The sequence below is a fragment of the Hibiscus syriacus genome, unplaced genomic scaffold, assembly GCF_006381635.1.
Source record: "Hibiscus syriacus cultivar Baekdansim isolate YM2019G1 unplaced genomic scaffold, ASM638163v2 tig00005465_pilon, whole genome shotgun sequence".
NCBI lineage: Eukaryota > Viridiplantae > Streptophyta > Magnoliopsida > Malvales > Malvaceae > Hibiscus > Hibiscus syriacus.
The window spans coordinates 777,127-849,215 of NW_024062059.1; the positions used below are offsets into that span (position 1 = coordinate 777,127).

Genomic DNA, 72,089 nt, shown 5'->3' on the forward strand with positions numbered 1-72,089 from the left:
AAATTTTCATATACATTTAACTAAAATTCTAACATTTAATGTAATATGACCTTTTGTATTTATACTCTATATAACAAATTTGTCTATTTTTTATTAATTTTTATTTGAACTTTTTAAATAAATTAATGTTATTATTTTATTTGTGATGGTTTGTATATCATAATCTTTTTAACCTATCTCATAATAGACTAGACGGTTCACAATGTTATGCTTATCAATCAATGTATCAAACTTTTTATTTTATTTTATTTTGATTGGTGAAGGGTTGTTGGCTACTTTTGCTATTATTTTAAGTGGGGATGGTGGTTAACGATCATCCTCCTTCCTTAAGCCAGTAGTGGCAACGAATATAAAATTGTGTAGCAAATTGGAAGTGGGCCAATTAGACACTTTATACTAATCAATCCCGTTGGCCACTACTTGAATGGAATAACATTTTTGCTGTCAATTAGCAAACCACATGCTGTATTCTCCCTAACCAATTATTGGTCGTTTACAAGCTAAGTATAGACCAAAGAAATGTGAGAAAACCCACTAAACGGTCGAATTTTATAATTAAATATTATTTGAACGACCAAATAGATAGATAGATAAATAAATAGATAATATATGTGATTCGATAAGTAAATTCCAAACAATTGACTTAAGACTATTGTTAAATTTCATTAGGTTAATATTTATTATTAAGGTTTATTAATTAAGATTATATATTTTTATATGTTAATAAATTTAAATACTTATTTTTTTTAATTATGAGTTCAAAAATCTATGTAACATGAATTAAAAATATTTCATTGATATATAAATATATTATTTATTGTACATGATTAATTAGATCTATAATTTATGTTGAATCTAATATAAAAATATGAAAAAAAACATTGTTTGGTGCTATGAACATATAAGATGTATATAGAAATTTGTCCTCACGAATAATTAAAAAAAATTATAGAACAAAATTTATGTATATAAATGATAACACCATTAGTTGTTACTACTAAAATGATAATATAAATATTTTTATAAGTTATATAATCATACGATTAGGATCACATAACAATCTAATTAATCATATTTAATAAATAATACATTTAATTTTTTTTTAATTTGTGTTACTTAAATTTTTTTGAACTCGTAATTAAAAAAGTATTTAAATATATAAACATGTAAAGAAATATCTAATCTTAATTTATATAAACCTTAATATTAAACATTAACCTAATGTAATTTAACAATAGTGTATAGATGGATTTATTAGATAAATAGATATAGAAATAAAAAAGTTAGAGAATACACATTTTAACTTTTATCCTACGTAGCCAAGAAACATATCTTAAACACTCTAGTATGCCTATATAAATTAATACCATTAAGCTATTCAACTTATGAAACTAATATGTATTAAATTATGTTATTAGTCCTTATAGTTTTATTTTTCTTTTTTTAAGTATATTTTTTTAAAATACTTTTAGGGAATTTGATGTAGCAAGAAAACCTTTGAATACGCGATCCTTGAAACACACATTCCCACGTGATGTAATGTCAATATTTCTCATGAAAAGTATATCTCAGGAGACGTTTTCAGTCCACCTAAACAAGGGTGTGCTTTACGTAATGTGACTTATTATTACCCTGTAAAAAATAATTTTAGATTGGTAAAATTTAAAAAAAATGGTAATTGAGAAGTAATTATAATATTTGAGTGATTTTTAGATAAAAATGCCATAAAATCGATGACAACACATCAACGTCAGCCATTATAAGCCCGTGGTACCACAGACGCGTTACTGTTGAAAAACTGACCCTTTCAAACCTTTTGTGTGTATATATATATATATATATATATATCATCCTTTCTCATCTTCCATAAGCATCAACTTGCATTTCTTCTCTTCCTGTTAGCTGGCATGCAGCAAGCGATTCCCTACCCGCATCGACGTCGACGGTCGTGCCACCGAGCACCACAGGGAAGGGTGAGGATATAGTCGGGATCATTTCGGAGAATGTAGTTACACGTGTCACTTAACGACTTTTAAAAAAAATATTTTTAAATAATATATATATAAACGTGAAACATGTCACTTAATGATTTTTTTAACGATAAACACTAAAAGTATAACAAATAAAACATTAAATTAGGTATCTATTTTTAATAAAAAAAAATTAGACACCAAAAATCAATTTTAAGTGTAATTTTAGCACTTATTTTCTTACTGAGCCTTCTCAAAATTGTAAAGTATTGTATCTAGTAAAGTGATAAAATTAATCATTGTCTCCTCTAAAAATTGACAGTTTAATCTTGGTTCCCTCCAGTAAAAGTATTGACATGTTAAAGTTATTGACGACTCATTTTTAAAATAATAACAGAATAAAATATTAAACATTCACTTTGATAAAAAAAGAGTTATCAACTAAATTAAAAAGAAAATATAAACTTAACATTTAATTTTCAATTAATTTAGTTAAAAATTAAAAATATATTTATATGCCATTAAAGAATTGAGTTTATTTAATGTTGTAAACAGAATCAAATCAATAATCGGGAATAGAAATTAACAGAGCAGATAGCTTAGAACCCATGTAATGAGAGCAAGGTATGCCCATACCCACATATTTCATGATCCACCTAAAAATGGCTTATGTCATAAAAAATACCTAAGGTATACTTTATTTTTCATTTAAGTACCTAAAGTACTTTTTGGTAAAAATAAATACTTAAAGTTATCTTTTTAGTCAAAATAGATACCTAAAGTATTTTATATCAAAATAGGTACCTAAACTATTCAAACTTTTTCATCTAAGTTATAAAAAAATTGACATGTGACACTAATAAAATAATACTTTAAGCACTTGGATTAACAAAATTGAATACTTTAGGCACCTATTTTAACCAATAGGTACCTATTTTGACCAAAACAATAACTTTAGGTACTTATTTAGACAAAAAATACTTTAGCTACTTAAATGAAAAAGATTATATACTTTAAGTACTTATTATATAAACCTATAAAAATTAGCACTCAACGTTTGTAAATGGTTATTTTAGTTTAACTAACTAACGACCAACACATATTTCAGATGTGACATTTTCACATATGTTAAATTATTGATGTATAATGTCACTCAAAGTGATGAAATAGTATGTGTCATGTCTTCTAATGTGATGGAATGTCATGTACCATGTCCCCTAAGGTGACAAAGTGTGTATCACATCACCACAATGAAAATAAAAAAAATTAAGTTAAGTTAATAACAAAATACAGTTTACCGCAATTTGCTTTCATTTGTTTTCTTTCAACCAGAGGGTGACACATTTCACTCTTTGATTGGTGAAAATAAATATATTAAATTAAAATAAAACTAGTCCTCTAACTAAATGGTGACACGTGACATCATTCAATTAGATGATTATATTCATTAAAAGTAGGATTAAATTGACAGAATATGTAAATAACAATGATCAAATATGTGATTATATCAAAAATATTTAACCGTTGTTAAAGATAGTTAACTCAGGGTGAGCACATCTTAATTAAATAAAAATAGAAGTGGCCATATCTTTATTTTTTTTTAAATCAATGACCAAAATTGAACAAAACATAAACATAAGTGATCATCCATGTAGTTAACCCTAATTTTTAATATATATAAATTTAAATATATAATTATTTTAATTAAAATCTTATTATAGATTAATTAAACCTTGTATTTGTTTCTTCCCAGTTCCAACACTCCAATCAGTCAATGATCACTTGGTACAATCTGCAACACAAACCTGTGTTTCCCATATATTTTCCTCACATCATATCATTTGTCGTCTTCAAATTCCTTAATTAGTGCAACTTTGAAGTGCTCCCCAATCAGTTGATTTGATGGAAACCTTGTTTAATTAATCCTAATTTTATTTAGGTATTGTTTACCCCAACTACGGAAGAAGTCTAGAGTTATTCGAATTTCTGATTAAATTTAGAACATTTGATTTAAGTTAAGGTCCTAAACTTAAGTCGAAACAGATTTGGGTGCTCACAATACGTATATAGATAACGAATAGAACACCATCACCAAATGTTTTGTGTGGCAAATTAATGATATGAATATTTGTCACTATTAAATATATGTTAACAGATTCATATAATATACGAATCCAAATGTTAAAATTACTTCGAGCTGTGGATTAAGAGTTGATACGCATATCCATCTTATGTTATCCATCATTCAGGGATTGATTGAGAGGGTCGGGTGAGGCCAATCGTCTTTAAAAAATTTAAAAGTACAGTAAATTTTAGATTTTTTTCTATGTATTTTATTTTGAAAATATGTTTTCGTCTCTCTCTAAAATTAAGTTTACCTACTAACAAAAAATCATTCATCCATCCCTGAATTATAAATTCAATTATTCAAATCTGTACCGCACCCCAAAAGTTGATGGAAAATCGACAAGGCTATAACAGGATCGTTAAGGTGGATTTGAGCACGAATTAGAGGCCATTTTCTAAATTGGACCAGGCTTTGATGAAACTGTAAAAGTCTGGATTTACCCAATTATAATAAATATTTATTTAGCATATTTTATATTTATATAATTGATATAGAATTATCTTTAAATATATATTGCATTGTACTTATCTCATATTAATTATATATATATAATTGGAATAATTATCAATTATTTTTATTTTTTATAAATTTTAAATCTTATATGGGGGGAGGGAAAGGGGAATTCTAGGGGAATGAAAGAGAGTGCTCCTAGTGAATCTTGAATTCATGCTCTAATGAAATATGAAGGAACAAAGATTAGCAATTTGATCAACTAATGACATGTGCTTGCCTGATTTTTTTTATTTGTTAAAAACACAAAGACGAAAATTATCGAATATTATTGTGGATACATCATTAGAAATATGGACAAATTGTATAAATATATACCTACGAAAATCATTCAATAATAAAAAAATATTTATTGTTTAAAACTCAATTAATATCATTTTATTATAATATTTAGGAGGTTATGATCAAGTGCATAAAAATATAATTACTTTCGAATTAAGGTGAGATTTATATAAAGATAAAATATAATTGAAAATGTTAAAAATACATTTTAAAGGACAAGGTATATATTGAATAAAGTAAAACCTAATAGACTAGTACAAGTGGTAAGTATATCACACCTTTGTATAGTTTCCAAAAGTTAAAACTTGGCCAAGATTAAAGTTTGATGAAGCATGTGACACGTTTACATCTTGTTGTTGACACTGTACAAAGCATCCATTTTAGCATGATCTCGAAAGAGTCAAAAAAAAAAAAAAAAGAGTGGTTATGGTGAAATCTCGATATTCTTCCATGGTAAAGAATATTTTCTTCTGCTCTTCAACTAGATATAAAAATCACTCCTTATTCTTCCCAACCTTTCTGGATAATTATATGTATATATATTTAATTTATTATTATGTAACCATTAATGCTTATTGTGTATTATTTACCTTGTAATTTATCAAGGAATGAAAGACCCATCATGGACGGCAAAGTGGGGAAGTAGCTGGCTAGGGTTGGCTCTGCTTTGGCCACCTTGATCGAAGGCAATGAAAGAAGGATTATAGAACTCGACGAGCCCATTGTTGCTGTTATTCTTGAGGTGGTGCGGACCTTCGTGTCCGCTCTGTGCCTTTAGGGTGTCCTTGATCGAACCACATTGTCTAGGCTGCGTTTGGTAGAAGACTTTCGAGGCGACCAGCTCGCCTTCTTTCTCTTCTTCGTTGTTGCCCAGATGGTACTGGTGCATCACCCAATTTGTTTTCTCCGGTTTCCTTTGCTTGCCGTAGTTGGAGTAAAGCACCAGAATCTTCTTGTACCCCTTGACCCTTCCGGCTATGAAAACCGGCCTCGTCTTGCCGGTTTTGTGCCACCGGGTCTCGCCGCCTTCCGTGTCGGTGTGGACCTTTCTTCGTTTCCTTGTCCCGGTCGTGTACGCCTTGGAGGGCCGGTGAAAGAAGTGGCGAACCAGGCCATCTTTGCTTACTCCTACACACATGGAACCGGGTTCTTGTCAACGTCATTGACAAATGATGCAAACTAAGATGAAATATTAGGGTTAGTTATATTCCTTCATTAATATTGCAAATGGGAATTGCTTGGTTAGTTGGAATATTAGGGTTCTTGTCAACGTCATTGACAAATGATGCAAACTACGAAAGGTTGCCAGGGTTAGTCGGAAGGTTTTCTTCATGACTTGTATCTTATGGAAATTGCTTGGTGCCATTAGGTTAGTTGGCAGCAGGTTTCTTCAAACATGGAGAATGGCTAACCAATAACCATTTCCATCATTTCAAATGAATTTCCATAATGTTTTCCTAGCATTCTTTTGAAGGGTCATTTTCGTATTTCGAACTCTAACCTGAACCATAAAATATACATATTCGAACACGTATGTGTTAAAATCACCTGGCAACTTCTCAGGATGAGTGTAGCAAATCCCATTCTCTCCTTCAATGGAAGGGATGAATTCATCGATAAGAGGATGAGGCTTACGAGCATCAGACCGCACCTTCCCTTCCAAATGTTCAAGAAGCTCTTGATCAGTTGGATCAAACTTCACCCCAGCTGGTAAACCAGGCAAATCATGGATTCCACCCTATAACATTAAAACTCTTCGTATATATAGTTTTTTGCAGAAATATTCAACAAGTAAACGCAAAAAAGATATTCATATATAGTGAAGTAGATCAATGAACCTGGTCGCGGTATTTGATCTGATGACCGCAAGAAGGGCATGTCCTAAGGAGGCAATCTTTGTGCCTTTGAGCAATCACGGTTTTGTGAGACAATGGAGGGGAGCTGCTGTCGATTGTTTGCACATCACTGCAATCATTGCACCAAGTCATTTCCCTTTGCTCTTATCTTTTTCCCATTCCACAATGGAGGTGATCTTTGCTTTTCCTTTCTTCTTTCCTTCGCTGCTACTCCAAAATATAAACGATACTATGCGAACGAAGAGTAAAAGGAGGAAGAGAGAGAGAGAAGAATTAAAAGGAAATAAAGTTGGCTTGTCTCCTCTAAAGCTCTGGTGCCCCCAAACCCCGTTTACTTTAGGGTTGGGAAGGGAATTAAATTCTCCTTTTCACTTTTTACCAGATACTTTGCATTCAAATGTAATGAGTCGAATCCGTCAAGCGACATCAATAATTAAAGGGAGTGTTTGTTGGATATATGAACTGCAAAACTACACCGTTAGCACTGACTGAAAATATAAACAGTAATTAAGAAGAACAGATTCGTAAACCGTGTCGTGGTAAGAACCACTGCCTTAGAAACGAATTCGCCTCGATGTGTGTAATCGCTGCAGTAGGCGGACCGTCCCCCGAGGTTAACACGGTCGCTCCGAATTCCGTACACCCGAAACCGGAGTGGACTGCTGGTGGTATTGCACTTCTGATCGGAAAGCACTCAGAGAGAACTCACAGAGAGAACTTTAGAAAACACTTTGGTAAGTGAATTGTGAATGTTTTGGAGTGAGTTGAGAAGCTGAATATAGCTCTCTATTTATAGGCTAGAAATAGGGTTAAAGTCGTCCATAAAATTTCAGGATTAAACATCTTATTTGTAACAGCTGAAACGACTAGATGAACCTGACTCAGAAATAGTCCAGGTTCATTGTATCATTATTCAGCTGTTATAACTCCCGAAATTATATCATGTAACCCCTGGAATTAAATCAAATAACTCCTGTAACTCCTGATATTAACAGCTTGTCTCCTCTGTACAAAGTTGTAAATCAGTCCAGGTACATCTTAACGTTTCTGATTTAATTTAGGAATAAACTGTTTAATTTCTGATAAAAAATAATTCAGCTGTTATTATTTGAAATTCAAACAGTCCTCAGCAGCCTATAAATATCAGTTGATATCTTTCACATTTTCCATTTGTTTCTTTCAAAGAGAAATTCCTCAAGAATTTTCTCTAAAAAGATAGTATCCGCGCGGACGTGTCGAAGACACGTATTACCACGACCACGACCACGACCACGACCACGACCACGAGTCGAGCCGAGCCGAGCCGAGCCGAGTCGTGCTGTGCCGTGCCGTGCCGAGCCGAGCCGAGCCGAGCCGAGACGAGACGGACGGACGGCGGCGGCGGTGCGCGAGAGCCCCCCTTGTTCTCTATCACTCAACAAGGAAGTGGAATGTCAAGCCTTAAATACCATTCCCAATAGTGTTTCCAACACTATGTGGGATTGAGCATTACCAACATTCCCCCACTAATGCGAAAGAAATCTTCTGAAACTCGAAAACAAGCTTTCCAGAAGAGTAATAGCGAGATTAGTTGCTTAAGCACTAGTGAACATATCTGGAACTAGTACATAGTGATGATGAGCAATCCTTCTCTTAGATAAGTGAAACTAGTCTGGAACTTTCTAAGATCAGGGTAAACTCATAACACACAACTAACCCCTTCATCCACCTGAGTCCTCGATGTGTAAGATATATATATACAAAAGTATATATTTGGCCATCTTACCTCAGGATTCTAGTAAGTGTGCTAGAAAAATAGCCCAACATTTTTCATAGAAGGCGGCTAACCCTTCTCACTTACATAGGTTATTTCATCAAGTTTATCTCAACATAAACCACCCTTTAAAAAGGAATATGAAATAATTAAGAGCTTTTATAATAGCTCAACCTCACAAAAGGTATGGTGACTTTTTTTAAGTTCATTATAAATGAACCACCCAAACTCTGGGCTAAGAAGTCATTAAGAATAAATATTCAACCTCATTTATCGGTAAATTCAATAAGTCCTTCTCACTAGAACCATCCAAATACTTGGATTTGAATTTATTAAGAGTTTAACAAACTCAACCTTTCTGTCGGTAAGTTCATCATTTCCTACCCACTCACTCTGGGTTATGAACTTATTAAGAATAGATATTCAGCCAAAATCGGTAAATTCATCAAGTCTTTCTCACTAAGACCACCCAAAGCCTGGGCTATGAATTTATTAAGAACAATTAAGCTCATCATGGGCATGCACATTATTCATCATAGGGATAGGCAGTAGGAATGTGCACTATGAGTCTTTCCATGGTTTCGTTTGACCACATGGAACTTAGATAACTAAGTTGGGTATCCACCATGAATTCCTCAACAATGGGCTTTAGACCCATCCCCCTCGACGAATCTAGGACCAGCTTCCGACTTAACCCTTTGGTAAGTGGATCTGCTAGGTTCCTTTCCGACTTCACATACTCTAAAGAGAGCACTCCATTCTTTATCAAGTGTCTAACTGATTCATGTCTTATGCGAATGTGTCTTTTCTTACCATTGTAAGCTTGGTTCTTAGCCACACATATCGCAACTTGTGAATCACACAACAATGAAACTGGAGGAGTCGGTCTTCCCCACAATGGAATATCTGCTAACAAGCTTCTGAGCCACTCGGCTTCTTGCCCAGCTAGGTCAAGAGCTATAAACTCTGACTCCATGGTAGAACGAGCAATACAAGTCTGCTTTGATGATTTCCACGAGATCGCTGCTCCACCCAAAGTAAAAACATACCCGCTCGTAGAGCTTACCTCATCATTATCAGAAACCCAGTTGGCATCACAATATCCTTCCAATACCGCAGGAAAGCCAACAAACTCAAGTTTCCAATTCACAGTACCCTTAAGATACTTCAGTAAGCGTTTAAGCGCAATCCAGTGCTCACCACTCGGATTATGAGTATATCTACTTAGTCTACTCACAACATAAGCAATATCAGGCCGAGTATAGTTCATTAAGAACATTAAACTTCCGATTAATTTAGCATATTCAGTTTGGGAAACACTACTTCCTTTATTCTTAACTAGATGTATGCTAGGGTCATAAGGAGTTCGAACAGGGACGACATCAAAACTGTCAAATTTCTTTAGCACTTTCTCTATATAATGTGCTTGACATAAAGAAAATCCCTTCTCAGTTTTGGTAATTTTGACTCCTAAGATTACATCTACTTCTCCCAAATCTGTCATCTCAAACTTAGTGGACAAGAAATTTTTAACTTTGTTAATGGACTCAATGTTAGAACTGAAAATCAACATGTCGTCAACATAAAGACTTATGATAACACATTCAGTTTCAAACATCTTCGAATACACACAAGCATCCGAACCATTCACAACAAAACCAAAACTAAGAATAGTTTTATGAAATTTCTCATACCACTGTTTAGGAGCCTGCTTAAGTCCATAGAGTGACTTTTTGAGTCTACAAACTTTGCCTTCCATACCAGGTTCCTCAAAACCTAGTGGCTGCTCCATATAAATCTCCTCATCTAGATCCCCATTCAAGAAAGCAGTCTTAACATCCATTTGATGTACCTGCAACTTATGAATAGAGGCTAGTGCAAATAATGCACGAATCGTTGAGATTTTTGTAACGGGAGAGTATGTATCAAAGTAGTCTAAACCAAACCTTTGAGTGAACCCTTTGACGACTAACCTTGCCTTGTATCGCTGAATCGAACCATATGGCCTTAGTTTCTTCCGGAAGACCCATTTGTTGGAGATTGGTTTGAATCCCTTAGGCAAGTCAACTAATTCCCAAGTATGATTAGACATTATCGATTCTAGTTCATCATTAACAGCGCTTTTCCAAAAACTAGCATCGATAGATCTTATAGCTTCTTCAAAAGTTTTAGGATCATCATCTAATAGAAAAATTTGAGCTATAGGATCTGAAATGAAGTCTAAATCATTTATCTCAGAAATAAAGGAAGTAATAAAGTCTGGTCCAAAAGAGGTTTCAACTTTTTGCCTTTTATTTCTTCTAGGCTCAAAATCAATTTGTTCAGAAGACCTAGCAGGTTTACTAGAAGAAGTTGATGGAATATATTCTATTTGTGTTTCAATATTTATTCTCGGTTCCTTTAAAGGAAAAGTATTTTCAAAGAAAACAGCATCTCTTGATTCACAAATAGAATAATCTTGTAAAAGCATGAATCTGTATGCAGCACTATTCGTAGCATACCCTATAAACACTGCATCAACGGTTTTAGATCCGATGGTGGACTTCTTAAAGTCTGGCAAGCCCACTTTAGCCAGACACCCCCACACTTTCAGGTATTGTAAATTAGGAGCGTATCCTTTCCACAATTCATATGGGGTAGAATCTAATTTCTTATGAGGAACTCGGTTCAAGATATGAGTTGCCGATAGAATGGCCTCCCCCCACATGTTATCAGATAACCCGGAACTTATTAGTAAAGAATTCATCATCTCTTTTAAAGTTCTATTTTTCCTTTCGGCTATACCATTCTGTTGAGGAAAATAGGGGGCTGATGTTTCATGAATTATGCCATTCTTTTCACAAATATCTTTTAAGAAATTAGATCCATATTCACCACCTCTATCAGATCTAACTCGTTTGATTCTCCTATCTAACTGATTTTCAACTTCTTCCTTATAAATAAGAAAGAAGTTTTCAGCTTCATCTTTAGTTCTTAGGAGATAAACTTTTGTATATCTTGAATAATCATCTACAAAAGTTATAGTAGTGTTTTCCTCCTTTACTTTCAGTGTTTCTAAAATCTGCTAGATCAGTATGAATGAGTTCTAACAGTTCAGTCTTTCTATTAGAAACAGTCTTAACGTGAGGTCTAGTATGCTTAGCTTCTACACAAATCTCACATTTGTTAAAGCTAGTTGTGTCTAGTTTAGGCAGAACATTCATATTCATTAATTTCTTTAAAGCATGAATATTCACGTGTCCTAATCTAGCATGCCACATATCAATGGATTCAACAATATAAGCAGAAGTGGTAGCTTTATTTTCATTAAATTGAGTTTCTATGACAAATAAACCATTGCTTAAAAACCCTTTCCCCACATAATCACCATTTCGGGAAAGTACAAGTTTATCTGCCTCAAAAACTAACTTAATGCCTGCCTTATTCAGAAGCCCACCACTTATCAAATTTCTACGCAAGGCAGGTACATACAGAACATTATTTAAAGCCAGAGTTTTACCAGAAGTCAGCTTGAGTAAAACCTTGCCTTTGCCTAGCACTTCAGAGCTGCTAGAGTTCCCCATGTACACACGTTCACCAGTGTTTCCATCCTCGAACTCAGTGAAAAACTCCTTCCTTGCGCAGAAATGCTTCGAAGCGCCAGTGTCAACTACCCATTCTGAACTGTTCTCCACCAGATTAACTTCTGAGACCACCGCAGCAATGATCTCATCATCTTCTTCTACAACGTGCATCTGTGGCTTGTTGTCATTCTGGCGGTCTGAGCGGTGTTGGCATTGGTAAGCCTTGTGGCCAGGTAAACCGCAAACATAACACTTGAACGTCTTTCCTTCCGGTTTGGCCTTTCCTGACTTCTTGAAGTTGGTAGCCTTCTGTGGTTTCGTCTTTTTGTCTTGATTCCCACGTTTCATGATCTTCTTAAATTTGGACTCAACCAAGTTAGCTCTAAAAGATAAATTACTCATAGAATTAGTAAGCTTATCTTTTAAACGGTTGGCTTCTTCAATCTTCATATGGCCCACAAGTTCTTCAAGCGAAATGTATCTCTTCTTATGCTTAAGAGAGTTACGGTAATCGGACCAGGACTTGGGCAGTTTCTCAATGAGTACATTGGCTTGCAGTACCTCACACATTTGCATCCCTTCAGCGATGATGTCAGCGACTAAGTTCTCATAGTCATGGACTTGATCCATTATTGGCTTGTCGTCTGTCATCTGGAATTTGAGCCATTCGCCGACAACGTACTTCTTGATCCCCGCATCATCCGCACCATACTTCTTGTCGAGAATGTCCCATATTGCCTTGGCACTATTTTCTCTAAGGAACATATCAAATAGTTTATTTGACATGTGGCTGAGCAGATGTCCTCGTACCGTCTTGTTATCCTTCTCGAATTTCTCGTAGGTAGCGAGAGCGGCGGCGGCAGTTGCTAAGGCATCATCATTGAGGACCGCATCCGCATCATTACCAACAGCTGTGGTTGGCGGCATGGTAGGTGGTGGCTTGAGCAACACGTAATCAAGATCAAGTTGCTCGAAGAATATAAGAATTCTTTGGGACCACCTTCTATAGTTCTTTCCATCAAATGCATCGAGCTTGGAAAGATCGGGAATGAGTTTGCTCAAAGGTGTCGACATGATTGCAGTTTATGGAAATTCGTTTCTAAATTGTTGGATATATGAACTGCAAAACTACACCGTTAGCACTGACTGAAAATATAAACAGTAATTAAGAAGAACAGATTCGTAAACCGTGTCGTGGTAAGAACCACTGCCTTAGAAACGAATTCGCCTCGATGTGTGTAATCGCTGCAGTAGGCGGACCGTCCCCCGAGGTTAACACGGTCGCTCCGAATTCCGTACACCCGAAACCGGAGTGGACTGCTGGTGGTATTGCACTTCTGATCGGAAAGCACTCAGAGAGAACTCACAGAGAGAACTTTAGAAAACACTTTGGTAAGTGAATTGTGAATGTTTTGGAGTGAGTTGAGAAGCTGAATATAGCTCTCTATTTATAGGCTAGAAATAGGGTTAAAGTCGTCCATAAAATTTCAGGATTAAACATCTTATTTGTAACAGCTGAAACGACTAGATGAACCTGACTCAGAAATAGTCCAGGTTCATTGTATCATTATTCAGCTGTTATAACTCCCGAAATTATATCATGTAACCCCTGGAATTAAATCAAATAACTCCTGTAACTCCTGATATTAACAGCTTGTCTCCTCTGTACAAAGTTGTAAATCAGTCCAGGTACATCTTAACGTTTCTGATTTAATTTAGGAATAAACTGTTTAATTTCTGATAAAAAATAATTCAGCTGTTATTATTTGAAATTCAAACAGTCCTCAGCAGCCTATAAATATCAGTTGATATCTTTCACATTTTCCATTTGTTTCTTTCAAAGAGAAATTCCTCAAGAATTTTCTCTAAAAAGATAGTATCCGCGCGGACGTGTCGAAGACACGTATTACCACGACCACGACCACGACCACGACAAGGAAGTGGAATGTCAAGCCTTAAATACCATTCCCAATAGTGTTTCCAACACTATGTGGGATTGAGCATTACCAACAGTGTTGTTATCTCTTGAGATATCAGGTTCGAGCAAAAATATTTTTATGTTAGTGTATACTTTCATTATCAATTGACCCAAAAAATTCTGAACAAATATATTAACCTTAATAATATTTACTAGAGCTACCTAAAAAATATAAGGAGAGTAACAAAAATCTCCTCTTCACTTGAGTATTGTTGTATCGTAGGCTCCATTCAAAGCAAAAGAAGAAGGGATTGCTTGGATCATAAGTTAAGGTTTTTGCTCGTGTATCAGCATATAGGAAACTTGTAAGACAATAAATGTAGTTTTTCTGTCTTTTTGTGTGTGGGTGTGTGTTTAACCAAAGTCTAAAGGCTGCATTTTAGGATTGTTAAAATGGCTAAGTTGAACAATAAAGAAAGCTAAAACTTAAGAGACTGAATTGAATAATAAGAATAGAGTGGAGATGGGGCAATCTAAGTAATTGGTAGAGCTATATTTCACCACCAGAGAGAAAGAGAAAGGTTTAAGGTCCAATGTCACCTTGGATTATTCAAAAAGCTAATCTATATATAAATTTCTTCACCTACACTTCTCATGAAATAAAAGAAACCTCCCCCTACCTCCTAATTTCCACATGGCAAGTTTGATATATAAAGAATTCCTACCATAAGTAACCCTAATTTCATTATTTTGGAACTCAGAGTCTTAAATGGAACGACTTGTTCATGGTCAAGTGACTCGTCCGATCCGAGTCCGAATCATATAAAATTTAAATTATGAATTTAAAAGTAGAAAAGCAAGAAGATTTTATTTATGAAGGATTCCCAGTATAATTCCAAAACGTGTATCATGAGATGACATGAAACCCGTGGAGAATTTCCAGTGGTACCAATGACTTGTTCTGAAGCCAAGGTTCTGGTAAAATTAGCCCAATAGATTAGGCAGGTAAAAAAATTAGTTTAGTATGTGTCTTTAAAATCAATTTAAAATTCACGATAAATATTACAATATAAGATAAACTCATCACTCCCACATAATTAATTATTTAAATAATATTTTTATTAAATTTTGTCATGTCATAGTGATAAGTTTTAATAAAAAAAAATATTTTATTAGAATTATGTTATATCCTTATTACGGGTTTTGTATCACTGTAATAAATATCATGTTTCTTAAAGTGAAAAATTTAATGACGTATTGAACTAAATAATTAATCCATCTATGATATTAAGCCAAATTTGCCAAGGTTTTGCCATGGAAATTTATTTATTTGTTTGTTCATCTTCTTCCTTCGTGAATTGATAAATACTCATGAACTCATACATTAATGCAAAAGGAAGATACTCATGAAGCGGTGCCGCAATCTCACAGGCGAAGCCTCCGCGGATCTGGTGAGTCGACGTTCGGAGATTAAGGTTTAGTTATTTCACTTATTTGTATCGGCATTTTTTTAATAAATTATGTGGATTCTTGTGTTTTCTTGCATGCACAGTCGGAAGAGGATTTGGCATTGAAGCAACAGCTGGAGTTATATGTAGAAGGAATTCAGAATCCTGATCCTGAACTCCAGAAAGCAGCTCTTCAGAGCATGAGGTAATCAATCCATTGCTAATTTCAGAGTTATATGTAGAGGAAAATTGGAGTTTACAATACAGTTGATTAATTTATATTTTATGTTCGTTTGTTTCATTAATGTTATATCAAGTTGATGTGTCGTGTCATAAGTGAAATTGCAGCTGTCAATGTATCAAATTGTTGGGGGGGGGGGATTTGGATTTTGCTGTTAGTGAGAGCCGTTGCAATGCCAAAATATGCCAAAATACAGCATCATTTTTTACAGTTCGATTTGATATCATTTTTAGGCAAGCAATCCTCTCCTCAGCAAGCTCCATGACTTCTGTCACTAAGTCATTGAAGTTTCTCCGTCCTCATTATGGAAGCCTAAAGGCTTGTTTTGAGATGGAAGCCTAAAGGATGATTAAGATGGAGACCTTATTTAATGTTGGGACTTCCCAATATATATCTCATGGGTAGAATTATTATTTTCCTGTATAAAAGTTGGGTAGGTTTGTTTGTTCATTAGTTTAAGTTTATAAAATCTTTTATTTTTTCAGGTTAGAATTAGCTGTATTCGGTTTAACAAATTTCTTTTCCTTCCTATATGTTTTTTCTCCATACGTCCTGCATTGTTAAATTACTTTCACTTGTTTGCAGAAACATCTAGCTGATGTCTTATTGTGCTGGCGCTGACCATTTCTGCATAAGGCAATCGGGTAGCCCTCGATTCTTTGATTAGAGTACTCATAAGGTCGAGGAAGCAGTTGGTTAGTGTAGATAAGTATTAGTTAGAGTTGCGCAACAGAAGCATAGAAATTGTTTTTAGTAGAAGAGTTGGCAAGTGCCATAAAGTCTCAAAGTTGCCTAAACCCAATGGATAGAAGAGGTTATCAGGTTGTGTTGTAAGTTAACCCGATTAAGTAAGGATAGCAAATAAAAGATTTAGTGTTAGCAGTGAGTTATGGAGTACCATAAGGATTTCCAGTTAGAGAGAGAGAGAGAGAGTTTTAACAGATGATCTTAAGTTAGGGCTTCGAGTTTCCAGCCCTTAGAGTTAGATGTTCTAGCTTTCAAGATCTATCGTAGATGCCCAGTAGAGTTTCAGAGTGAGACCTTTCTCTAGGGAAATTTCGGGGATGAAATTTCTTGGAGGAGGGGAGAGTTGTAATGCCTCGAAACTCGGGCCAATAGTTTGGGTCAGCCCGATACCTTTAAGTTAAGCCAATTAAACTTCCCAAGATAGTTGGATCAAGTTATATAAGTATTAGGCTTAAGTAAGGCCCAAGAGTTAAGGGTAAATGATGGTTTTAAGTAGGGGTAAATATGAGAGGGATCAAAAGAGTAGTTTACCCATAGTTGGTTTTAAAGGGTATAGACCCCCTTCTTTAGATGGATTTCACGAGAACCTTCCCCAAAAATATTTTCTTCTTTCTCTTCTTTTCTCCTTTCTTCTTCTTTCTCCAGAATAAGCCAAAGAGGAGCAAGTTTTTAGTGTTCCAAGTTTAATTTGAAGAAACCAAGGTAAGAACTTTAATTTTCTTCCCTCAACTTTTTAAGTCCCAAATCATAGGTTTTGGGTTAAGATTTCAAAATATGTTTTTGGGAGTTGAGAGAAATCAAGTGTTTTAAGCTTGTTTTTGGGTAGATTTGAGTTGTAGGAGTTGTATTTAAGTTTAGTTAAAGAGGTGAAAAAGAGTTTCAAAGAGGTCAGGTAACACACTATCACCCTTTCATACTCTAGTTGAGTAGTAATCCATTTCCTTGCTTGGTTTAGTTAAAGAGGTGAAAAAGAGTTTCAAAGCAAATGATAAAGGTAAGGTGATTCCTAGTTGAGTTGAGGGAGATTTTAGCAACCAAGGAGGTCAGGTAACACACTATCACCCTTTCATACTCCTAGTGATCATTAGAGATGTTTTCTAGCTTGAGAGTTAATTATAAAGCTTAGTGTTGCATGATCATGATAATTTCCATGTTTTGATGTTTAAGTACCTTGTAAAGTCTTATTTATGCTCCTCTTTAATCACAGAAGACTTTAAGAATATTTGGGGATCTCACTAAGGTCTTTGGGTTTGATGAACATGAGATTTTTGAGTGAAAATGTGTTTTCTGCAGGTGGAGTATCGATATTATGGGGATAGTATCGATACTTATTCATCCTTCCAAACAAAATACGTGTTATCTGGGTAAGAGTATCAATACTCTTACAAGAGTATTGATACTTTAGGAATAGTTTCAAAACTCCCAGATATCGAAACTTGTCAGAACAAAGGGCTAAAAAGTATCGGTACTTGTATAAAGTATCAAAACTTTAACAGTAGTATCAATATTCCAGGGATAATATCGATACTTTCAGTCTGTTTTGAGTAGTAAAGGCAAATTTTGAGCATTTTAGACTCGAGGTACCCCAACACTTTAGTAATTCTTCAGATAAGACTACAAGTGAGAACGCTAATGTTATTTTTAAACGTAGAAACAAGTTAAAGTTAGGAGAAATAAAACTAGCCTTGTTTGAATGCTCGAGGAAACGACCAGGACACCCGAGTTCCTTCAGAAAAGCTAATAGAGTCGACAATATAGATTCAATCCAGATATACTTAGGTAGGGTCGAGGCCCCTCTGACTAACTATGTTTGCCGAGGCCTTAACACTCTCTAGAAGATAGTATGGGTTAGTCAGGGTATGGTTTCCTATGTAGAGAATTTCGGGGGGCATATCTATGGTAGACTAGAGGGGTGTGTGGGCTCCGAGATGCAGAACCTTTAATCGCAACATGATGTCTACTACAGCGTAGAGAGTGAGTATTCGAGAATACTCACTCAAGTAGTGTTTAAAGCAAACTAGCTTAGGCGCAAGGTTCAACACTCAAGTAGTGGGATAGTAGAACATATAACATTATACTTGATAGTTTGAGCATGTCATGAACACTTTTAGTATGACTTAGTTGTTACTGTAGCACTGAGCTAGTTAGCTAAGCGTTTGTAATTTGTTTCCTTAGGCAGGTTAGTCGAGGAGCAGTCCGAGGACTTTTTGTCAGAAGCGATCCAGACCCAGCTAATGTAGAGTACGTCTCGAGTACATCTTTAGAGGGCATGCATATTTGTAAACTCATATTTATATATTTTTTTTGTATGAGTCGTAACTCATTTTATACTATGGTATGTATGATTTAAACATTATTTTGGGAGCTCCTAATGTAAACTATTTTATTTAACTTGTAGTTGATTTATTTTAGCAAGAGTGATTATAAATAGTCATTTTAAAAGAAGAAAAAAATTGGTTAGTCACTCCGGTGGTTCCGTGTGATATTCTAATCGGTCGACTGTGTCGTACTAGTTGAGGATGTTACATCTACTATTAAGGGGAGTATTAATCATAATGTCACGGCCCACACCCCCCACGGGCCTCGAACATGCATCTTGATCTGTGATAAATAACTTCTAATCAAAAAATTTAAAATGGTTTTCCCAAACCTTCTCCTACAACTTGTAATAGATTCAAATACCCTGACTTGCTGATTTTAATTGGTAATTACAGTTCCTTCACAATATTGCAACATCTTGCCATAAGGGGGAATCTTGTTGCTTTCTATGTAATCAACTGGATTTTCAGTACAATTCCTGCTTCGGGGACGTTGACGTTTATGTTCCGATTATGTCGACAACCATCTTATTGGGCAACTATGCTTGTAAGTTTCACTTTCTGCCTATTATTTGCTTTTCTTTATTCTCTTATTCACTTAGTTCCTCCCCTCGAAAGTTTACCAGTGCCATAAAATGCTTGAGTTGTTTCTCTTTTGTAAACAGCTCATCGTTGCAGCCGGAATGGGTCCGGTTCTAGCTCATCGTTCTCTCTTATTTTATTTATCGCATTTTCAATTTTTCTATTTTGTTCCCTATAATTTACAAATTAAATCATTTTACTCACTCCGTCATTAACTTTTTAACGGTGTTATAACATGACACAAATATTAAAACGACGTTATTTTAAAAAACTCAAATGTACACCAAAACGATGTCGTTTCGAATCCTCATATTTTCCCCCATTGCCACCGTTAACCACCAAGCTATTTTTCAATCCGGACACCGTCGACCGTTGTTGATGATGGTCATTCGGTCCCAAAATTCATGAGGGTTAGTCTCAACCCCCTAAATCCAAATCTAGTGGTTGTTTCATCAAAAATGTGCCAAAATCCATGAATCTCAATTGAAACGTTTCGACTTCTTCACTTTCACTCTTTGATTTGTAGACTTTGAAGCAAGTTTAGACAAAATGAAAGTCGGATTCAAACTCAGTGTTGAGACGAAGAGACTCATGAAATTTGAGATCGAATGGCCACCATCAATGGTGGCTGACGATAGCATCCGATCACCTTCTGTTTTTATTTTATAGTTGGATAAACAAAATAGAAAAGAGAGTAAAAGTTCATAGAGGAACATTATATTCATTGAGTATTTGAGTGTTTCTAAAGTGTTTTCAAACTTGTAGATTTTACAACGTAAAAATCTGTTCAAAGGCTTAATTTTTTTCAAGGACTTCGTTTTCTAAAAGATTTTAATATTAAATTCAATTGTCCCAGGAACTCGGGTGAATCTTTCCAAGTTTACCAAATAATAGATGAAACGAAAATTTTCACTTTTCTTACCAAACAAACACGCAAATATATGATTTTTTGAAGAACAAAAAGATGATACCTTTCCACTTTTCTAGTTTTCTCTATCTTCGATTTTCCATCCAGTCCTAGCACCAAGTAAAAGGCGAACGCTTGAGTTCCTGCGAGCATCCTCGAAGATCCCGACTCGAATGTCCTAAATTGTCACTTAGAAGCCAAGGCAAACAATGGTTTCATCAAACCACCACGTACAAAACTCAAATTTAGATTATCATATTTCAACGGTTAACAACCACTCGTCTTGTAGAACAGAACCTTTGTTTTCGACATTGCGAAAGAATTTGCTTAGCTACTTTGCCTCTGACGATATGCTAGAATCTGAAACAAAAACATCACTGAATGCTTAATTCGAGATTACCGCATATTGGCATGACCTCGAAGGATAAGCTACGAGGCACAAAGAGATGTCAAATACCAAGAAATGTACTCACCAAATTATTTATTCTGGAACTGTACTTGACCTTAAGCCCTGCCAAAGTTTCTTGACCTTCCAAGACTTGCAATGCATTGTCCGATAGGTTGGCGCAGTTGTAATCAGTATGGTATGGTCCTTTTACCATTAATATTTCTACTTCTTCAGCTCGCAATGGCGTCTGAAGAGCAATGTACTGCACACGAAACAATCACTGTGATTTTAAACAATCATCCTAAAAGTTTGTATTCAAAGCAAAAACAGAAGTTAAAATGGTCGATTTTATAAAGGTGGGGGACGATGCTAGACAGAGCAGAACCACATGAATCATCCTGCATAGGACAAGTTAGAAAATTGAAAATCAATGAGTTCATGCGTCGGAATTTTAGGTCAACCCCAAAACATAAATGTATCGGGTAAAGCAACCGAACCCCACGACCTATGTATTATACATATTCAACCAAATGTCAAGGCTCATCAAATTCGTCGTTTTCCTAATCCAACTTCAGCTTTAGAAAGAGACATTCTATGTTTAAGCTGGTGGGAAAGAAATCTCACTTCGTATAGCTGCTTAACTGACAGACTGGGCCGACAACAAAGGTAAGGTTGCTGCAAACTTGATGTACTGTGTTCATCCACCGAAATAAGCTGGAGATGAACATCCAACTGCATGCAAAGAATAGGCTTTACTTACATAAAAATGAGGACCTAAATACAAAAATGGGGAATAAAAGGGAAAATAACAAAAGAAAAAGGGGGCTGTGAGGTGGAAGAGAAATCCTACGGTATTACTCAAGTGGAACCTGTAAATTAGAAATCATATTAAATGAGTACCATCCTATCGTACCTCATCATCATTTTCCTCCAAGCTCCTAAGATGCTCTACCAATCTGTTTAAGCGAGCATGTGAACTCTTGCTACTGCCACTGGCCATATTTCCATGTCGAGTGTGACTCCGAGCACCACCTCTTCCCCAAGCAAGCATATCAGGGTGCCCAGGAGAAATTCCTCTGCCGTCTCTAAACACTTCTGTATCATTTTCAACATATCCACCATCTGAATTTACCACTGATGAAGGCAGGGACATCCGGATTCCAGTCCGTCTTTTGCGCCTTCTCTGCCTCACTTCAGTACAGCGCTCGTCTGCGGATGACTTTTTACCTTCATTATCATCATTTTCATCTTCGTTGTCTTCGGATCCTTGATGCTCAGCTCCTCGAGAGTTCCTTCGCCTACGAGGATGACTACTACGATGATGGCGTTGTGATCTAGTCATAAAGCCACCTGTGCTGCTTTCTTTACCAAGACTACGTCGCTTAACGAGTGCTTCTGATTGTCTCTGAAAAATTTGAGCAATTGATGCTTGAATCTGTACAAAATATAGAAACCACCATTGGTAAAAACAACAAAATGTGTCAATGTCTTGAACTTACAACATAGCCAAACGATATTCTTAGAACAGAGAACTGGAAAGAGAAAATAAAAAAAAGGTACCGAGCAATCATGTCCTTTCTAGCCATGTCAACATTTAGGACACTTTTTACCTCACATCTATGACATGAGAAATAGAGTTCTTCCACTTTGGCTATTCATTGCACCGAAGTCAACAAGACAAAAGGATAATGTTATAAATGGCACTGTAACATACATTTTATTTCACTGAGATATTTTTTTTAAAAGGTAGATTACCATTGTACTGCCTTTATTGTCTCAAAGCTTTACTTGAACTTAACATTGTAAATCAGAGATGTTGACAAGTCGCATGTTCTATTACCAAGTCACCAAGCCATATCATATTAAAATACTCAGAGGGCATTAATTTAAATATCTATAAAAACACAGAAAAAATGTAAAATGTCATCATATTACTTGATTACAGCCACAACATTTAACGGTATTAAGTTCCGGAACTAGAACATGAAACAGTACATATACCATAAATAGGTAATCACGTGAGTCATTCATGATATTATTCCAACGACAAATTGCAGAAATAACACTTGAATATGCACCTAATAATTGAATGAATGCATACATGTAACCATGAAAAGTGTCGGGCTGCATGTTTTTTTAGACAGGCAAATGAACACAAATCACCACAATTCACAAATATCTGCCAATCTAGAAAATAAGAAGTTGATCTTAACAATGAGCAAGTAGAGCAGAGAAATAAACCTGCTTATTGCGAGTTCGTTCCTCTTCATGAAAAGCCAATTCCTGAGGCCAAATGCAGAAAACCAGCTTTGATTAGCCAAATTATGGTGTAATAAATTTTATAATACCACCATGAATCAAAAAATAAAAATAAAAGAAGAGAAAGGAAAGAACTTATACCTCTTCTTCATACTTATCAATATCTTGATATAGAGCTGCAATTAAGGCATCATAGTTTGGATCATCTCTTAAAGAACGTCGACTAGCACAATGCGTACGGCAAGCAGGACACTCATTGTTCCTACAATCAGAATTAAGAAAATCCAGACATTTACAAAATCAACCCAAACAGAGGCAAGCTAGTAGCAAATCCAGTTATAACATACCCCAGTCGCATTGATTTGTCAATGCATTCTCTGCAAAAACGGTGTAGGCATTCCATTACAGTTCTTGTTTTCTTTATGATTCCTGTACGCAGAAAATATTAAATGCAAACAATAGCTGACAAAATGCAATGCACTAAAAAAATGAACTCAAGCAATAAACCAGAATTTTATTGGGTTCAAACGTCCTGCTAAGGTTTGTGAAGAGAAGCAGTAATTGGGAAGCTGATGCTTTAGCCAAGGAGGGAATAGGGTAATGGTTGCCATGTTAGAGGTCTATTTTAGAATTTTATTTGCAGTGTCAGTTTTATTACCTATAGGAAGGTGTAGGTATCTGAGAAAGGTTGTAATCTACGAGGTTCTACCTAGGATGTAAAGGTTGTAATCTACAGGTTTCTACCTAGGATGTAATCTATGTTTATATTAATAAAATTTTGGCACTCTTTTCCTCCTTCCAATGCCGTTAAAATACATTGTAGCTTAACGGTTATGAAGGGGGTTTTTAACGAGGCCTCTTACTTTCAAAAAAAAAAAATGCTGACCACAGACCAGCAATGCAAGAAAGATTCTAAGACTAACAAGTATGACATTTCCCTGACGCAATCAAACATAGCAAATGCTTTTTATACAGTATGTGTCTCCATGAAAAAGTAAAAGCCGCAAATTCCATTCAATGTGTGAATACAAATACTATAATATTACTCTGTTGTGGTTTTTCCTTCAGAGAAAATGATAATACATTTGTATAGATTTAACTAAATTCTGTTTTACGGACATACCTTCCCAGCTAGAAATTTTACATATCGTGTAGAGCTCCCAAATTGATTGGTGTTTTACAAACGCATGCTCAAATGATCTTAACTCCTGCGCCTTTTTAAAACAATACCTTCCTCCCAATTCGTTAAAAATAGTAGTAAAATTTAGATTTACATAACATCAAAACCCCTTTCTATTGATTTGTTTATCACTGGAGGTCTCGTTAAAAACCCCCTTCGTAATTGTCAGAAACCGAATAGGTTTCACGACAAAAAGCGAAAGGGTGAAAAGAGTACCTCAAGTTTCATTAATAGAGAGGTTGAAAAGAACCCCCAGAATTACAAACTAACACAGAGCACAATACAAACACATATCCATAAAAAGCTAAAAACAACCACAAACTATCCTAGAATTAACCAATCCCCTTTTTAGCTAACTCGTCCGCCACCCAATTTGCACTTCTTTTAACAAACCGAATAATGATCTCATCTCTTCTAATCACAGAAACAATTTCCTTAACAAAGGACTCACGGTCTACTGATCAAATGAGAATGATCTGAATATTTAGCTATCACATAATTAACAATCTTTGATTATCCTTTTTCCTATCTTCTCGACGTTAGATCTTTCAAGGAGCATCCAGATATACAAACTCCCCTTGGTTTTCTATATCATTTATGGGTCCTAGTGCACTCATAAGTTTTTATTTAACTTGTGAATTTATACTAAATCTTCTAACACCATTAAGCACCAGGTGAAAATAGCTTTCCAACTCAAGCAATTGCCAGGACAAACTAAAATGAATGTTGCACCAAATGGAGTATCCAGGAAATAAATTCTTAGAAAAGGGAATGGCAGGATCTACCAAATCAAACGAAACGAATCATGCTTAGATAGTCGGCTATGTAAAATTAAACTTTATACTCAATTATAAAACACACATATTAACAAGTCATTTGCGCTGACAATTCATTCTCTATCAAACAAACCTCATCATAACTTCAGCACAAACTAGAAAGAGGGAGACAACATTTAATTTGTACAAAAATCAACTAAAGAAGATATCACCTTCAGATAATAAGGCTAAAACTGCAATTGGAAAATTTTCTACATAATCTTAAAACATTCAAGGAAGAAACCACTATGTTCTACTTAAACGTCAGGTAAAATATAAGTCATACTTTATCAAATAATAGTACAATATGTGCATTAAACAGTAAAAACATGGCACTTGATTTTCCTCTTGTAATGGTTTATGTTTCCAAAGAAAATAAAATTAATCAACAAGATATATTCATAATGCAAATGGGAAAGTGATGGTTTTGACCTCCAGAGAGCATGTAAACAAACAGGAATTGTGCTTAAAAATATATTACAACCACTGATTCATATGTCTAAACTCCTAATCACAGACGTTCAACAGAAATTGTAGGAGCAAAGTATAAAATAGTAGCAAATTGAAGTATTACCTAAACAAATTGGACATTGAACATCTTTACGAATTTCTGGTAGCTCTACGAACACAAATCTGGAATTTGAACATAAAAATGTTAATAGAACTTTCTATCATGTCATTTATAGATTAAAGCTACATTATAAACAGGATGCGTGAAGATCCCAGAAAGCATGTTGTAAAAAGATAGATCTGTTGTTGTCATCAATGTAAGTATATGACTTAGCATGAGATGATTTTGAAGAGACTACCAACTTTAAAGGGTAATCCAAATCTTTTCAAGTAATCATACGGTGGAACTTAACTAATACTTTGCTATCATATACAGTATACCAACTTTTCAAGCGTGAAGATCACAACAGAATGTGTCACCTAATACTTTGCTATCATATACGGTATACCAAGAATGACTGAAGAAAAAAAATTTATGCTGTTATTTTTAGCAAATCTAGCAATATATACTTGTCTGTGTGTGTGCTGGGAGAGAAATAGAACGAAGCCCAAACCAACTCAGCATGAGAATCCTCACATGTTCTATATTAGAATCATCACCCAAATCTTATGGTTTATTAATGAGACTACACTGTCTTCCACAATAACAGACACCATGATCGATAGTTCCCATTTCTCAACCATTATTTCCTTTCAATGCTAGAATAGACAATGAAAAGCTGCACTTTTTAAACCTCATTAGACTATCTCGGCTCTTACTTTCATTCTTGTTCACATACCCGTCAGCTCCAAATTGCATTTTCCAAAGATCAAACTCTTTGAAGAAAGAAAAGTTCAAAAGCCTAGGCAGAGGCACTTCCCTAGTCTCAATACATAGATTCTTTGACCGAAAGCTTAACCAAGCTAGCCTAGTGGCACTGACTCGTTAAGGTTTTATTAGAACGTCTAGAGTTGAACCCAGATGCATAATGGGATTCAGAAAAACGCAAAATGGGGAAGAAAAACAACCCAGAATCAAAATAAAATGCATTTATAAATATAAATTATCCACATTTTGAACAGTGAAAGAATACAGTAGGACGTGTTTACAAGCTAGTATTTTACACGTTGGTAACGAGTATGCAAAGTGTTGTCCTTAACAAACAAGGACCCGGGACAGATAAAGAATACATTATGAACAAAGTTCACAATTTTTCCAGCCGTATGTGGTTACGAGCATTTACAGGACACAGATCGTTGACGTGCAAAATGCGTATCGATTAACCGATGAGTTAACATATCACAAAACTCAATGCCATATAACGAATAGCACACAACCCAACAAATATAACTCAAATTCCTTTCTCTTCAGCAGCTAAACATCCAAAAGAAAGAAGAATGTTCGTCGTAAAGAAATAAAATCGCAGCAAACCCAACTCGTAAAAGCAGAGCGAGAGCTCAATATGAAGCTAAAATGAATTTTAATAAATCACTGAAGAAAAGAACATATGTGATTGACATATAAAGAGAGGGAAAACAGTACTCGGGTTTCTCTTGAGAAGTAGAAGATTGTCTCCCATCAGAATCTGAGAACAACAAAAAAAAGAGCCCAAGAATCAAAATCAACTTCAAACATGTGTTTACACCTGTTCATCGAGCTATATACGAGAAACAAGAGTGCAAAAAAAAGAGAAAAGGACGTCACCATCTTCGTCGTCTTCTTCATCATCGTCGTCTTCATCTTCGTCGTCGGTTTGGAGTTGTTGAGTTTGGTGGTTCTGGTCATCGGGGTCTTGTTTCTGGTGCTGCTTTTCTTGCTCCGGCTCGGGGTGTTGTTCTTCCACTTGGGTCGTGTCGCCTTGAGCTTCGTGTTGGCCATCTTCGTTCCGAGATTGCTTGGTGTGGCTTTGGTGATGGAGGCTGGACTCTTCATCGTCGAGATTCTCCAGAAACGGCCGCTTCTGGGCGGGCATTGATGCGTTTTGGTCCGTCGATTATGAGACTCCTTTATTCTAACAGAGACAGAGACACCCAGCCGAAGAGGGAGGACGACGACCAGGAGATTGCTCACTTCTTTTTCCTTTTTTCCTGTATGGAGAGGTTTATTTCTTTTTCTCCTTTGAGTAAACTACGCTTAAGGTCCTTAAACTATGCTCAAACTATATTTCTCATCACTCAAATTTATAAAATAATTATTAAATCTATTAAATTATTATAAAATAGACAAAACAATGTCAGATGTCTCTGTACTTTTAAAATAATAAATGTGACTTTCATTTTTTTTTCAATGTAACCCTTCAACTCATAAAATAAGTCTAATGTGATCTTTTGACCAATTTTTTTCGTCATTGTCTGTTACGGTGCTAATGTGACAATTAACAGTGTTAACATGGCAATTCACAGTGTTGATGTGGTAGTTTGTGGTGGTTGATAACGTGACGGATAACATAATAGATATGTTAAATTGGTAATTTAAACATGATAGATGGATTGTCACATCAATACCGTGAACGTTACATTAACGCCATGAACTACTATGTTAGCATCATAATGGTCAAATGAAAAAAAAAAGTTGATCAAAAGCCACATTTAATTTATTTTTCGAGTTGGAGGACCACATTGAAAGAAAAATACTACGAGTGTGACATTGATTTTTTCAAAAGTACATCGATCTCAAATGTATTTTTACCTATAAAATATTATAATATCATTTTAAGATGATTATAAAATTCGTTAACTTATTATAAAATTATCACTAAATTTTATTAAATTATTAAAAATGATCCTTAAATTTATCAAATTATAGTAAAATAATCATTATATTTATCAAACTATTATAAAATAATCATGAAATTTATCAAACTTTATATTCGTGAAAAAAACATGATGATTATTTTATAATTATTTGATGAACTTAATGATTATTTTGTAATTTTTTAAAATCGAGTGGTCAAAAATATTATATAAGGTATTTTAAAGACCTCTAACGTACTTTACGCTTTTTCTTATTACTCTATTTTTTTTGCTCTCTAATAATGTTTATATTTTAATAAATGAATTCATTAAGAAGGGATCAGATTCATCAGCTGTTGAATGAGCACTTGTTGGTTCGGTGGGCGGCTTCCTGTGCCCAACTGGCTATTTTAGTCATTTTGTTTTTATTTTCCACCTTTTGTTTTAATAATTATTGAAATTATACAAACTTAGGGTTAAGTAGTATTTAATCGATTGGTAAAGAACGTAAATGATTTCGACTATAAAATATTATTTTATTAAGTCAATCCACTATTAAATATTATAAAATAATTTTTTGATTATGGAGTGTTGCTTTTTTTAGTCCTTCCACTATTAAAAATTACGAAATTATCACCCGATTATTCATTATGTTATAGACTCATCATTTTCTGTTAAAAAATTAGCTTTTGTTTAAGCTGGATATTGACATGAGATATGATAGTCGTTTGGGCTTTTGGGATCAAAGTTTATCATAAACAAGTTAATGTTCAGCTCAGAATATCATCCATTTTGAATGGAAAAGACGAGTTTGGAACATAATAAATAGTCACGAGACTATTTTGTGTCGAAAGACTCAACAAAGCAACAATCTATTGTCGAATGACCATTTTGTAACTTTTAATAATTGAGGAACGTAATAAAACAATATCCTATAGTCGGAAGACAATTTGCATTATTTATCCTTAATCAATATTATATATAAATCGGAAGTTAATTTAGTCTTATTTCGAGTTATCCTATTATTGTGACAAGTTATAAATTAATTAGGGTTTTCATATTTAAATTCACGAGTCTTACATATATTTTAATCATTTTATTTTTATAATTTGTAGGATTATTACATAAAGATTCATGTGTAAGAGGGTTTTTAGAGTTTTTAGTTATATAGAGTAGCAATACCAAGTATCGATATTTTATTAGGAGTATCGATATTCATAATGTGTATTGACATTAAAATGATATATTAAAAATTTTCAGTTAATTTATTTTTATATCCATGTAAATTTAATATTGATGACATAGAAACGAGTATTTGTGATATATGAATAAGCATTGATACTCCCTTCAAACAAATTTTACTTACACCAATGTAAATACAATATCGATACTGCATGAATAAGTATCTGTATTTTCTATAAAATATTTGTATTTATGTTAATATAAATACAATGTCGATATTGTATATATAAGAGTCGATATTCATTTCAAAGAAAACTCATAAATGGACATAAAAATAATTTAAACTTACTCCAAACATCATATTTAAGGCTCCAAGTAAAAAAAGTCCTTAAATTATGTATTTTTCGCTTTAAATCCTTAAAAACTATATGTATTCATTCTAAATCTTATCGGTTTTTTCAATCATAGAAAACATCTCGATCGATAAGATGTTGACATGTTGCACAAAATTTGATGTATATTTTGACCCAAAAAATAATATAGGTAATAATATTTTATATACTTATTTCGATAAAAAAAATTATGTACTTAAAATAGTTAAGTCTAATAGTTTAAAAACTTATTTCGATAAAAATTATGCACTTAACTTCTCATATATTTATTTTAATTCTCTCAATAAATCTTGTTCCCACCATTAATCACCATTTTATCGTTGCAAGATTATTTTTGAAAGCTCTCTTGATGAAATGTTGATTTTTATCTTCTGATAGACACGAAAGACGATTCCTTTACTTGAAGTCCCAAACTTTAAAATGAAGAAGAAAATAAAAGAAAGAAGGGAAAATTGAATCAAGGGGAAAGAAGAAGAAGATAATATTTAGCTCATATCCTTTAAATATAAAAAAAGATCATTTAAGCATAATTTAGCCACTTTTTATGTACTTTACCCACATTATTTTGGGTAAAATTCGTATTTAGTGTGTAAACTATCAGTTTTGGCCGTTTTAGTATGTAAACTTTTAATTTTTTTCAAAAATCATACCTAACGTTTAGTTGTTGTTTCATTTTAATACCCTTGTTCAAAATTTAACGTTAAATTTTGAATTTTTTTTGAAATTTTGGGTACTAAAATTGATAGTTTAAGTACTAAACAAGTTAAATTACTAACGGTGGGTGCTAAAAGGAAACAAAAAAACTAAGCATTATGTATGGTTTTGAAAAAAATTGAAACTTTAGGTACTGAAACATCCAAATCTGATAGTTTAGAAACTAAATACGTAATTTACCATATTATTTTTGGGGCTTGGTTCGGGTTCAGAAATCCCCCCCCCCCCCCAACAACTACTACCAACCTGAAACAAACCTGAACGAGAAGAGCGCAGTAGAGACCACTGGCCAATGCCTCAGTGCCAATGGTGCCACAAGCACAATTCAGAGCTCTATGGGAGGTCAAATCCGTCATTACAATGAAGATTCAAAACCCTAATCCTATATTCCGACATATAAATTGGCTAGCCTCTCTCATCTCTCAACTCCGTCGGCCGCTCAGGTTGCTTTCTCCCTTGGATCTTTCTTACCTGTTGTTTGGTTGCTTAGAAATTGAGTGAAAATGGCCACCCAAAATTAGTTTGCTGTTTTAATTTGTTAATTCGGTTTGCAGTGTAGTTCAAGTTTGCTCTGTTTTGTTGTTCTTTTCATCGTTTCATTAGTAGTTGCCAAAAGAACTGAATTTTACCGTGTTTTGATAATTATGTATGCCTGTGTTTTAGTTTGAAGAAATGATGATTAGATTGTTAGTTTAATACTTGTTGTTCAATGCAGATCTGTTATATATTCCACCAAGTTCATATTAGTGTACGGAAATATGTGGTAAATCTTAAAATTTTGCTTTCAACATCAGGATGATCCAGTGTTGATGTAGTTCTGGGTTTTCCCTTCTTTTCGTCCCTTTAGTCTCAAAATTTTCCCTTTGAGGCTTGATTGTGTGTTTCGTATTAGACTAAAAGCCCATGATGGATTGGCCTCGCCATACTAATTTTGTCATTTTTTTTTTACTTTTCTGCCCCCTAATTCTGTTTAATTACAGGTCACTATCTTGAGTTGTAAGTATGGCAGATGGATCGAAGCGTCCATCAGTGTTTCAAAAAGTGCGTGGGCAGTCCTATTTAATTTCCAGACTTTCTCCTAACTTGACTGCCAGTAATTATAATGTGTCTGGTGCGTATGTCAATGGAGAATTCATGTTGCTTTACAGCAATCACGCCACTCCACTAGGTTGGCATATGTGTCCCCTGTTTCTCCCATATTTGTACAAGCTCCGGCCCAGAAAGGTTTTACCGGTTTTATGGTGGATTTCCTCATGGGAGGAGTTTCTGCAGCTGTTTCCAAGACAGCAGCTGCTCCAATCGAACGTGTTAAACTTCTAATCCAAAACCAGGATGAAATGATCAAATCCGGCCGGTTGTCTGAACCATACAAGGGAATTACTGACTGCTTTGCCAGGACTATGAAGGATGACGGTGTCCTTTCTCTCCGGAGAGGCAACACTGCTAATGTTCTTAGATATTTCCCCACCCAGGTTGCTTTTTACATCCTGTATTTTTAAGTGCACTCTACTACTTTTCTGCCATCCTTTTTTAAAGTGGATTTGCATTTTCGATTTGTTTACTAACCAAGTTTGTCTTTTATATCCCTTGGCTATCCGATACGTAACTTATCTTTCGTTTTGTTCTGTTTTCCTCATTTTATGTCCACTTAAAGCTTTAACTCAGTTATATGTGTCAGGCTTTGAACTTTGCCTTCAAGGATTATTTCAAGAGGATGTTCAACTTCAAGAAGGACAAAGATGGCTACTGGAAATGGTTTGCCGGGAACTTGGCATCTGGTGGTGCTGCTGGTGCTTCATCCCTTCTTTTTGTTTACTCCCTGGATTATGCTCGTACACGTTTGGCTAATGATAACAAGGCTGCTAAAAAGGGAGGTCAGAGGCAGTTTAATGGTTTAGTTGATGTCTACACGAAGACCATCCAATCTGATGGTATTGCTGGTCTTTACCGTGGATTCAATATCTCATGTGTTGGGATCATTGTCTATCGTGGGCTCTACTTTGGTATGTACGATTCTCTGAAGCCCGTTGTTTTGGTTGGTGGATTGCAGGTTTGTATCTGTTTCCTTGCGCTCACAACCATTCGAGTAAACAGTAATATAACCTGGAGTTTAACAGCTGAAACATACCTGATTCTGTGTGCATTCGGTATTTACAGGATAGTTTCTTGGCAAGTTTCTTGCTGGGTTGGGGTATCACGATAGGTGCGGGACTGGCATCTTATCCAATTGATACGGTCCGTAGAAGAATGATGATGACCTCAGGAGAAGCAGTTAAGTACAAGAGCTCGTTGGATGCATTCTCCCATATCATCAAGAATGAAGGTACGAAATCGCTGTTCAAGGGTGCTGGTGCAAATATTCTCCGTGCCGTCGCAGGTGCTGGTGTGCTTGCTGGCTATGACAAGCTGCAACTCATCTTCCTTGGCAAGAAATATGGATCTGGCGGTGGAGGCTAATATTACCATCACATAACGGTGGAAGGTGATACACTGCTGCTGCCTTGACGAAAGATTTAGGATCCCGAATTCGAATAATTTTGGAAGGGCATACTATTGCTATAGATAGTTCCAGTAATTAGGGATTGAATGTGAAAAAGTTGGTGACGAAAAAATTACATTAGCTTTGAGTGTTGAATGTGTTAGTTTCAAGACCATGTGTTTTGTTGGTACTACTTGTTTTTTGGTTGAGAACAATTAAAGAGTGCTTTCTTTTAAATACCAAGTGTTCTTGTTCAACTTCCTCGTCCCTGCCATTGGACCAGACAACACCAAGACATCCAAGCACAGTCAGTCTTCCGAGCTTGATCATCGGTGACAGTAATAGATCTGTGGAATACGAAACATTTTTCGATGAAACAGATATTAAATCGTTTAAAAGATCTGAAGGGACTGAATTGAAAATTTTGGCATAGACTAACAACGTATGTAACAGCTGATATGAATTATGCTGATAGTCTGATACTCTGATAGTAATAACAAATAGACTTTTACAATGACTTTGCACTTTAATGTTATTTTAAAAATTATTAGTTGGCATCATGATTAAATCCTTATATTAAATAAATACAATATTGAAACAATGTAAAGGTGAACAAGAAACGTTTAGTATACTTAAGAAATTAATTTTTGGGTAAAAACAAACAAACAAAAGTTTAGGGTTTAAAGTTCAAAAATCTATTTTTAAAAAGGGTCAATTTGAATTATTGATAATTCAAAGGATCAAAAGGCGGACGCAGAAATTTAATCCAAGGGTGCGAAGTTATAAACTCGTTTAGAAAAGCCATAATAGTATAATTATAATAGTGTGATTACTCACAACAAAGAGATGATCAAAACTTAAAGTGATATATTTTTCTTAGTTTACTCCAACAAAATTATTATGTTTCTCGTTCTCGTTCACCACACAACTTCAACAGCGGTGTAATGCATGGCGGGCAAATTCTGCCTCAGATCAAAGGTTAACAACGAAGCTTTCGGCTTCTGTGGCCGACTCCCGACCGGCAACGGTGCCGGCGTCGTTCTCTCGTATGTTCCGAGCCACTTGGCTTGCATGTACTTGTGCTTCCTCCATGGAGCCAAGTGCATCTTCTTCTCTTTCATGCAGGTCTTGGCTGCCACACATAATATCTTGATTACTGCTTTCAGCCTCTCTGTTTTGCCGACGAACAGTTCCGATAACATAGCGATTAACTTGTTGTAATCGTCGTTGGCCCTCGCCATTTCGAATTCGGCTCGGAAATTCAACTCGATCACAACTCTTACATCACCTTTTTTCGGATCCGATTGGTCCAGCACTTCTAGATACGTGTGCTCCCCGGGTGGAATTTCAGGGGAGCTCTTCCACTTGGACTTGCATATGTAACAATTGAAGCCTAAGCTTTGGAGACGATCCGAGAGTTCCCTTTGCATACATTTCCGGCAATCCCCGACCACCGGTCTCCGACAGGCGCATTGTACTCCGACCGTGTGTAGGTCCCTCAATGCTTCTTTCGTAGCTCGGCGAATTCTTAATTCTATAGTAGTAGTTCGGAACAACGTCGCCTATATCAACATTTATGACAAAAAAACCGTTGATCACTTGATCTTTAAATCCTCAAGTCTATGTTTTCTTTTTTCGTGTGTTTAATTTTAATTATTGGGCAGCGTTTACCTGAAGAAGCTGTTCTTGGGTTTCCCAGAAAACCCTCCTCTGTTCAATCTGGGCTTCGTCCTCATCGTCGCCGCCGACGAAGTCATCCAAATTTTGTTCGTCGGAACCATTGCTTCCGTCCATAAACCCAAACATCAAATCGGCAAAACTCCCCGCTCCGTCGAAAAACTCGTCGATTTCATCGGAATCCCGGCGTGTCACGGGGACCTTTTCCATTTCTCCGGCCACCGGAAATTATCCGTTGCTTCGGTATTTTGCAGAATTATTTTTGGGTTCCCCAAAACGGGGACCAAATTTATAGCAAAAGATACTTTCAAACAAAGACAAAAGTTATAACAGAAGTGTGTTGGGTCCAACTGTCCCACGTGGACGAACGAATCGCCGCGGCCATGCAAAGGTGGGGCCAATGCTCACGTGTCCAGTGATTAATGGTTGCTGATTCAGATCAAACGAACAATGATACGAGTTGAAGACCGAGGAAGCATTATGGATATGCTTTGAAAATAATAATATTCCAATATTAGCTTTAAGTTTTTTTAATTGTTGAAACTGATCATTGTTTGTTAAATAATAACTTAACATTTTCTAGTTTGTTCAGATAAAGATTCATTGCGTTCTAATATGATCAAATGAGAGCTCTGATTTGAAAATATTTTCAAAATGATATGCCTTTGTTTGAACGTATTTGAAAATGTCAGACCCTCATTCAAGTCCTTTGAAAAGGCAGGCCCCTATTTGAGTAGATACAAAAATGTTATATCCTTATTTAACTATTTTTGAAAGATTAGACCCTTATTTGAAACCCCCTAAAAGTCGATAGCCACCACGTTTTTTGTGTGGCAACTTTGCTCTAAAGTTATATGAAGAGGGAAAAAATCTCCAAAATATCATAATGTTCTAAACTTTTGAATATTTTAATTTTATCATCAAACTATGATATTTATTTTAAATTAGTTCTTAAATTTTTGAGTATTTTAATTTCATCCTCAAAATATGATCTGCATTTTAAATTGATCCCCAAACTTTAAATCTTTCAATTTCATCCTCAAATTCATCCAAATATATAATTAATTTTAACCATAGTTTAACCTAAATTTTATTTTTTCCAAACATATAATAATATACGTTGGCCTAACGAGTTATTAACATGGAATGCTATTAGCATATAAATAAAATTTGGGATGAAATTAGAATGTTGAAAAATTTTAGGGATTGATTTAGAATGAAAGATATAGTTTGGGGATAAAACTAAAATGTTCAAAAGTTTAAGGACACTTTTAGAATGATATTCATAATTAAAGGATAAAATTAAAAACATTTAAAAGTTTAAGAACTGATTTGAAAAGAGAACCATAATTTAAAGACGTACAATGCAGTTAATTCTTATTATAAATAAAAGTTTAATCACTCTTAAGAAAATTAGTTCACGAGGATAAGTATGACTTGTCACTTAATGTCAAGTTGAATGAAGAAATAAAGGGGGGAGGGGAGATGTCATTAATTTATTATTAATTATAGGTAGAAGGGAAATGATCATCCAGCTCAGTTGGTAGAGCATAAGATTTTTAATCTTGAGGTCGTGGGATCGAGTCTCATGGAGGACATTTCATAATTCGGAGGTCTCCTACGGAAACTGTTCTCAACCTAGTGTTGAGGGTAGCGTACTATCTTACCTCCCCTTACCCCATTACATATGAGAACAAAGGACAATCATTTTTAATTATAAGTTGAAGGATGTGATATTTAAATTAATTAAAACTCAACAATCCACCTCGGATGACATTGAAGGACACTGTAAACCCACGTTTGTTTTTAAAAACTTTAAAAATCATTGTACCAAAATGCAGTGATTGGTAATTTATATTCACCATTTTCATTATGTCGGAGGAGAATATCTACTGAATACAAGGATGTAAATAAATATAGCTCGAATGAATAAGGTTATATTTATGCTCATTTCTTCTTTATTTTTAAAGTGTTCGTGTTTGGTTTGTATTCGTTTATTTATTTTTTAAAGGTGTTCGTCTTCATTTTTTTATTGTTTACGAGCATGTTCGTTTAATGTTCGCGAATGTGCTCGTTTATATGTTCATAACTTGTTCGTTTATATTTTTAATTTTTAGTTTTACCTTTTCAAGCTAAAGAAAAATGATAAAATTATGTCACTACTGCTTAATCTCTTTAAAATTCATAGTTTAAATTTTAATTTTTATCATGTGTTCAATTTAGTCACTGTCTTCATCGATATTTAAAATGTCAAAAAAATAGGAAAATAAAAATCGGGTAGACGAGTTTATTCATAAACATAAACAAATAAAACACACATTTGTTCGTATTCGTTCGTTTATTAAATGAACATAAAAAAATTGTTCATATTCATTTATTTAACTTAATAAACGTAAATAAATGAACGTTATACGAACCGTTGACAAATTGTTTATCAATGTTGTGTTCATTTACACTCTTAACAATGTGAACGAAAGCATACTTTCATTTAAGAATAAAGGGTCATTTTTAGTGAAAAATAATAAAAAATCAATGATGTTTATTTCCTCATATTTATAACTTCTGAATTAAAATGGTTCGCTTTCACATAGATGAAACCAGGGCTTAATAGTAAAATAACATTTTGGCCCCTAAAGTTTTAAAAACCTTTAATTCAGTCCTTCAAAAATCTTAAGCTTAATGTCAATACAATGACAAAATCATACCCTAACCCCATGAAAATTTAAATTCAAATTCGTCCTAATTTTTTCCTTCTGATTCCAGCATACAAACATCAAATGTGACAGGTCTATCTTATAAAAATATAGAAACTCGTGTTTAATTTATATATAATTCTCAATATATATATTGGAAAGTAATTGTCAAATTCGAAGAGAAATTTTCTAATGATTTATTTGTGAAATGATGTCCAACTCAGGATTGCAGGTGGCATTTGCTTATTGTAGAGAATTAGTAAAGTATTAATCAACAAATGAGAATAGCCCAATGAGGCTAATTTGGATAAGATTCTACTTCATGGGACCAAATAATTTGCAATATTCACTTCTCCCCCTCGGAAATAAATAAATTATTTTTCATAACGATTAGTATTCAATTCATCGATAAGATATTAAAAGTTTATTATAAAAAAGGGTAAAATACACAAATGGTCAACGACTTTTATTGAGTCCATCAACTATTGAAAGTTATAAAATAGTCATTCGGGTATTCATTATATTCAGGGCGAATACACTAAGCCCCGTAGCGGGCCAAGTGCATCCCCATTATTTTGGAAAAAAGATAAAAATTTAGTTTAATACATTAAGGGAAAAAATAAAAATTTTGCATACCCATTATTTGTAAGAAAATAATATTAAAATTTTGGATCATCGTTCTTAAATTTATGGATCCGTCACTGATTGTATTTCAAAGCCATCTCTTTTGTTAAAAAATTAACGACACTCTGAACTGGATATTAATATGTTTTATGATAGTGGTTACGCATTACCATACCTAAACCTAAACAAATCATAAAATATCTTCTTATGAATTTATAATATCAAATTATCATTACCATCCCTAAACCTAAACAATTTCACTGATTGGTGCATACGTAGATGATGGCAGGCATGGGTAATTATCAGTAATCCACCACTTTATCAGTGGTTGGGAACACCATGGAGGAGTAATTTGCAGATCCCACTCCATGAAAAAAGTAATATAATTTTCCTTTTCTTTTCTTCACTTTCTTTGTTTTCTTTAATAGTTCTTTTCTCATGTTTGAAGGCAATGGATAGGCTAAAACCAAAGCAGATGAATCCAAAATAGCAGTTGTGTGACAATGGGAAAAGGTTGATGATGATGGTGAAGACGATGAAACATTTAGTTTGTATTTGTTAATATATATATACACACACATACATATATATCTTACAATGGGAAAACATCTTTGAAAAATTAAACTCGATGTAAATGAAGAAGCACGAACCAAGAAACCTCGATAGTAAATGAATTGTTATTATTTTTTGAGGTTCAAGATTCGAACATCAGGAATGTCATAGGGGTGGGTTTAATGTTTGTAATTTGCAGAGGGTTTGGTAGGGTTATGAAGTGATAACCCAGAGTTTGAGGCTTTGAGCGTGAAATGGATATTGAGGTTACCATGTACCCATCAAGCTTGATCATTTGTAGTGATAACAAACAAAGTACTATCAAATGGATATTGAGGTTACCATGTACCCCATCATGCATCCATGTTCTTGTTCGGACCAATCGTTAAGTCGAATCATTGATTTTATTTAGGGTAAACTACAGAGTTGGACACTTTTGTTTCAATTTTTAAACATATGGTCACTAGATTCAAAAAAATATAGTTCGTAGTAACTTTTGTTTTGTTTTAATTAAGATGTGGTCGCCGAAACGTTGACTTTCGTTAGTTTGATGATGTGTCACGTTAATAAAAGGGTTTAATTTTTTATTTTAACCCCTGAATTTTATATAAAATATTAATTAGAGACCATTTTATAAATTCAAAGTCATTAGGGGCAACGTTATAATTTATCCCTTTTTTTATATGTTTTCTTCCCCAACCCCATCTTCTTGCGCCGCACACCTACCTCTTCTCTACTGCCGTGACTCTCGCAGACCTAAACCCACGCCGTCGGCCACCGTTCATCAGTGATCACTATTCCAAATGCCACCGTCAGCAAACGAAGAAGTCCAAACCCCTGTCAATCGGAGATGAACAAACTGTTTCACAAGCTTTGAAAACAATTGTCCTTTTCAATTCCCAGCCTCTTAAGCATGTAATCTGCAAATGCCATTCATGTAAAATTTAGACAGCAATGGAATATTGACAGCGTACAATTAAATAAGTACAATGCAAATGCTCGCCTTTGATATTTTTCCCACATTCTCTTTCAAGAAAGATGGTTATCAGATCCTTCTCGGGCATTAATTCATATATTAACATGTTATTGTCGAGTGCATCAAACAGAAGACAGTTATATTTAGGAATCTGGGTTAGCTTTTATTGGTTTTCATATTCCATTTTCACCAGGCAGCTTGATGAAGGAACCTTTAATCATTACATGAAATGAAGTTAATATTGATGAAAGACTTCCATAAACAAAACCCAGAAAGCAGAGAAGTTTCTTTGAATAAAGAAAATGCAAAAAAAGTTTAAGCAAAACTGCAATGAAATAATAACTTACAGGTTTGGAAAAAAAGCTAGAAGAGATGATCAAAGGAGTCTCAGAGAATGCTAAGAGACAGGTAGGAAAGACACCGTAATATTGTAGCCGGTGAAAGTGACGTCGATCATGACACCAGGAGAGGTCATTAGACCGAACCACCTATCAATGAAAACAAAGACCGTACAAAAATAAACAAAAGCGATGGAGGAAACGGCAACCGTTACGGGCAAGGTAAAGATGAAGCCTCCGTTCATGGTTTTAAGTGTCTCCGATTGACAATGGTTTGGACTTCTGCATTCGCTGAAGGTGGCGTTCGGAGTAGTGACCACTGACGAACGGTGACCATTGACAAACGGTGGCCGGCGACATGGGTTTTAGGCCTGCGAGGGCTACGGCTGTAGAGAAGAGGGAGGTGTACGGCGCCGAAGATGCGGTTGGGGAATAAAACATATAAAAAAAATGATAAATTAGAACTTTGTCTCAAAATTACTTGGAATTTACAAAATGATTCTTAATTTGTAGTTTATCTAAAGTTCAAAGGTTAAAGTAAAAAATTAAACCCTTTTACTAAAGCGTCACATCGTCAAACTAAGGAAAGTTACCATTTAGTGACCACATCTTAATTAACTAAACAAAAAAAAAAAAACTACGAATTATACTCTTTAAATCTAGTGATCATACGTTTAAAAGATTGAAACAAAATTGACAAACTATGTAGTTTACCCTTATATTTAATAAATGTTACATTCATAGTCAATGCTACTAGAACAAAGTTAAAGCCAAAGGAGGATCGAAGGCCAACACAGTCGGTCATTGTAGTAACACAATAAAAATGACAATCAGAATATCACAATTAGATGCCTAATCAAGTACAGAAATCGAGTCAGCTGATACCCTCATTTTGACCTCCATGAATCCTTGTACTTTCTTCATCAGGAGCTTCACTGCCTCCTGTTATCCGGGCAAGGGAACTGTCATCCACGTTTCCGTCCACAATAGTCCTTACTAATCTATCATAAACATCAATGGACAAATGGCCTTTGACATTAAGTAACTTCAACAGCTCTTTTGCCGCTTCTAAGTTATTAGTCCCTTCCAAAAATTTGAGACAGGCAGCCAAAGTACCAGTGTTGGGTTTCCATCCCAAACTGCTAGACGATATTGCAGCCCTCAAGGTTTCCACTGCCTTAGCCATCTGGCCGTCCATTTGATATCCAGTTGCCAGACTATTTAATATAAACGCATCAGGCTCTTTAATGTCACCTCTTTCTATCAGTCTCTTCGTATATGCTTCAGCCTTCTCAACGAAACCCTTTCTGCAATAGGCACTGATCATCACATTTGGAATCCTAGCATCAAAAAATGAGTATCCAGACTCCCACTCTGCCAAAACCCTCTCAGCACCATCCAAATCATCCAACTTCACCAACGAGCTTATCATACATAAATAGCCGGAGTTAAAGAATTTCCCCAAGTTTCCATACAACCTCCATGTACGATATACGTCATCTTTCCTCCGTAGATTGGTATATACTGTGAGGAACACTTCATAAGCATGCTTTCTTGATCCCTGAGGAACTAGTTGCTCTGCTCTACGCAACATTTGTAAAGCCTTTTCAGTTAACTTGGCTTTCAAGTAAGCATTTGATGAAATAACATAAGCATGCCAATCCAGGGTGATTTCAACATCATTCTCTATCCTAGTCAGGAATTTCTCCATCCCCTCGATATCGGAAGACGATACATAAGCATTCAGCCGAATACTGTTCGTGAACGCATCATGCTTAATTCCTTTATCTGTCATCTCTTGCATAAGGACATCTAACATGTCGTGTTTTCCTAGGCGATGGTAGAGATTCAACATTACATTATAGGACACCGCATTGGCTGGAAGCCCCGATTCCCTCATAATTTGCATGGTAGCCTCTGCTTTTTCTAGACAATTATTGTTCGCATAGCAATTTAAAAGGGCACCATATACCTGGAAATTCCTCATTGCCTCAGGAAGACTGTTGAAATATTTCTCAGCTTGATCCACGCCGTGCACTTTTGAGATCAAATCCAACCTTACAGCCGTATCCCCAACGGAAATATTATATTTCATTTCTTCGCCCATATACTCTGATACCTGCCAAAGTACCATTTTTTAAGATTCAGGGGGCTCACATAAAAATGGGGCAATCATAGAATACTTGAGGCAAGACATTTTTAAGGGGAAAATGGGTTCTCATTGATTCTTGTCGCGTATTAGTGTACCTCAAGGGCGTGCTTGTAGCGTCGAAACCTGCGGAGCTGTCGGATTATAATTTGGAGCATGGATTGCTTCATGGGTTTGCCTTCTTCAAGCCACTGGTTGAGCACCGGGACGATGGAGGCTTTGGGATCGCCGGAACGAGAGACGCGAATGGGCAGAGTGTCGGGTGGCTTCGAAGGGGAGGCGCTGGGGCGGCTGAGGGTCTTCGTGGAGTACGCCACAACTCTCAGCAACCTAGAAATGGGAGAATTTGTCCATGGATTTGATCCAATACGAAGCTTCATCGGTAAATTGAAGAAAAGGCTGATTTAGTCAGATTAGGGTTTTAAGGGGCAATGATCGTTAAAATTAGGGTTTATGAAGAGTGAAAACCCGAGGGTTCTAGTGTGGATCTGACGGGTCTCTCTCTGCCGAGTGGCTGGTTCTTGTTACGGGGTATATCCTACGAATAAAGTAACATTTGATCCATTTGATAATTTCTTTCTTCAATTTGATCCCCTTATCCCCATTACTACTAAAATTTATATATTTTTAATTTGGTTCTTAAGTTTGCATTCTATCACATATTATAGTCCTTAAAAGAATTCCAATTTTGAGTGTTTTTAGGCATAATATCAAAAATAGCCCCCCTACGTTTATCAAAATGATAATTTTGACCCTTATTTTTTGAGCATTTTGGCCCCTAACATTTTATTTTGAGACAAAGGCTCCATCTATAGATAAACATCATTAGTTAATATATGATTAGTACTCCAAAATAGGAGCCTTATTAACCTAAAATGAAATGTTGAGGGCTAAAATGCCCTAGAAAGAAAGAATAAGGAACATAGTAATTATTCTGTCAAATGTTAGAGATTTTTTTGTCTTAAAATGAAACGATAGTGGCCAAAATGCTCTAAAAATAGAATAGGGGACAAAATAACTATTTTGGTAAATATTAGGGGTCTAATTTTGGCATAATGCCTTTTTTATTAATTAATTTTGGATTTGAATCGAGAGAAAATATCAAATTTCAAGATTAATATGAACAACAATATTCAAATTAAATCAAGAAAAAACTATCGAATTAAAAGACAAAATATTAATTTATTCATTATATAAAATTTTCCTTTTCATTGTAGCAGAATACAATAAACAAATTCTTTTAAGAAATAATACAATAATCAAATTTAAACTAAAATCATAGGTGGTGTGGTATGGTTATTCTTAGGGTGTGTTTGGTTGGGGGAATGTGAGATTCTCATGAGAATGTATCCATATTCCCCCATTTGGTTGGCAAGGAATGTCATTCTCAGTAATCTTACATTAACAATAGTGAATTTTTTGGGGTGTATTACCGGGAATGTCATTACATCCATTTCCTTAGGTATTGTTGGATTACCGACATTTTGGACTAAAATGCCCTTAAATTTTTTTTTCTTTTAAAAAATATCCTTATTTTGTCATTGAATAATAAAAATTATGCGAATGTTAAATTATAAATTTATCCTTAAACTATTTTAGATTTACAAAAATTAGTCTATAATTAAAATTTTATATGAAGTTCAGGGGTTAAAATAAAATTTTACCTTTTCATTAAACCTTTTTATATTTTCAATTTTGTAAAAAAATTATATAAATTTTATGAATTTAATTTTTTAAATAAAATATATAAATATTTTCCAACTTGTTAAAAAACAAATATATAATAAGGATAATTTGATCAAATATACATTTAAATAATCTTTTATTCCTTTAACCAAACACGATAATCTTACATTCTTGTTAAACCAACCAAACACAAAATACAACATTCCCAGTAATCTTATTACCTAGTAATCTTTTATTCCCACTGGTAATCTTACATTCCATGAACCAAACGCACCCTTAGTTATGGTCGAGGTTTAACCCTAATAGTGATGATGATAAATATAATGTTTAGTATGAGTGATTATTAAAGGATTATGGTGGAATTAATACACGTGATTTTTATGTACCAGTAATTTTATTCAATTATTGAATAGTAAACTAATTAAAATCTTTCAAATTTTGATTTAAATCAATCTTATATATTTGAGTTCCGAAATAAAAGGATATTAGCTTTTAATTAAAACATTTTTTATTAAGATAAAGTGATTACAAAATAGTATATGTTCTAAATACTCTCAATCATTTGACAATAAACGTTTAATCATCTCATTGCAATCGCGGATGATTAAATTAATGTTACGTTTGCACCAAAGCGGCATCTCTTAACCCAAAATATATTTACTAAAATCCCTTTTAAGTCTTATAAGATATAGGAGGATAAATCATATAAAATTTTATAAGGGTCTAAACTAAAAATATTGAATTATGTATTAACTTATACAACGAAACTCGAACTTCATTGAATGATGATAAAGCATAATATAAAAAGTCACTTCAATGTAACAAAATCTTAAGGGGCGCATTGGTCCAAAGAGGATAATATTTTCTTTATTTTATGGATATTGAACCTAGAACATGAGAGAATGGAATGTGAATCCTTACCTACTAGATCTGTAACACCTCAAGTTCTGGACTAGTAGTTTCAGGTTTATCCGAGAGGTAAGTGGACCACGTGAATTTTATAATTTAATTCTTTGGGCCGTGTTAAGTTTAATTGGGTCGGTTCGGAGCCCAATTAGCTAAAAATGAGTTTTTAATGTTGGGTTATTAAAGAAGGACCAAAGATGTAATTATCCCATTTTCAAATTTTGAAGCCTTTATATATTCTTTCAATTTCTTTTTCTCCTCATTTCTTCCATTTTCATTCTTTTTACTCTCTTCTCCAAGGGTCTAGCTAAAGGTAAGAGTTTAAGCCTTTTTCATGCTTCATTTTCGTTCGTAATTCCTCCAACAACGTTGTTTTGTTGAATCAAGCCTAGGGTTTTTATAGTTAAAGAGAAAAGTGGGAGTTTTCATCAAAACCATCAAGGAAAGGAGTTTGGCTAAGCAAAGGGCATCAATTCGGGTTTCTAACTTCAAGGTAGTGTATTTATAATCCTTTAGAGTATTAAGTTTTCATAAATTTAAGGATTTGGCTAAGATTTGAGTATTTAAGCATTTTAGGGTTTATATTTGATATCAAGATCAAATCATATTTTAGAGATTAAAAAGACGTTTTTATGCTACTTTAAGACCCTAGTTAACTCCCTAAAACTTTAGCACACGATTAGAAACCAAACTATGTCCTTTTGGATGGTTTTGGGTGATTTCTCGAGCCTAAAATAACCATTTTAGGGTCCAAGTATCGTTACTGGGATGAACAATATCAATACTGGATGAATTGGGGTAAAAGTTAGGGATTTCAGGTTGGGAGTATCGATACTGCCAAGGAGAGTATCAATATTGCCCTCCAGTATTGATACTCAAGGTGACAATATCGATACTGAGCCCCATTTTCGAAAGCAGAATGCATTTTTGGTACCAATACTCATAGGGATATCGATAGTTAACCCTAGGGTATCGATACTACTCACTTTGGATGGTCAGTTTTGACCTGGTTAAGGCCTGTAATAGCCAAGGACAATCCATAATAGTAAGAATAAGTCTGTGAGGGACCTGAACGCCTAAACATACCTAGAAACACTCGTGGAAGAGAGTTACAACAGAGGTAACCATTTTAAGCAATATATGTCTAAGTATCTTCAGTCGAGCACATATGTGGATAGTGGAGAACGAGGATCATTACAGAGGATGTATCGACCAATGGAATAACGAGCAATTCAGATTCAGAGAAAGTGTAGACTTCGAGAATGTCAGTGAACCTAAGAGGTGTAAGATGTCATTTCAATTCGAGTGGTATCGAAAGAAAGTTCAATAAGGGCGACCAGAGTGTCATAACCTAGTGTTGAACCCGAGTTAAGCATCGGGCTAACGAATAATATAGTCAGTGAACATCAACCTCAGAATTAGTTAAAAAAAACCCCAGATCACTTAAAGACTTCGCTAAAGGCAGAGAATAAGTAAACTACACATTAGTAACGAGAGATCATAGTGAAGCATCGAAGTAACTAACAACAATATCAAACCATTAAACCTTCGTGTAACATTCTAGATAGAGAACGAGCAAGATAACATCTAGAGAGAGGACAACCTCACCTTTGTGAGTCCAGATATGCTAGGGTATACCCATGTTACCTTAGTTTCCTCAGTAGGGCATTGTAAGTGCACAAGGCACTTTAGGAGTTAGCGAGGGCGCAAGGCCCGAGCACTCACGAGAAGTCAACTAGAGATGTCAGTGTCATATGGCCTATGAGCCTTAGGTATGCATGTATATTCGCATCAGTCCAGTTCAGGCGGTGGTGATTGTCTAGTGGTAAAGGATATCTGAGGACACCTGAAGTAAGTGCGCGAGGCACTTTTGCGGATGACTATGTATGGAGGCCTTAACACTCGCGAGGGGTGGGTTGGCAGGTGTGATGTCCTTACCAAGATACACTACAATAAGTGCACGAGGCACTTCGATGACTAATTTGGGCGCGTGGCCTAACACTCGCAAGGGGTGGGTTAGGCGGACATGTTGTCCTTAGTTGCTAGTGTCTGGTGCCTTTGTGAGACCATATACTAGTCAACATTGCATATAGATAGTACAAAGTTGAGTTAGAGTTGCATTTAAATAATGCAAAGCAGTTGCAGTCAGTCCGAGTAGAGACCCAATAAAGGTATACTCAGGGCGAGGCCCTTGTCTGAGGACTAAGGGAAGTGTAAGTCTACTACTTCAGTGGTAGAGCAATAAAGCCTTAAGTAGGTAGCACTTAATCAAGATCATATATGTGTCTACTGCTTAGTATCATATCTTATCACGCTTATGCTTATGAAATTCTTATGTTGCTCTGGTTTAGTGATTATACTGCTAGGCTTTGTAAGCTCAACCTTTGGATGTTTTCCGTTGGCAGGTTGGTAGCTTGAGTAGTTTATGGAGTACTGTCGCAGTAGGAGTTCCAGCATCTTCTTCAGAGTATTGTACTATATCTTTAGTGGGCATGTGTACTCAGAGAACCTTACTTGTGTATTTATTTTATCAAACAATGAGATATATTATTTTGATTTTAAATTATGTGTCACGAAGCTCCGGTTTGTAAAATGTTTAAATAATTGTGTTATATGTTGTACAATACAATTGAGTATGTTTTAAAAGAAAACGAGTAGGCTTTGAAAAACAATGGTTGTATCGGTAGCCCGATGTGACACTTTAGACCCATTCGAGTTTAGGGTGTTACAAGACCACGACTAAAAATATAAAGAAAATAATATTTGATTTATGTTGAAAATAAAGACATTATTATATATTAATCATATTATAATATCATGATAACTTCACGAAGAATATTAAAAAGAGAAAATAACCTCAGTGACCAAAAATCCCATATAATATACGATTTTAACCAACTTTTTCCGGATTTGCCAAAATGACCAACAAAATCGCAATGCGATCGCTAATTCGCAACGCGATCTCCATTATCGCAAATTCGCGTTGCATTTCGCGTTGCGATAGTTGAAAATCACGTTGCGATGGTCTACAGTGTCGTTGCGATTTTACCAATTCGCAATGCGAATAAGTAAATCGCAATGCGATACTGACTATCGCAATGAGATACTTACTATCGCAATGCGATAATACAAAATCGCAACGAGATACTAACTTTCGCAACGCGATTCTGACTTTCGCAACGAGATAATACATAATCGCAATGCGATTTTCAAAGCACCATTAGTATCCTGGCCAAGTATTTTATTTTTAAATTCCAAACACGAATATTAATATATTGGAACACTGAACCGTCCACAGTATATCCCGTAATCGCAACTCATAACCTAAAACCTAAAATCACAACTCAGTCCCATCTCCATCTCTCACTCTCTCACCCATCTCCGACGAAATCCGTCCCCATCTCTGGCGAAATCCGTCTATCTCCATCTCTCAGAGCCACCCTCACAATCAGAAATGGAAAATCAACCAAATCAACCAACGAGGGTTAGTTTTTTTAATTATTTTCTTTTTGAAATTTTTGTATTATTATTAGGTTTTTCATATTGAAATTGATGATAAGTTTACTGATAATTTCAATAATAGATTAACCATTTCACTTAGATTGCTTATTAAATCAACCGAGAATCGCAACGCGAAATGCAAATCGCAACGCGATTTTAGTTTCGCGTTGCGATTCTCTCGTTGCGATAGTCAAATTCGCGTTGCGATAGTCATTTTCGTGTTGCAATTTTCATTTTCAGAAACTATTCTTCTTCTGCAAATTGAAACTTGAATGAATTGCATTACTTCAACCAAAAAACAAAGACAAATACGAAATTCACAGTGTTACAAATTTAAGTTTGAAGAATAAACTACTAATCTTTATGTTTATTATTGTTTTTGGTATATCTTCACAGTGTAGTTTTTGGTATATCTAACTTAGTATGTTTATTGTTTTTGTAGAACTTTTATTCGGCTCAATTGACCTTAAGAAATAAAGTCAGCCTGGCCAAAACAATTGCGTCGAAGCTTTCACCTGCACAAAGAAAAATGTTTGAGGATACATGCTTTGGGCCATGGCTGAAAGTACAACATCCCGGTGGAGATGCGATGTTGACACACCTATTTCTTCAAACCATGACTAGCGATCTACCAGAGACTATACAACATCGTGATGAAGAGATATGGTTTGATTTTCCACCGGCGTATACGTGTTTTGGGTGGGAGGAGTCTACGCTTCGGACACGATGATGTAGGTCGGTACACTAGACACATTACCCGCCCATCATGGCTATCCCGGGTTTTTCTTGAGCTGGAGAGGCCGAATCTACACGTAGAAGACCTGACAAGATTGTTGAATAAGAAAGATGGTTTTACTCGGATGGATGACGTCGACGTTGTCCGAGTATGCCTTCTAATTCTTTTGCATGCCGGCTTTTTAGGCAGAGAGGCCAGACAACCTATTCCAAATGATCTAATCAAATTGGTAGAAGACCTAAATGCGTGAAACATGTTTCCGTGGGGCTCGTATTTATGGAAAGCTACATGGAATAAGTTATCGTCTGCCTTGGATGATCGAAAAAGTTTGCATGGCGATGGTTCCAAATACACTTTGACAGGCTTTATTTGGGCCTTTAAGGTATGAATTTTTATATATTGTTTCCAAAATTATAAGTAATTATTTAACAATTACTAATGTTTGTTATTATATTGTTTGTAGATTTGGATATTTGAGGCCTTTCCCGCCATGAAGACATATGCAATAAAAACTTCAAATGATATTCCCAGGGCTATTTCATGGAAGAGGAAACGTACCTTGCAATGGGAAGATTTACTACGGTATACGACAATAAATAATGTAAGTTAACATAAATACTACCATATGTTTATAAACAAGTTATTACTAGTACACATTTAACTTTGTTTGAGCTTTTATATTGTTAGGAGGCCAACACTCCTCTACAGAGGCTGACACCCACGGAAGCTGAGCTTGCCACTGATTGGTGGCAAGCTAGTAAGCGTTTTTTTGATGGAACGGTTGATGAGCAACCTCCACTTCGGGAGCCATCACCTCGCCCAGAGCTATCACCTCACCCAGAGCCATCATCTGATCGACCTGACTATACACCTCCACAACGACAACCATCACCTATTCTGTCACATCATCGAGCCTCTTCTTCACCATCACCGCAAGATAGGCGACCGACAAAGATGCCACGACGTTTATCTCCCTGTTCTCCACCTCCACCTCAACGGGATGAGTTAGGGGAGTTACGTGATGAGGTCAATGCCTTGCGTGAGGAGGTCGGTACTTTACGCAAAGACGATGGTGCATGGCGTGTTGAGGTGTCTACATTACGCGGTGAGGTAGCCGCTCTACGTGAGATGGTAGCATCGTTGCAGAATGAGGTTCATACTCTACGCAACGAGGTAAGTTTAAGATTTTTCATACTCGTAATTCATTCGGTTGCTGCCAATACTGCTAAACTGTTTTTGTTAGTATTTGTTTTTGTTTTTGTTTTTGTCTTTTGGTTGAAGTAATGCAATCCATTCAAGTTTCAATTTGCAGAAGAAGAATAGTTTACTTTCGCAACATGAAAATGACTATCGCAACGCGGAAATGGCTATCGCAATGCGAAATGAAAATCGCAACGACAAAATCGCAATGCGAAATAAAAGTCGCAATGCGATTTGTGTTTCGCGTTGCGATTTTGTCGTTGCGATTTCATTTCGCATTGCGATAGCCATTTCCGCGTTGCAATAGTCATTTTCGCGTTGCAATTTTAAGTTTCGTGTTGCGAAAGTAAACTATTCTTCTTCTGGAATGTTTATATATGTTGTCCTTTTAAATGTTTATATAAGTGCTTACTTCTGGAATGTTATCTGAGCATTTTGTGAACTATGATAGAATAATGACTTGGGTGAATACAATGCTAGTTTGAAACATATTTGTCTTTGTTTAATATCATGTCTGTTTATTTACTGATTTATGTATTAATTTTTTTTAGCGGCCCGATAAGGTGGATGCTTTACGTCGGGTTTTCCTTGCATGACGAAGTTCACACATCAGACGGCGTGGACGTGCTATTACGTCTCCGTTCACCCCAATGGTGCGAAGACTCCGCAAGAAGAAGCCCGACTCACCTGTCATCCCTCAAGAGTCCCCTCCAATCATTCAAGAGGCCCCTATCCTCCCTCAAGAGTCCCCCCTACCGTTCAAGAGGCCACTGTCATCATTGAAGAGGTCATTCCCACCATTCCAGAGCCCGATTCACATGGGGTAATATATCGAAGTATTGAGAAACCCCCACCGGTTCCGGACATGATGGATGAGAGTTGGCTCTCGTATGAGTTACCGACTAGTACCCTTCCGGTATCTGAAGTGGAGAGGAGACAACTACCTGAAACAATTGTGGATAATACCCTTTGGGCTAAGACCGCAGTTGATTTTTATCTACATGAGCGTAGCCAAGGGTGTTACACTGACATAAGCAAACTCAACGATGAAATGTTTTTGTTGCTTGATCGGTCTTGGTGGGGTGTGCTATTAGGGGTTGAAGACAGTGGCTATTTCGATGGGGAGGTAAGTCTTATATTTGACTTATATATGATTTTGATTAATTTTTTTAAAAATTAATGTAATTCACTAATATATGTCTTTTTTTTTGTAAAACAACATATCGATGCGTGGGTGTCACGTCTTCTAATAATAAGGAAGCTTAGGAAAAATAAAAAAAATTCGCGATATACAATAATGCCGGCGGCTTTTCACGCAGTTCACTTGAAGAATCAACGAGATGAATCATTTTCGTTGGGCAACGGACAAGTTAAACTTTATCCTGCATGGTGGGAGGTCGATAAGGTTAGTGTTTATTTTTTAAATTTTTTAAAGGTATTCATAAATAAGTGCGCAAATAAATGAATTATTACTTATGATTGCAGGTGTTTATCCCTGTTTTGGAACGTCGTCATTGGCTTCTCGTCCAACTTTAGCTCCCATCCCTGAAGATAATAGTATATGACAGCATGATAAATTACATATCACTGTCTGATTTGAGAGATATTATCAAGGGATGGAGCTCTCATTTGGCTAAATTCTTAGATGGGATTAATTATTGGACTCATTCTGGACACAAGAAGCCAAAGAAGTTCAATGTCACAGTTGTCAGAGACGAGACCGTGCCACAACAATCGCCGGGAGGCAGAGGGGATTGTGGTCCTCTCGTATGCATGTGCTTGGCGCGTTTGACGACGGGAAGCACAGAGTTTCTACCTCCCACCGATAGAGATAGAGTTGCAGTAGGCTTGTGGTTTCGGCATTATATGGCTAGAGCGATATATTCTAGACGCTGCCTACCTGCATCCGCGTTATGAAAGTATCCATTGTTAATTGGTAAGTCAAATGCAAGTTTTGTTAACATATATACTCCTTTTGGTTTGAAAATGTTTGGTTAAGTACCTATAATTCAATAATTTGCTGTTTATAGGTTTTAGATGTGTAGGAAGTCTTGTTTGAGCAAATGTTTGGTTTTTGCAGGTTAATCCTTAAGTGAGCTGCGTGAAATGGATGTACGGGTGCAAAAGTTGATTCATTGATTCAATAATTGATGAGGAAATAAGAATTATTATTATTTTTTGATTGTTTAATTGATTTGTAAAAAATGATTTATAAATGTTGATTTGTTTAATTGGTGTGTACATAATTCTTATTTGTGCTTGTTTAATTGATTGAAATGTAATAGTTGATTTGTTGATTTTCAATCTGCATTATGTTGAAGGCAAAACAGACTATCGCAACACGAAACTGACTATCGCAACGAGAAAATCGCAATGCGAAATGAAAATCGCAATGCGAAATGAAAATCGCAATTCGAAATGAAAATCGCAACGAGAAAATATTGTGATTTTCATTTCGCATTGCGATTTTCTAGTTGCGATAGCCATTTTCGCGTTGCGATTTTTCATTTCGAATCGCGATAGCCATTTTCTAGTTGCGAAAGTCAGAATCTCGTTGCGATTTTGTATTATCTCGTTGCGATAGTCAGTATCGCATTGTGATTTTCCAAATTCGCATTGCAATTTACTTATTCTCATTGTGAATTAGGAAAATCGCAACGCGATACTTACTTTCGCAACGAGATAATATAGAATCGCAATGCGATTTTCAAAGTTCGCAATAGGTTTTAGTTTCGAAACACAAATTTTTTGTGTATATATCTACGCAGAAGCAACAACTCATAACCTAAATCCCTAAATCGTAACTCATTCCATCTTCATCTATCACTCTCTCCGGCGACATCCGTTCATATATCCGTTCCTACATCATTCCCCATCCGGCAATAGGTCTTAGTTTCGCATCTCGTTTGTTTAGTAAATTAATTTACAACCATGAAATCATCTAATGTTGATCATGTTTGGATAGATTTGTGTTTTGGAGGGTCATGGGAGAATGTTCATGGTGTTTTACAATATATGCCTTTACCCATGAATCTTCAACTAAAACTGTCATTAAAAAAGTTAACTTATGAAACTCTAATGTTACGTGTTTCAAAGAAATTGAATTTAGAGCCCCTAAGTGGATTTAGGCTATCTTATCAGAGGAATGGTAAAGTTTATTTGTTAACCGACAATGAAGATGTTGAACGATTCATTGCTTACATTAGTGTTTCAAGTGATGATGTTACATTGTATGTTGTTGAACCTAGAAGTAGTATTGTTGGGTCAGTAGCGAGTAGTAATCAACTAAGTTTTTCTCAAAACCCACAACCTTTCTCTAATCCAAATCCCAATCAACTTTCAGCACCAAATTCCGGTTTTCGTATTGACCAATTAGACGATGATGAGCCAACAAAAAAAATTGTGAGTACTAGTCAGTATTCGAAATTTGATCTTGGTCAATACCCGTACTTTGATATTGGTCAATACTCAGATTTTGATGATGTTTCAGAAGAAGAAACAGACCCTGCGTGTAATGATTTTGATATTGGTCAATACCCGAATTTTGATGATGAAACAACCGTTGCCGAGGAAGATGTTGTTGATGATAATGAGGAGGAAGTGGAGGCTGTGAATGAACATGTTGAACATCCATTCTGTAATTCATATAATCCTGAAGAAGAAAAAGAAGAAGAAAAAGAAGAAGAAGAAAAAGTCCCCGAAGAAAAGAAAATGCCACGGGAGTATAACTGGAATATGCCAGAATTACTTCAGATACCGGAAGAAGAGTTGGTAAAGAAAACAGTTGATTGTTACACAAAAGTTATTCGTATCAAGAAAGATGATTGTTTTGATACAAAGGAAGACTTGAAGATAGCTTTGTATACGAAATGTGTGGAAGATGGCTATCAACTAAAAGTTAACAAATCAAGCAAAGATCGTTTCGAAACAAGGTGTATGATTGACAAAAACTGTACGTGGCGTATGATTGCAAAGAGGATAAAAGATTGCGAAATGTTTCAAGTTAGGACTTTTATTGATAAACATACATGTTCAAGAACCCAAGTTTTTCCTCACCATAGACAGGCAAACAAAAAGGTGTTGGGTGGTTTTCTGGCTGAGTTAATGTTTTTGAATGTCAGGGTATATCGGGGACATGAAATTATGACTGACATGAATGCTCGGTTCAAGATTAGTATATCATATTCTCAAGCTTGGAGAGCCAAATGTTATGCCTTGGAATTGTTGAGGGGGTCGCCAGAAGCATCGTTTTCCCAACTGCCAGCTTATTGTCACAATTTAAAGCTGAAAAATCCTGGGTCGGTAACTCATATCAAAACAGATAGAGATGGACGCTTTGAGTTGCTGTTTATCGCCATTGGTGCTGCGGTTAGTAAATCAATATAATTCTGTTGACTCATTTCTGTTAGTTACATGCATTTCACATTTAAATGATTATATTTCTTGTGTATATTATTTTGTAGATTCGTTCGTTTATTACTTCCATGTGCCCAGTTATTATAGTTGACGGAGCACATTTGAAAGGTCGATACCTTGGAGTAAACTTATTAGCAGTAGCCATGGATGCTAACAATGGGATATTGCCAATAGCTTACGGGGTTGGCAAATCTGAAACCTCTGATTCATGGACATGGTTTATGGGGCATCTTTGGGATTGCATAGGTCCTATTAGCAATATGACAATCATATCCGATAGGGCAAACTCAATTGACAACGCTGTTAGAAGGTGTTTCCCAGATGCTTTTCATGGACTTTGTGGTGTTCATTTGTATAGAAATCTAAAATCAAGGTCTGTTGGTATAAAAAAGCACAAATGGACATACTGGAAGGCTGTAAAAGCTTATCGGGAAGTGGATTTCAATAAGCATATAAACTGTTTAAGACGTGTTTTGCCTCAGTGTGCTCAAACACTAGAAGATGTCGGGTTTGAAAGATGGTCAAGAGTACATCAACTTAGAGCAAGATATGGTTTCATGACGTCTAATAGTGCATAATCAATCAACGCTCTAAGTCGTCATTCTCGAAAATTACCCATTACTATGTTAATGGAGTTTTTTCGAGCCTCTATTCAACAGTGGTACTACAAGAAAAGAAACCATCCATGTATTATTTCTTTGAATTCGTAACTTATCATATATTTTACTAAGTATTATTTATTTAAATTTACAGGAACATTGGAACATCGTGTTACACCATGGACTGAAAAAAAGATAACGAAACGTGTTGTGAAGTCAACGTCATGGAGAGTTGAACCATGTTCAAACACTTTGTTTGAAGTATTGGATAATAACTTAAATGGACTTGTCAATCTAAATGCAAGGACGTGTAGTTGTATGAAATGGCAAACATCTGGTTATCCGTGTGGCCATGTTATAAAAGTTGCTCTTCATCTAAACCAAGATGATTCAAGCACATACGCTATGGATTGCTACACTACAGAAGTATATCGACAGACTTATGCCGAGATTGTCTACCCTATTCCACATCCTTCTGAGTGGGACATACCAGATGACTTACAAACATTTTTGCCACCAGCCATGGACAGAAGGCTACCTGGCCGACCAAAAAGTCACGATCGTATACCGTCTAAGGGTGAAGAGAAGAAGAGATCGACATATAGTCGGTGCAAGGAAAGTGGTCATACAAGGTTGACATGTGGATCACCAGTGCCATCACAATCATCTTTTCCTCTACCAAAATATGGATCATCATCAAAATCCAAAGCTCATATGGTGTCAAGAAAAAGGCAATCAAAATCGCAATCATCTTTAAAATCCCAATCACAAATGGCTTCACCTTTTGGGACTGTTAACTTAGGTGATTTTTAAATGCAAACGTTGTATTATGTATATTTTATGTGTGAACTTTTAACATTTTCAGTTAGGCATGTATTAGTAACTTGAGTTTGAAAATTGCTATGATCTGTTCAGTTGTTATCACTTAATAGGCAATCATCTTAATGTCTATCGCAACGCGGAAATTACTATCGCAATGCGAAATGAAAATCGCAACGAGAGAATCGCAATGCGAAATGAAAATCGCAACGAGAGAATCGCAATGCGAAATGAAAATCGCAACGCGAATTTCGCAATGCGAAATGAAAATCGCAACGAGGGAATCGTAATGCGAAATGAAAATCGCAATGCGAAATAAAAATCGCAACGCGAATTTAATTTCGCGTTGCGATTTTCATTTCTCGTTGCGATTCTCTCATTGCGATTTTCATTTCGCATTGCGATAGTACTTTTTGCCTTCAACATAATGCAGATTGAAATCAACAAAATCAACCATTACATTTCAATCAATTAAACAAGCATAAATAAGAATTATGTTAACATCAATTAAATAAATCAACTTTTACAAATCAATTAAACAATCAAAAAATAAGCAATAATTCTTAGAGAAAATAACACTTCTACTATTGAATCAACTTTTGCAATCATACATCATTTTCACGCAGCTCACTTCTGAGATTAACCTGCATAAACCAAACATTTGCTCAAACAACACTTTCTACACATCTAAAACCTACAAACAGCAAATTATTGAATTCTAGGTACTTAACCAAACATTTTCAAACCATAAGCCTATAAACATACCAATTGTTTATGGACATTTTTATAACGCGGATGCAGGTAGGCAGCGTCTCGTATATATCGATCTAGCCATATAATGTCGAAACCACAAGCCTACTGCAGCTCTATCTATATCGGTGGGAGGTAGATACTTTATACTTCCTCTGATCAAACGGTCCAACGCCAAGCATACGAGAGGAACACAATCCCCTCTGGGTCCTTTCGTTTGTTGTGGTGCGGTCTCGTCTCTGCTAACTGTAATATTGAGCTTCTTTGGCTTCTTGTTTCTAGAACGAGTCCAATAATTTATCGCATCCAAGAATTTATCCAAATAAGAGCTCCATCCCTTAATAATATCTCTTAAATCAGCCAATGATATGTAATTTATCATGCTGTCATATACTATTGCCTTAAGGGATGGGATCTGAAGCTCGACGAGAAGCCAATGGTTACGTTCCAAAATAGGGATAAACACCTGCAATCATAAGTAATAATTTATTCATTTGCGCACTTATTTATGAATACCTTTAAACTCAATCTAAAATAAACACTAACCTTATCGACCTCCCACCATGCAGGATAAAGTTTAGCTTGTCCATTGCCCAACGCAAATGATTCATCTCATTGATTCTTCAAGTGAACGGCGTTAAAAGACGTCGGCATAATTGTATATCGTGTATTTCTTTTATTTTCCTTAAGTTTCCTAATTATTAGAAGACGTGACACCCACGCATCGATATGATGTTTTACAAAAAAAAGACATATATTAGTAACTTACATAAATTTTAAAAAAAATAATCAAATTAAAATATAAGAAAAATATAAGACTTACCCCTCCATCGAAATAGCCATTGTCTTCGACCCCTAATAATACGCCCCACCAAGACCGATCAAGCAACAAATAGATATCATCGTTGAGCTTGCATATGTCAGTGAAACACCCCTGGCTTCGCTCATGTAGATAAAAATCAACTGCGGTCTTAGCCCAAAGGGTGTTATCTAGAATTGTGTTCGGTAGTTGTTTCCTCTCCACTTCAGATACCGGTATGGTACTGGCCGGTAACTCATACGAGAGCCAACTTGAATCCATCATATCCGGTACGTCAGAGGGTTTCTCAAGAATCCTACATATGACGCCATGTGAATCGGGCTCTTGAATGGTGGGAGGGACCTCTTCAACGATGACAGTGGCCTCTTGAACGGTGGGAGGGGACTCTCGAGGAATGATAGGGGCCTCTTCAACGATAGGAGTGGACTCTTGAGGGATGACAGGCGAGTCGGGCTTCTTCTTGCGGTGTCTTCGCACTATTGGGGTATACGGAGACTTAATAGCACGTGCACGCCGTCTGATGCGTGAACTCTGTCGTGCAAGAAAAACCTGACGTAAAGCATCCACCTTATCGGTCTGCTAAATAATTAAATACAAATATCAGTAAATAAACAGACATAATATTTAAACAGTGAAAACAAAGACAAATATATTTCAAACTTTCAACCAAAAGACAAAACAAAGACAAATACTAACTTCACAGTGTTAAAGAATACACAGTTTAGCAGAATTGGCAGCAACCGAATAAATTTACTTCAACCAAAAGACAAAACAAAAAGACAAATACTAACTTCACAGTGTTAATAAACAGTTTAGCAGTATTGGCAGCAACTGAATAAATTTACTAAGCAATCTAAGTGAAATGGTTAATTTAAGTGAAATTACGAGTAAATTGATCATCAAGTTAAATATGGAAAATCTTAAACTTACCTCGTTGTGTAGAGTATGAACCTCATTCTGCAACGATACTACCATCTCACGTAGAGCGGCAACCTCACCACGTAAAGTAGACACCTCCACACGCTATGCACCATCGTTATCGCGTAGAGTACCGATCTCCTCACGCAAGGCATTGACCTCATCACGTAACTCCCTTGACTCATCCCGTGGCATCTTTGTCGGTCGCCTAGCATGAGGTGATGGTGGAGAAGAGGCTCGATGATGTGACGGGATAGGTGATGGCTCTCGTTGTGGAGGTGTATAGTCGGGTCGATCAGGTGATGGCTCTGGGTGAGGTGATGGCTCTCGAAGTGGAGGAAGTGGAGGCTGCTCATCATTCGTGCCATCAAGAAAACACTGACTAGCTTACCACCAATCAGTGGCAAGCTCAGCCTCCGTGGGTGTCAGTCTCATTAATGGAATGTTGGCCTCCTAAAAATATAAAAACTCAAACAAAGTTAAACGTCTACTATTAATAACTTGTTTATATATGATAGTATTTGTGTTAACTTACATTATTTATTGTCGCATATGGTATTAAGTCTTCCCAATCCAACAGACGTTTCCTCTTCCAGGAAATAGCCCTGGGAATATCATTTGAAGTTTTTATTGCATATGTCTTCATGGCGGGAAAGGCCTCGAATATCCAAATCTACAAACAATATAATAACAAACATTAGTAATTGTTAAATAATTAATTATAATTTTGAAAACATTATATAGAAATTCTTACCTTAAAGGCCCAAACAAAGCCTGACAAAGTGTATTTCGACCCATCGCCCCGCAAACTTTTGCGGTCATCAAAGGCAGACGACAACTTAGTCCAGGTAGCTTTCCATATATACGAACCCCACGGAAACAGATTCCATGCATTTAGGTCCTGTACCAATAATATTAGCTCCTGAGGAATAGGTTGTCTGGCCTCTCTACCTAAAAAGCCAGCATACAAAAGTAGTAGAAGGCATACTCGGACAACATCGACGTCATTCATCCGAGTAAAATCATCTTTCTTATTAAACAATTCTTCATGTCGTCGACGTGTAAGTTCGGCTTCTCTATTGACTCATCAGGAAAAACCCTGGATAACCATGATGGGCGGGTGATATGACGAGTGTACCGGCCTACATCATCGTGTCCGAATCGTAGACCAGTGATTAAGTAGAACTCCTTCCGCCCAAAACAAGTATACGCCGGTGGAAAATGAAACCATATCTCTTCCTCACCACGTTGTATACTGTCGGGTAGATCGCTAGTCATGGTCTGAAGCCACAAATGGGTCAAATTAGCATCTCCACCCGGATGCTGTACTCTCAGCCATGGCCCGAAGCAGGTTTCCTCAAACAATTTTCTTTGTGCAGGTGAAAGCTTCGAAGCAATTGTAGTGGCTAGGCTAACTTTATTCCTTAATGTCAATGAAGCCGAAAAAAATTTCTACAAAAACAATAAACATACCAAGTTAGATATACCAAAAACTACACTGTCAAGATATACCAAAAACAATAAACATAAATAGTAGTTTATTCTTGAAACTAAAATTTGCAACACTGTTTTGTCTTTTGGTTGAAATGAAAATCGCAACGAGATAATGATAATCGCAACGCGAAAATGACTATCGCAACGAGAGAATCGCAACGCGAAATGACTATCGCAACGAGAGAATCGCAACGCGAAATGAAAATCGCAATGCGATTTTGGTTTCGCGTTGCGATTTTTATTTCGCGTTGCGATTTTCATTCTCGAAACTATTCTTCTTCTGCATTACTTCAACCAAAAGACAAAACAAAGACAAATACTAACTTCACAGGCTAAACAGTTTAGCAGTATTGGCAGCAATCGAATGAATTTAATAAGAAATCTAAGTGAAATGGTTAATCTATTATTGAAATTACCAGTAAACTTATCATCAATCTCAATATGAAAAATCTAAAATAATGCAAAATTTTCAAAATAAAAATAAAACAAAACTAACCCTCGGAGGTTGATTTTCCATTTCTGAATGATTGTGAGGGATTTTTGATTGTGAATGGTTGTGAGGGATTTCGCCGGCGATGGGGACGGAAATCTTCGGAGATGGGGACGGATTTCGCCGTAGAGAGTGAGAGATGGAGATGGGACTGAGTGTTGTGATTTTAGGTTTGAGGTTATGAGTTGCGATTACTGTGGACGGTTCAGTTTCCGATTTATTAAGAAAAAATTCGTGTTTGGAATTTGAAAAAAAATACGCGTTAATACGAATGGCGCTATGTAAATCGCATTGCGATAGTAAGATTCGCATTGCGATTTACGTATTCGCGTTGCGATTTTCATAATTCGCAAATCGCAATGCGAATTAGGAAAATTGAATTGCGATAGTCAGTATCGCATTGCGATTTTCCCAATTCGCGTTGCGATTTACTTATTCGCATTGCGAATTGGGAAAATCGCAACGACACTGTAGACCATCGCAACGCGATTTTCAACTATCGCAACGCGAAATGCAACGCGAATTTGCGATAATGGAGATCGCGTTGCGAATTAGCGATCACATTGCGATTTTGTCGGTCATTTTGGCAAATCCGGAAAAAGTTGGTTAAAATCGTATATTATATGGGATTTTTGGTCACTGAAGTTATTTTCTCTATTAAAAATCGTCTAGTGATAATGAATAATCGGACATTAACAACAATTAATATTATCTATTCGGACACGAACTGAACGACCTCAGTGGCAGATAAATTGTTGTTGTTCTTTAAAGTCTAATGTTTGATCACCACAAATATGAAAGGTATGAGTACTGCTTTATATTTATCTCATATTAATAAAAAAATATTATCAACAGAACATTTGATCGCATAAGTTTACTACCACACCTTGCATTTTTACACTCATAAACAGTCCCACTAAAATACAAATTATAGAAGAAGGAAAAAAGAAGAACAAAACACATCGGCTCTACTACCCTCCACTCCATCAGATCACATGTATACACATACATACATACCAGTTAAAAAAGAAAATCTTCACCCATTTTAGTAGACAACATTGGCGATCAATTTATCTGGGGACTAGGTCCGGACGGAGGCACCGGCTGACCTTTGGGAAGCATCATTCCGAGAGTCCTAAAGCTTGACTCGAACGTATTATCGGCTTGAAAACCAGAACCCTCCGCCTGAGACGAACGGAGTGCGTGAAACCGTGATCCTCCCAAGAGAAAGAGAGCAATGGCTAGAACGATTAGGAGGTTCATTGACGATCGGATTAAGTTGCTCATTTTGTTAGTAGCTTGAGTAGAAGAAATTATTAGGGTTGTTATATAAATAAGGTTTGATGAGCATTTGCGTGCATGAAACGTGGGCCGGCTTGTCAACTGATAATAGTACAGGCTGGATGGGTAATCTTTAGTTGGATGAGGCATGCAATTGCCGGCAGATTTCGGGGATTGCTCTTTTTTTCCTGCTTAAATATTTTCCGGAATTTCAGTTGGCCGGCTACTTGCTGCTCCTAAAATCGAAGACCTGACTTTGTTATTGCCACGGATATAAGGGGCAATGTTGGTTTTTTCAGTTAATTGCATCAAATTTCTTCAAACTATGTCACTCGTATATTGAACATTAAACTTTTACATTTTCTTCTTTTAATCAATCACCGATCCATTGGTCGACTAATCCAGATCGAGTACTGCAGAGGCAAGGACGACCATCCGAACCCAATTTACTCCATTCACAAACACTATGATTCAAACTCTTAATCTTGATTAAGTAATCTAGTGACTCATCCCACTAGACCAACTGGTTGTTGGTAATTATACTTTTGTATATTCTAATTTTATCTGTGAACTATGACTCCCTTTCTAAATTAGTCCTCAAAGTTTTTCAAATTCATCATCAAATTATGATCCTCATTCTAAATCGATCCCTGAACTTCTAAATCTTCCAATTTCATCCCAAATTCATCCAGATGTATAATTAGTTTCTATTTAAGTTTAACTTAAATTTTATTATTTTCAAGTATGCAATAGTACAACTCAGCCTAACAGTTTTATTAACAAGGGATGTGATTACCATATATCGATAATTTATGATAAAATTAAAATGTTCAAAAGTTTGAAGATCAAATTTAAAATGAGGGTAATAGTTTAGGGATAATATTAAATCATCTTAAGTTTAAGGACTAATTTGAAATAAAAGTCGTAAATAAATTTGAAATATTTTAAAACTTATTAAATAAATTAAAATAAGATTCATAATTTATGGATGTATGATACGATCAACTCTTTTTCTATTAGTCACCTACCTATATCTAATAACATAAACTTCCATTATTAATACACTATTCTTGATAAAACTTACTACATTTACAATATTAAGTTTCTAATCTTAAATATTATTTAAAATATTAATATTATATGTCATTATATCAAATAATGATTAATAAGGGTATCGTGATAGATTCAAATTCTAGTTAAATTTAGAATGTAATATTTCATTTTAGGTAGTATATCATCGGAAAACTGTTTTTAACCTAACGTGTCAACCTACTACCTTATTGGCCGAAAGCTGTTCTCAACCTAACGTTAGTGTCAACCTACTACCTTATATCCCTTAAGGTTGGAATCAACTTATTACCCTACCTCCTCTTACTTAATTAAAAATAAGATCTTACTTAATTAAAAATAAGATTTTGTTGTTGTTGTATCATCCGCTTGAAATTGGAGCATGAAATTTCTATTCCCCAATTATATTTGCTAACAGAGCCCACTTGCTAACATCAAAGATTAAGGACAATAAACACCATGTTAACCAACACTGATACACACAAAGGCGGTGCCACATCATAGTGCTATGAACGTGAGCCCGTAGTCACTTGAAATCTAATTTTTTTAATTATTTATTTATTTTATTGTCGTGAAATTTTTTATTTCCATCTTAAAATTTAAATTTTTTCTTACTTAATTTACTTTTAAAATTTTTATTTATATCCGTCTTATTTAAAAAATTTATATAAGAATTTAATTTTAAAAAATAGAATAATCAAGTTTAAAATCAATCAATCGGTATTTCAGACATGAAATTAATTCGATTCGATTGAAGGCAAACCTTAGTATATCAAACAAAAGAAATACTACAAATTATACAAGATCATCCATCTTCGAAAGAAGAAATCAAAGGAGAATAAAGGAGTACAAGCCGAAGATTAAACAATAAAAAGCTTAAATCATAATATTAAGCAGTGAAACCAGAAGTATGAAAAACAAGAGCAAATCCATCAAAATTTGAACGAGGCAATGATCATCGGCTTCTACTATGCCTGACTCTGGACCAGCCTTTCTTGCACGAATTCCCCACGATCTTCACACCCTTCTTCAACAAAAACTTGAGCCCCTTGGCTCTCTCCTTCAGCTGAAGCTGGAAACCCGCCATTGATGAGCAAAAAAGAGAAATGGAATCTTTAAGCTTTGCGTTGCGTTTAGTCTGTAAACTTCTGGAATGGAATGGAATGGAACTGGAACTAAACTCTTGGACCTTTTAAGCTGAGCGGAGGCCTCGTTGGAACCAGCGCATCTGCTGAAACGTGGCGGATGCTAGAGCCGTTGCTCGATGCCTTTGGTAATGTAATCAACACGTACATTGCGGGATAAGGATGGATGGAGATGGATACGTGGAGATTTTTATTGACTAATTTATTCTTCTTCTTTTTTTGGTAAAATACATTTCAAGGTAAATACACAAGTGGTCCCCGCTTATAGTTAATGATTTATTAAGTACATTGATAATTAAAGTTTAAAAAAGTCTTCCAACAATATAATGTTATTTTACTAAGTTATTCGATTATTAAGAATTATAAAATGATCATCCGACTATTCATTATGTTTTAAATTCGACATTTTTCATTAAAAAATCATTGTTGTATAAGTTGGACGTTAGTATTATGACTGAGATATGATAGTCGTTTGAGATGTCGGGATCATATTTTATTATACAGAGACGGAGCTCTGTTAGGGCCCAAGGGGGTCTCGGCTCCTGTTAAAATTTTCTTATTCGATATAATTTTGGTTTAATAGTATTTTGGTTCATGTAAAAAAATAAATATTTAAATTTTAAAAAATTCATTAAATATTTAATCAAGTAGGGGTCGAACTAATGAAGGATAAGTCAGTGTTCTCACATTTTTTTGTCTAATTACAATTTAGATCATTGTAAGTTTAAATATTAGACAAATTAAGGAGTTGTCTTGTGAATTTTGAGTTTATATGAATATATATAAATTTATGGTGATGACAAGGTAGTATATGTATAAAGACTTTCAACTATTTGACAATGAATGCTCATATCCCTACATGCACAGTGCTTGAACTCGGGAACTCAAGGATAACAACAATCCCTTAATCACTAAGGTCACTTGGTTCATGCTGAATTTTGAGTTTAAATACCTAATAAGTCTTTATATTTATCTTAAATAGTCTAATATATCGGTCTCTGTCAATATTTAATTCTGGCTATGTCCCTGTTATCATATCACAATCAACAAGTTAACGTTCAACTCAAAATACCTTCAATTTTTTAACGAAAAATGATGAGTTTGGAACAAAATAAATAGTCGAGTGATCATTTTGTAAATTTTAATAGTCAAGGGACTCAATAAAGTAACACTCTATAGTCAGAGGACTATTTTGTAACTTTTAATAGTTGAAAGACTTAATAAAGTAGTATCCTATAGTTGAGGGGCCGTTTATGTACTTTACCTAAAAATGAAAACATTCTTTATTTTTTATATATAGGTAGGCTTTGATATCGAATTTAGTCTATAAAATATGATTTTTTTTGCTTTTATAGTTAACCTCTGGTACAGCTCATGCTCAACTTTAAGTCTATAATTTGATGTCAACAAGGCAATAAAGAAATGCTAAATGTAAGTTGAAAAATGTGAAACAAACAAACAAACAAACGAGATTGAATTTCAATGGTCTAATAGAATAAAGCAGCCCCGCCTAATATTTATTAACGAAATTTTTAATAAATTTATCAAAACAATGTACGTGTCATTATACATTTAATCAAAATTTGCGTATAGTTTTTTTTATAAGTAAAATTATATTCGATCCAAAAAAAATAACAGACAAGCTGCTACAATTGACAGTACAAAACAGCTAGATCAATCCACATTCAATGTACAATTGTCTATTTACACCATCCAGCCTGTTCATGCAACATCTATTCAACTTAATCCTAACATCCTCCTTAATTCTATTGACAATTGCATCAGCCGAACGAGACAACCCTCTAAATTACCTATGATTACGCTCTTCCCAAATGAAGTACACAAAACTAGTCCAAACCAATTTAAGAATATGCACCAAAAGAGACTTAACCTTTAGATTTATTATCACCCAGCAAAGAGAATCCTGCCAACAAAACAATTTCTGTCTCAAATCACAAGAGTGCAAAACAGCACCCCAAACAATTTGCTTATAGTTTTTATATTTATTCTTTTATTATAATTTCATATATGATTTCTTTTATTTCCATTTCGTTCCGCCTTCTCTTTATTTTAATAAATATTTTAAAAAATATAGATTAAATGTACACTAATTAAATTTACTTTTATAATAGGACTAATTTGTTCTTCAACATATAGTAATGGACCAACTAGATGATTTAACCACTCTTGATAATTATGTGTTGTTGGTTTAGGTTTCGGACCGTTTTAGTTTTAGGCCTCCGAGGCCTAGTGTTCTTGGGCCTTTGGTCCATCCTTGATGTATATTTTTTTTTCTTTTTTAATGAAAAATAAAGAGTAAGTTAAGCATTTAGTACTTAAATGATCGGTTTTTGTTTGTTTTAATACTTAAACTTTCAATTTTTTAAACCATATCTAACTGTTAGCTTTTTTAATTTTAGTATCGCACCATTAAAAACTCAACGGATGAGCTCGTTGACCGAGCATCTACAATCACCAGTTGTCGCAAAGCCCAAACTTTCTAGTACGCACAATTTTGACCCCGTGAACGTGGTTCCGACCTCCGTTTCATTGAGAAATGCCTCGATCTCCCTAAATTGATGATAGACTCTTTGATTTCTTCTTCCTATGATCTTTTTCGTCAATCGTCCGGTGAGTCTGAAAATAGACTATGTTGGTCAACTCGTCATTCTCTCGTGGACTACTGTTCGGATTAGTCGTCCGTCCACTGGAGTTATGCCTCGTCAGCCCATTTGTTAATAATGGTCCAGGAACTAAAATGAAACAATAACTAAATGTTAGGCATGATTTTGATTATTAATATTTTTTGAAAGTTTAAGTAGTAAAATAGACCAAAACTTACAAATGAGCAGTTTATCCAAAAATAAAAAAATATACGTGGCAGTCTCCCTTTCCCTCACTAATTCTTGAACCAATAAAAGTGAGTGTTGTACAGTATGACAGATGCAGGAAATAGGAAAGCATGTGTCATTCGATGAAACATGGGTAAACTACATGTTTAGTATCTAAAGTATCACTTTTGTTTCGTTTTAGTATATAAACTTTCAAATATTTTTCAAAATCGCATAATGTTTACCTTTTTTTTCATTTTAGTACCCGGCGTTTACTTTTTGTTTCATTTTAGTAACCATTGTTAACTTTTTTGTTTCATTTTAGTACTTAATTTTTTAACGGCATGGTACTAAAATGAAACAAAAAGTAAACTTTAGGTATGGTTTTGAAGAAAATTGAAAGTTTAGGTATTAAAACGAAACAAAAGTGGTAGGCCTATAAACGAACCGAACGAACATGAACATAAACGAACAAAAAATTTCTTGTTTGTGTTCATTTGTTAAGGAATGTAGCTTGTTCGTGTTCATTCATGTTCGTTCATTTAAATGATAAACGAACACAAACGAACGGATATAAACGAACAAAAATTAACACAATAAACGAACGTAAACGAACAAACGTAAATGAACACAATAAATGAACATAAACGAACGTAAACGAATATAAATGGAAATATATTTTTTTCTTTCCTAAAAATTTTAGGATTATATTTTATTCAATTATTTTGAGCTTTTTTTATTTGTATTTAAAATTAATTAAATTTTAAAATATTTATGGGTATCAGATTAAAACTTATTGGACTTTAATATTTTAAATGAGTTTAGAGAGATTGGACTAAACATAAATAAACGCACATAAAGAACATAAACGAACGAACATATTACCGAACGTTCACGAACGTATATGAACGAACGAACCCTCTGTTCATGTTTGTTCATTTAATTAAACAAACACAAAATCTTATTCATGTTCTTTCGTTTAATAAATAAACAAACTTCCCGCCGATCAGTTCACGAACGGTTCGTTGAACGTTTGGTTCGTTTTCATATCTAAAATGTGGTAGTTTAGATACTAAACATGTAATTTACCCAATAAAATAATAAAAGCAAGTTCGTGAGAAAAAGAAGGATAGAAAATAGATTCACATTCAAATGGTATATCCTTCAACGGGATTAACTGCTTTAACTACCAAATAAACCTTCTTTAGTAAAAGGGTAACTTAAATTAACATATTTGCTCCAATTTTTGCTGCATGCCCCATTACAAAGTAAGCAAATGAGGGTGCTTTTGTTTAAAGCTGAAACCCATCATGGAGGAGTGAAGATAGATAGCAGAAAGATGAGCTTTAATGGCGCCCTATTTTCTGGCAAACATTTCTTTGGTATCGTTTCTTAAATCTACATTGCTAACTTTAATTAAGAAATGTAAACAAATATTCTTTTGAGAGCATTACTAACTTTTAATTAATTAATTCTATGCATGATGCTTTCTATTCTCTACGTTACGTACTGCTTTGATTTTAATGCACCAACAGTCAATGTAACGATTATCAATCACGAATTGAATGACCTCAATGGAAAAAAGAATTATTATTATTATTTGAGATTTCGAGTTCGAGCATCAAGAATGTCAGAGGTGTGAGCGTTCAATATTAAATTGTTAAAAATTATTTTTAGACAAATATTATATTATATTTACTCCATATTAATAAAAAAAAATGATGTATTTTACCATTTTTCAAGCTAAACAGCTTTATTCTCATTTCGGGTCAAATCTACATCTTTATTTTGTAATATAGAAACCATATCTTTTGTATAAAAAGGAGAATTATCTCTTTTTGTTTGCAAAATTTTCTCTTTAGAGAGATTTGGGAAATGACCATCTAACTCAGTTGGTAGAGCACAAGGCTTTTAACTTTGGGTCGTGGGATCGAGTCTCACGGAGGGCATTTCATAATTCGGAGGTCTTAGAGGTAGTTTACTATCATACCTCCTTTTTACACCATTACATATGAGAATAAGGGTCACCTAATTTTTCTCTTTAGAAAGATTTGGGCACATGAGTCTTGCCTTTGTTGCTAGTGCGTAGAATGGCCATCTACTTTTAGCTTTGTTAATTAATAAACAAAATACATTATATTGTAATAAATATATTACAATATTTATATATATTACTATAAGTGGGATCAATTCATAACTATTTTGGTCTAACTATGAATGGATTCCAAATTTTCAATTTGTTGGTTTTGTACTTCATAATTATGGGTAAATTACACCTAAACTTTTAATTTTTTCAAGACTGTAACTAACGTTTAGTTTTTATTTCATTTTAGTACATCGTCGTTAAGTTTTTAACAGGTGATTTACAGGTGACACCTTTTTATAGGTATATTACATCATTCAACTATCTTCTCACTTATATTTTGGTCACTAAAATTTATTTTTTTAAAATTTAATCAAGTTACTCCTAATTTAATCAATCTAACTTTTATTTTTTTATTTTAATTATATATTAATAAAATAATAAAAAAAATGTTTTATCACAAAAATTATTAATAAAATAATTTAGAGTGATTAAAATAGAAGCAATTTAAAAGTGAGTAGTTAAATTGAATTCTTTTAAATTTTAGTACAAAAATAAGAGTGAGAAGATAGTTGGGTGATGAAATGTGATCTACACATAAAAAATGCAGTGTCGTTAAGTTTTTAATGGAAAGAAATAAAACGAAACAAAAACTAAACGTTAAGTATGTTTTTGAAAAAAAATAAAAGTTTAGGTGCTAAAACAGACAATAACTTATAGTTTAGGTACTAAACACATAATTTACCCAAGAAGAATACAATTTAGTAAAAAAATGTCATATTTACTTATAATTAGGTACAATTTTCGATGTTTTAAAATAAAATATTTTAAATGATAAAATCACTAATAGTGGTTTTATTTTTTATTTAATAATTTAATTAAACTCGATTTTTAATATAATTGGATTTAAGTAATTACGGACCCTAAAAGATTTTAAATTACAATAAATACTTTTAGCACGTCGTAGTGTCAATACGACGTAGTTTGAACCCACGCCAGTAAATACCCTAAAAGACCCTAACGACTAACCATCACATGGCCCTCTGAAGTAAAAGAAACCCTCACGCATGACGACAATGATATTAACGGTTTAATGCCCAAATGGCCAAAAAAGTCCCATCCCGGCTCCCTCCGGGTTCGATCACGCGGAATTAACGCCTTAGCCGCCGGTGGACCCGAGCAGCTACAGTGTCACCAACGTAAATAAATCCAAACCTAGTGGATCCCATTGTCACACAAATTAAAGAAAATATCAGGACAGATTATAGCAGAAATTACTGAATTATGAATCCATGACAAAAATTTTCAAATACGGGTGTATGAAAAATTATCTTTTTAATTAGGATAAAATGAACGGTAGTTGGGTGAAAACGGTCATATCACTTAATATCTTTACGAGAATACATGAAAGATTTGATGTTTTTCTCGTACTCCTATGGTCTGTGTACGCTCATTCTTAGGTAATGTAAAAGATTAAGGGTGTAAACCAGTCGAGTCGAGTATTGTTGAATTCGGTTCGATTCGAAAACTCGTGAGTTTAAAGTTTTTAAGTTTGATTCGAATTCGAAATCCTGAACTAAAACTTGTGAGTAGCTCGAAAAGGCTCAAAATGAAAAAAAAACTTAACTAGATTAAAACCTCAAACTAAAATTTAAACTTGAATCTTAAATATATAAAAGTCTTATTGTATTTTTTTTAAAAATCAACACATAAATGTTAATATTATTAATAGTTTATTTTTTAAAAGATAAAATCTTAATATATCATATTTCCGAACTGTTCATGAGTTTTTCGAGTCAAGTATCAAGCAGCTCGTTTCGGCTCATTAAGAATTCGAGTCGAGCTCGAATTCATTCGATCCAGGCATTTATCGAGCATTAACCGAATTGATCTCGAGTAACTCGCGATCTGTCTCGTCTCATTTACAGCCCTATAGAAGATCCTCACCGTTCTATACATCTTTATCGGATCATACAAAAGGCACTGACTACTCTATGCATTTTTCATGTGTTACCGTTTGAAGTACCTTATTTGAAAGAATAATCTCATGCGTACAACATATGGATAGTTTTTTCTTCTTCTGCTCTGTTTGGCCTATTTTTGCGATGGATTCATTAAACAATTTCAATGATGAAAGGGATTGTTATTTTCCCTAGGAGTTTTGAGTTCGAATAACTGCAATTATAGGTGTATATTATCAATAACTAAGAAAGACTCTAAACAGATATTATTATGCTATTCAAAAAAATTGAATATCTTCGATAAAAAATAATGACCAATTTATAATAGTTTGATGAATGTAATGATTATTTTGTAACTATTAAAAGTTAAGTGATCAAAATGATCATTTAAACATAGTTTATTGACTTTTTATGTACTTTAACCAAATATTAACAGTCTTCAAGACACTCAGAGATTCAATGCTAGCACAAACTGTCGGCAGAAACTAGCTTCCACTATTGCCACTCCAGTTTTTCCACCGACTAAGGCTGCACAAGTGGTGGCGCCGCCTGTTAACACAATGCAGCGCCGCTGTGGGTGGGTTGTCACATTATGCTGTTTGGCGTTGTTGCAGTGTTCTATGGTGTCTGGTCAGGTCCCGGCGCCTCAAAAAATGGACCTACATTGGCAACCTGCCACCGCCACTTGGTATGGCAGTCCTGACGGCGATGGCAGCGACGGTAAGTGTCCGGCATTGGCTATTTTAGATCTGTAACCGGGGTTTCTTTATTTAGTACACTACTAGACTTCCAAACCAACTCGAAATTTTGGTTAATTTCACTTTTTTGGAAAGAAATAATGGGCTGTTTATAAGATATTATTGTGTAGGGGGAGCATGCGGGTACGGGTCATTAGTTGATGTGAAGCCGCTGAGGGCCAGAGTGGGAGCGGTGAGCCCGGTGCTGTTCAAGAACGGTGAAGGGTGTGGAGCGTGCTTCAAGGTGAAATGCCTTGACAAGAGCATTTGCTCGAGGAGAGCCGTCACCATCATCGTAACCGATGAGTGTCCCGGCGGGTACTGCGCCAATGGCCGCACACACTTCGACTTAAGTGGTGCGGCCTTTGGCCGTATGGCTATAACCGGCGAGAATTCGCAGCTCAGGAACCGAGGCGAACTACCAGTTGCTTACAGACGGTATGTGCTTCTGGATTTTGCTTTGCAGGGACCTTTCCTTTTCACCGTCTCTTCTATTTTCCCATTTTTCTTTGTTTTTGTTGGTTTTCTATAATTAATACCAAAGTTTAATTTTTTCTGGTTAAAAACTACAGGACCCCATGTAAATACCCTGGGAAGAACATTGCCTTCCATGTCAATGAAGGCTCCACTGATTATTGGCTATCTCTTCTGGTGGAGTTTGAGGATGGTGATGGAGATGTTGGGTCAATGCATATAAGAGAAGTAAGTCCCCTTCGCTTTTCCCATAACTTTTACTGTTTTTATTCACTATTTAACACTGGTCTCAGTGGTAAAATATAATGTTG

General features: G+C 35.1%; 5 protein-coding genes, 1 long non-coding RNA gene and 1 pseudogene across 7 annotated transcripts in view; 3 read left to right on the forward strand and 4 right to left on the reverse strand.

Annotated features, from left to right (window-relative positions):
• Nucleotides 1-5,455: 5,455 nt before the first annotated feature.
• On the reverse strand, nt 5,456-6,984 carry LOC120199777 (NAC domain-containing protein 73-like). Its single transcript, XM_039200793.1, has 3 exons — nt 6,729-6,984; nt 6,439-6,628; nt 5,456-6,018 (listed from the first exon to the last, which is right to left on the reverse strand). Exons 1-3 carry the CDS (start codon nt 6,876-6,878, stop codon nt 5,492-5,494), a joined length of 867 nt encoding a protein of 288 aa, XP_039056724.1. The 5' UTR covers nt 6,879-6,984; the 3' UTR covers nt 5,456-5,491.
• Nucleotides 6,985-20,241: 13,257 nt separating this feature from the next.
• On the reverse strand, nt 20,242-27,414 carry LOC120199778 (putative E3 ubiquitin-protein ligase RING1a). Of its 2 annotated transcripts, XM_039200794.1 has the most exons (10): nt 27,060-27,414; nt 26,898-26,940; nt 25,440-25,498; nt 23,218-23,299; nt 23,012-23,132; nt 22,853-22,894; nt 21,525-22,046; nt 21,236-21,343; nt 20,697-20,873; nt 20,242-20,583 (listed from the first exon to the last, which is right to left on the reverse strand). In XM_039200794.1, the coding sequence occupies exons 1-10, from the start codon at nt 27,325-27,327 to the stop codon at nt 20,551-20,553; spliced, it is 1,455 nt and encodes a 484-aa protein (XP_039056725.1). In that variant the 5' UTR covers nt 27,328-27,414; the 3' UTR covers nt 20,242-20,550. The 2 variants fall into 2 exon arrangements, with proteins under 2 accessions (XP_039056725.1, XP_039056726.1); XM_039200795.1 differs by lacking the exon at nt 25,440-25,498 and having other exon boundaries at nt 20,243-20,583; nt 27,060-27,389.
• LOC120199781 lies at nt 20,791-33,711 on the forward strand. The gene is made up of 3 exons (XR_005523478.1): nt 20,791-20,918; nt 26,886-26,893; nt 33,701-33,711. It is a non-coding gene; the product is annotated as an uncharacterized LOC120199781 (long non-coding RNA).
• On the forward strand, nt 31,336-33,031 carry LOC120199779 (annotated as a pseudogene).
• LOC120199780 lies at nt 33,689-34,803 on the reverse strand. The gene is made up of 2 exons (XM_039200796.1): nt 34,526-34,803; nt 33,689-34,416 (listed from the first exon to the last, which is right to left on the reverse strand). The coding sequence occupies exons 1-2, from the start codon at nt 34,739-34,741 to the stop codon at nt 33,772-33,774; spliced, it is 861 nt and encodes a 286-aa protein (XP_039056727.1). The 5' UTR covers nt 34,742-34,803; the 3' UTR covers nt 33,689-33,771.
• A 5,627-nt stretch (nt 34,804-40,430) lies between these two features.
• On the reverse strand, nt 40,431-42,302 carry LOC120199782 (pentatricopeptide repeat-containing protein At2g20710, mitochondrial-like). The gene is made up of 2 exons (XM_039200797.1): nt 41,962-42,302; nt 40,431-41,833 (listed from the first exon to the last, which is right to left on the reverse strand). The coding sequence occupies exons 1-2, from the start codon at nt 42,241-42,243 to the stop codon at nt 40,589-40,591; spliced, it is 1,527 nt and encodes a 508-aa protein (XP_039056728.1). The 5' UTR covers nt 42,244-42,302; the 3' UTR covers nt 40,431-40,588.
• Nucleotides 42,303-71,039: 28,737 nt separating this feature from the next.
• The window catches only part of LOC120199695 (expansin-B3-like), a 2,046-nt gene continuing 996 nt past the window's right edge, over nt 71,040-72,089 (forward strand). The window contains exons 1-3 of the mRNA XM_039200714.1: nt 71,040-71,287; nt 71,436-71,742; nt 71,877-72,006. Of these exons, the coding sequence (XP_039056645.1) occupies nt 71,128-71,287; nt 71,436-71,742; nt 71,877-72,006 (597 nt within the window). The 5' untranslated portion in view covers nt 71,040-71,127. The remainder of the gene's footprint in view (nt 71,288-71,435; nt 71,743-71,876; nt 72,007-72,089) is intronic.

Coding starts and splice junctions, on each gene's coding strand:
- LOC120199777 (XM_039200793.1), bottom strand. CDS start 6,878: ATGACTTGGTGCAATGATTGCAGTGATGTGCAAACAATCGACAGCAGC. Junction 6,629..6,728: donor AGATCAAATACCGCGACCAG/GTTCATTGATCT, acceptor TTAATGTTATAG/GGTGGAATCCATGATTTGCC. Junction 6,019..6,438: donor TCATCCTGAGAAGTTGCCAG/GTGATTTTAACA, acceptor CCATGTGTGTAG/GAGTAAGCAAAGATGGCCTG.
- LOC120199780 (XM_039200796.1), bottom strand. CDS start 34,741: ATGGAAAAGGTCCCCGTGACACGCCGGGATTCCGATGAAATCGACGAG. Junction 34,417..34,525: donor CCCAAGAACAGCTTCTTCAG/GTAAACGCTGCC, acceptor ATGTTGATATAG/GCGACGTTGTTCCGAACTAC.
- LOC120199778 (XM_039200794.1), bottom strand. CDS start 27,327: ATGCCCGCCCAGAAGCGGCCGTTTCTGGAGAATCTCGACGATGAAGAG. Junction 22,895..23,011: donor TTGATAAGTATGAAGAAGAG/GTATAAGTTCTT, acceptor ATTTGGCCTCAG/GAATTGGCTTTTCATGAAGA. Junction 20,584..20,696: donor GTTCCAGAATAAATAATTTG/GTGAGTACATTT, acceptor TTTTTGTTTCAG/ATTCTAGCATATCGTCAGAG.
- LOC120199782 (XM_039200797.1), bottom strand. CDS start 42,243: ATGAAGCTTCGTATTGGATCAAATCCATGGACAAATTCTCCCATTTCT. Junction 41,834..41,961: donor GCTACAAGCACGCCCTTGAG/GTACACTAATAC, acceptor GTACTTTGGCAG/GTATCAGAGTATATGGGCGA.